Here is a 72,089-nt window from a genome sequence, read left to right as displayed (position 1 = left end):
AGTTTGAATGTAGTTGAAAAATTAAATAAGTAAACCCTTTGCTGTTCCAGAACTGTTAGTCTGCTGTGTATCGAAATAATTCTTAAAAGTACCTTAGCTTTTGCTGAGTAAATAAATGAGTAAACACCCTTACTGCAGTAACAATCAGGAAACACAGTTTCTGGCTTGAATATATGATAATAAAAGAGGAAATGGTTAGCTCTTAATGATGATTTTCCTTTGCTAGTGTTGAAATTACAGTAGAAGGAGGAAGAGAAAGGGAAGTAGGCATTCTTCTTAGTTGGTGAGAGTCTTCAGCAAAAACACCAATTAACTCAATCTGCTTAATGTAATTTTACTGATGGTAGTTTGAATTACTAATAAAGGTTAAAATAAAGTGTTTTTTATTTTTATCTTTAGAAATTGCTTCATTGAAACCAGAATTCTGAATTTTATTTTTCATATTTGAAATTTTATAAATATATGATCTGTATGGCACTAACTAGTTGTTTTGGTCCCAGTTCAGAAAATTAGGTATTTCTGCTTAATTTCAATTGCATACCTAAGTGATAGTTAAATCAATGCTACTTAACAATAATGTGGGAAACTGGATGAAGCTGTTTTCCTAATAAAAGAATGTTAGGTACAGAAGTTATGACGCTTTGGAGGGTATCATAAGCAACATTTCTAGAGCAGGTACATTGTAAATGGATGATGCTTTCTCTACAATAAACTGAAGTCTGACTTCATCTGGCACTGAATGAATCGAGCTGACCCAGGTTTGTCTTAGCTCTATTTTATAGAAACAAGACCTGCCAGTTTCAGTTCAAGAAGTTCAGTTCAAGAATATAACCAGTAGGGACAGGACTAATAAAGGCCAGCTGGTGATAGGAGTATACTATAGGCCACCTGATCAAGGGGAGACTGTTGAAGAGGCTTTCTTGCTTCAGATGCCGGCAGCATTGTGCTCACTGGCCCTCCTGGTGGTGGGGGACTTCAACCATCAGGATATCTGTTGGAAAGACCACATGGTGAGCTGCAAGAGGTCCAGGAGGCTCCTGGGATGCATTGATAACTCTGTGGTTCAGGTATTGGACAGACCGACCAGAGGTAAAGCACTGTTGGACCTGCTGCTCACCAATGCGGAGGAGATCATTAAAGGCATTAAGGTTGGAGGCAGCCTAGGCTAGAGTGACCGTGCCTTGGTTGAATTTGTGATCTCGAGGGATGTGGGCCTGGCAGAGAGTGGGGTCAGGACCTTGAACTCAAGAAAAGCAGACTGAAGCTGTTTAAGGAATTGTTGGCATCCTCTGGGATGCTGTCCTTAAAGATGTTGAGGAGAGCTGGCTCCTCTTCAAGGATGCTTTCCTGAGAGCACAAGAGTTTTCCATCCCTTTGTATAAGAAAGCAGGCTGAGGAGGTAGGAAACCGGCATGGCTCAGCAAAGGCCTGCTGGGCACGCTGAGGGCAAAGAAAGGTGCGTACAAGCTCTGGAAACAAGGGTGTGTCACCTGAGAAGAGTATAGGGATGCCATCCAGACTTGCAGATATGGGATCAGGAAGGCCACGGCGCAGGCAGAACTGAACTTGGTAAGAGATGTGAAAAACAATATGAATACATTCTACAGGTACACTGGCCAGAAGAGAGCCAAACCAAGTGTACCTCCTCCCTTAAATGTAAAAGAACTGGCTTCAACAGAAGAAGAGTCCTTTGCTTCAGTCTTCACTGGCAGCCAGGATTCTAATATTTCTCACATCCCTGAGCCCAGAAATTTCAGGGCCAGGATGATGCTTTTCTCTATTTTTGTAATAGAAACAATTTTCTTTTAAAGGTGGCTTTCCACCATACAGAAGTCTGCTTGCTTACTTACTAGCAAGAAACACAGTGCAAGCTCTTCATTTTTCTGTCCTTTCTGTGTTTTGAAACTTGAGAAATTCACATGTTGGATTCTTTGATAGTCCCCTTTTCCTAATTCCGTATGTCAAGGTGTGCTGGCCACAACCTTTTTGTGAGAAGTTAAAAAATATATATATGTTTAGTTTGCATTATAGTTAAAAATGAGATTATTTTTTATGGATTAAAGCTAGTGTAGTTTTAGTTTTGACAGTGAACTTAAGTTGCTCTCTGAAGAATCCTTGCCAAATACATGCCCTTTTCTCTGCCTGGCACAATGTCGCAGTAAAGTGGCATCATTACAGCATTGCCTGTGCCATAGCTGAATTACTTTTTGAAGTCCTTAAGGAAGTGAATTCTGCTAGTATACCGTACAATCTACATAATCAAATTTTAGCATACTACTGTACTTCCTATCAAATTCCAATTCCACTATGCCTGGTACGAAGTATGGTTTTATGATGATTATCTCAGTGAAAAAATATAAACTTCTTAAAATCTTATAAAATGCAACTGTTCCTAGCTGGAGCTCACTGAACACTTTATGGTGAAAAACTGCTGGTGACTATGGCTTGCTTTCTATAGCCAAGTTGTCAACCAATTACTTTCTCACTTCAGTGAAATCATTCTTAATTGTAATTTTAAAAGAAAATTGTATAAGAATTCGTTTCAGCTAGTGTTTGTCTCCAACTTTTTGCTGTGACTATTCTTTCAATTAAGCATTCCCTACTTAGGTGTCATTATCTTGCCTGCTGTCAGTAGGCAGAGATATTCCTACAAGTTACTTTGAAACTGGATGGGCAAAGGACTCCTATAAGTTTCACCTTTTCTAAATCACGTTGTCATTCTCCATCAGGTCTTATTTTTAACTGTGCAATTTGGGTGCATCTCCAAATTATCATTGCTCAGCGCTCAATGTTTTTTTCCCTAGGAGAATGGTTTGGATGGAAACAGAAGGAATCCAAGGGGTCTAGGGAAACTTGTTGTCACTGGGCAGCCTGTGGCATAGACGGTAGACAAAGACAAAAGTACTACAAGCAGCCCAAGGGCATGTCCATTAAATCCTCCTGGAGGAGGAGCATGGCTTGCAGCAAGAACTGACTTTCATGCATCACTACTAGTATTACCACTACTAGTTGCAAAATGTGTTCTTATGCAAATGAATGCTCCTGAGAAACTATGCAGTGCTACTTTTTCTCATCTTCCTTGTTTCAGGCTCCTTTTTTCTCATGTTTGTCAAAAGTATCAAGTTGGTTTTCATTTTGCAACCATATACATGTTATTTAAAAATGAAACTAAACCCTTAAGCATTCTGCCAATGCAGTGTCAAGCTCTTCAAGCACTGATTCATTCTCTGTGAATGAAGTAGTGTATGTAAAGCAAGTCCTAAGAGGCAGAAATATCTGTGCTACTTCAGAAGTGTTGTGTGAGGCAGTGAAGCAGAGAGATCTGATAGCACTCTTCTCTTTTCTGTATGTTAATGTATTTTTTTTAGAATTGGAGGTAGGAATTCTGGATTGGGCTCCTGTGTTCAATTCAAAACTTTTGTTAAGGCAGCAGCTTTCAGAGGTTAGTTTTACCAAATCTTACTCTTCTTCACTTACCAAGAAACATATCTTCATCACATTTAATTTGCATTGTTTTTGGATGTATTTTTAAAATAATTTCAATATATTTTTTTATTTTATGGTTACTGCTTGTTTAAACAGATCTCTCATTAGTGATTATGCAGGAGTCTCAAAGGCAGCTGTGCAAGATATAACATGATAATCAGGAACTGAACTCACCTCTGTAACTTATCAAGTAGGTCTTCTGGAGCTGATGGAAATTACAAGTGGCATATGGAACCTGCTGTTTTGTGTAAACTCTTTGTAACTCTGGAACTTCCTGTTATTTTGGTAGCAGATGAGAAGGCAGAACAGTGTTTCCGGTAAGCATAATCTGTATTCAACCAGGTATTTGTTTCCATCTCCCCTTTAGCATGCATACAAATAGCGTGATTGTGAAGTGAAGGGTATTTTTCTCTGATTTTCTCTGATAGTGATTACAAAAGTCTGGTAAATAGACATGATGAGATATTAGATTTCAACTCTGTACATTCCATTAGAAAATTTGCAGGTAATTTTTTATGTTGCTTGAAAATAGTCTCAAACAAGAGAACTTGGTTTGGTTTGCTTTTGCAATCTTGTAAGCCATTCTCAAATTGCTTTATCAGAACAGAAAGCAGAGCTGCATATTTTTTGCTGTTTACAGGACTATTTTTAGCCAATGCATAGAAATCCATGAACTTACTTGTTGTAACTTGAGTTAGCACTGTAGTGTGACCTTCCTGTGCCCTGGTTTCATCCCAAATTGGATTAACAGCACACCATTACTTGGTGCTGAGTGATGTGTGCATGCCCCGGGCCACGCTGGGCTGCTTGTCAAGGTAGAGCTGCAACCATGATGGCACGGGGCAGGGAGAGGCAGCAGTGAGAGTTCTGCCACGCCAGGGCTGTGGGTTGGACACAGCTGGACTGGGCAATTTCCAGAGGTCTTTTCCAACCTCTGTGATTCTGTAAAGTGATTTCCTAAGGAATTGATGAAATCTCATGTGTACTGATGTATTATTTGCTCTCATGTGCGAATACGATATATAAAAAGCTGTAAAAATCTGAGCAAGTTCTTGCATATAATTGGTTTTCATTATTCAGTTAATAAATAAAAGATGAGATTATTAAAATGTGCTAGCAATGTTCAATGAATAATAATGTTTAGTGAGACAATATAAAATAAATAATACTGATGATCTTTCTCCTATCATCATGTTACAACAAACGTGATCGTTAACTGTAACTTCTAATACTTTATATCAATTATGTTGTTGTTAAGCATCCAATAGTGTATTTTTAATGAACTCTTATTTACTGAACAATGAAATAGCTGAGTTAATAGATTTAATAAGTCATGTAAAAATGTTAATTTCAAAAACAGAGAAAAAGTTTGCTTGAAGTAGTGCTGCTCTTGCAGGTCTATGTCAGAAGGGTTACTGAGACCCTCCCACAGTGGTCACAGTTGCTCCAAATGATGTCAACACTGGAGTGCTCCTGTGGCAAGGGACCCTCAGGGGTCCAGGTCCTGGCACTCAGCTTTCATGCTTTCTGCAACAAGCAGTTCTCAGAGAGCTGCACTGATTTCATGTCTCCCACGTATCCTAGGAAAGCTTTAAAAGTTTTAGCAAAGTAGGGCCTCAGACACTGCGGCTAGGTTTGTATTTAAATGAAGATACCTCAACGGTTCACCTCAAGTATTTATAAAGCTACATGATTTCTTAAAAGTTTTTTAAAAAATCTGTGAGAGTGTGAAGTCTCATTTGTTGTTCCAAAAGATTTATTCTGGTAGATTGTCCAAACCTTTTGTCTAAGTTATAGAAGCATGCAACGTAAAGTACAGTTTCTACATGATATATTCATTAGAAAATACAAATCATTCTTTTTTTTAAATTAGAGTAATTGGATTAGGCAGCTGGGTGTGTGAATGTAATAACAACAAGGTGCTAAAATGTTCTTTTTTTTTTTTTTTTCTGAAGCTGTTTCTTGACACTGTAGTACTAGACATCCTCAAGGAATTTCAATGCTGTAGAAAACATACTGTTTTGCAAACGCCAGTAGACTCCATTTAACTACATTTTTCTATGATGTTTTTTGAATTACTATTTTTTCTTTTTTTTCTTTGTCTTCAGAAAAGGCAAGTATTGGAAAAAATGATTTCTCTGTAAGAAAATCTTCAAGTAGTGAATTCTCTACAAGGCAGATTGAAAGTTTGTTAGTGTTGATGGGGACATTTCAGGAGTCTTAGAACAGGATTTAAATTGGCTGTTCTGCTGAAATAGAAGAAATGAGAGGACAATCAAGCTTACTAAACAAAGAAAACAATGAGTATACTCAATTATGTATTCTGTACAACACTTAGATAAATCCACTGATTTCACATGGGTGGAATCCACGATTTTTCATTCACTCATCTCAGATTACATTGACAACTATTTCTAGTCTCCACATGAGACATAAATAACGTCAGTCAATTCAATGACTTCCAGATGGCAGCAGTTACTCAGTTTGGAGAATGGTCTTACTGAGGATAACTGTATTTCAATTCAAAGTAATGTGAGGTCGCTCAGATTTGTCATATGATACCTGAGTAATTGAATGCCATATCCTAAAAATTGGTATGAGGAACAGTGTTTCTTTGTTTTCTTTAATTGCCTTCTTTGAAAAGCTTTTCTTCTGCTTAAACTTTCAGAAATCAATGGTATTTTCTTAAAAAAAAAAAAAAAAAAAAAAAAAGTATTTTAAATATAATGTTTAATTGTTGAAATATGAGCAGTTTTAGCATCAATTACGTATGTTCATCTTTCCTAAATTTTATCTTTCAACACCATGAGTAATTCTCTAAAGTGTGTGGAATAATTAGAATGCTTGATGATTTCAAGTATGGAATGTGAACATGTATGTCTAAACGTTTTGAAAAAATAGTTTTGAAAAATATAAGTTTTAGCTACTCCATCAGTAAAATGTTCTGTTTAAAATTTCTAGCTTTTAAAAAAAGAGATGAAAAATAAATTTTTAAAGGACTGTATCTCTTTATCCTTCAGTGCAATTTAGATGTCAGACCAAATTTATGTTAACTCATTATATTAGTCTGATTCTCATTTTAAAAATGGAGATTTAGAAGATTAAGTGCTGTTATGTGCAAGACTATAATTCTGTACTGACTTTCGTCCTTATATATGCATGTATATATTAAACTGAAAACACTGATGGCATTTGTAGTCTGAGGTAGGCTCTGGTGATTGAGTGCTTGGCTTACATAAATCTTTTTACAGGTCACACACATGATGAATAGTGAACTGTTTGAAAAACCTTGTGAAAATCTTACCATAAATGTGAGTGTAGAGGAAGTGAAATAATCAAAATCAACTGAACATAACATTACTAATCATTATTAATATCAGACAAATTGAATCTTTTCAGAACAGGAGAAGAATGAAACCATTCACATCGTGCATCCTACAGATAAGCACAGAACCAGGTGTACCTGGGATGGAATAATAGCAGGGAAGCACCGGTAGTCTGTGGGCATTTGAGTGTGTGGAACAGTTCATAGAAAGCACAAAGAAGATCAGCGTATGACTGAAGGAGCTTCTGTGTAGCTAAGTAACTGCTTGGTAATTTATAAAGATGGTGCTCTCTTCATTTCTACAGTTACTATAACTGGAGAAGATAAGCTCATCTTCTGTGTAAATCTGGAATGAAAAAAATGTAGCCTTATACTTCCCAGAATACTAGCAACAAATTCTGATACTGTGGAAAAAGTGCTGTATACCCAAATTAAGCACATTTTGTGCTAACTAGATGTAAAATGACCAAAACTGGTCCAGATCAGACAGTCACATTCTATCTACAGGCATGGAGGGAGAGAGAACTCAGGATGTAACTTGGTGTTCAAGTCATTTGACAATATTACCCTCTTTAAGGTATCTTTTTCATTAATTGCAGTGGGAAACTAGATTTTCTAAAGAAATCACTTGAAATATGCTTGGCTGCGGTTGAATAGGATCACTCACTGCCTTGTCTATGTGATGCCATGGATTTCAGATAGGATTGTCAAGAGTGAGGTGTTTGTCACTCCGTAAAATATTGCCGTACTTGCATTATTTAACAGTAGATATGTTAGAGGGAAGACATTTTTCTTTTAAATGTTATCACAAGCCTATTTTTTACAAGAAAAGCATACAGCATATCTTTATGAGCAGGTTCTTTCTCCAGGAAGCAGAGGGCAATATCTTAGATTCTTTAAAAGAGAAAAAGAAAATATTTTTTTATGCTATTTTAATTCATATGGCTTGTTACAACTCTAATGGGAGGAGGGTCCAAAAAGACAAGGCACTGCTTTCTCTCTGTCACCTCTCCTGCTCATGTTAACTGTACACGCACAATGAAAAACACGATAAAAATGAAGGTCAGAGCTGTCTGGGAACTCTGAGGAGCAGTACATGCCAAGCCAAAATAAAGAAAAAAGTGAACATGCTGCAGCTCAACATTTCTTCTCCGTTGCAAGAAAGATTATCCTCCTTTCCAAACAGTTATAAATAGAGTATTCACTGACAGAAGGCAGTTTTGGAAGCTAACAACTTCGAGACAGTTGATTCCTTAATGGAACCAAATGAAGCTTCAGTGCGGGTTGGTCTACCAGCTCAGAAATGTCACGTGATGCTAACTTTCTTTCCTTTCCCTTTCCTTTCCCTTTCCTTTCCTTTCCCTTCCTTTCCTTTCCTTTCCCTTTCCCTTTCCCTTTCCCTTTCCCTTTCCCTTTCCCTTTCCCTTTCCCTTTCCCTTTCCCTTTCCCTTTCCCTTTCCCTTCCCTCTCCTCTCCTCTCCTCTCCTCTCCTCTCCTCTCCTCTCCTCTCCTCTCCTCTCCTCTCCTCTCCTCTCCTCTCCTCTCCTCTCCTCTCCTCTCCTCTCCTCTCCTCTCCTCTCCTCTCCTCTCCTCTCCTCTCTTTTCTTTTCTTTTTAAAAAAAAAAAACAAAAACACAAAATGAGTGAGTTCTGTGAGGAATCGCATTTTAAAATACCAACACAATGTATAGTTTTGATATAAACTCAGGTTGTTTTTGTATATTTTAGCATTTGATTTCACTCTGCATGGTCTATAATCAAATGTAGGTATTGAGGTAATTTAACTTTTAGCAAGACTTCAAAATAATCACTTACACTGTGTGCATGTATGTGTGTTTGTGCGTATCTGCCTGTCACTTATTCTTGCAGTATTTTTTTAAGCTGCTATCCAAATTCAGCATAATTGGATAAGAAGACATAAGTCTCAAAGAAACAGTTTCTGTAAAAATTGGAAAAATAGCTGGAAGAAATGAGATAGGGAGAGATAGGGAAGGAGGAACACAGAGGAGGGGTGCAGAGAAATCTTTGATGAAAGCTCACTTCCCAGGACACAAAATCAACAAGTTGTCTTAAAGAGTTCCATATTTAGCATGGGCCTGACCAATGTGCCAGTAATAATATTTACTTAGAAACTAAGATGTACTAATTACTCATTTTAAACTCAGATGGGAGGATCAAGGACAGGAATAGATCAGTTGGTATTTATAGTATGATTTGGACTTGGCTCTTGTGAGGCTCCATCTGCAGTGCTGCATCCAGGCCTGGGGCCCCCAGTACAGGAAGGATGTGGAGCTCTTGGAGCGGGTCCAGAGGAGTAAACTAAGATGGTCAGAGGGCTGGAGTACCTCTCCTATGAGGAAAGGTTGAGGGAACTGGGCTTGTTTAGCTTGGAGAAGAGAAGGCTCCAAGGAGACGTCATTGTGGCCTTTCAGTACTTGAAGGGAGCGTGTAAACAGGAGGGGGAACGGCTGTTTATGAGGGTGATAGTGATAGGACAAGGGGGAATGGTTTTAAACTGAGACAGGAGAGGTTTAGGTTGGATATTAGGAGGAAGTTTTTCACACAGAGGATGGAACAGGAGCACTGGAACAGGTTGCCCAAGGAGGCTATGGATGCCCCATCCCTGGAGGCATTCAAGGCCAGGCTGGATGTGGCTCTGGGCAGCCTGGTCTGGTGGTTGATGACCCTGCCCACAGCAGGGGGTTGGAACCAGATGAGCATTGTGGTCCTATTCAACCCAGGTTGCTCTATGATTCTGTGAAATACAATTCAGCTTCATCTTGATGGATGGGAGATCTCTTCCATATTTCCATGGTAGATATGTGCAGAAAAATACTGTGTATAAATAGCATTTCTTATTTTAACAAGGATATTCACAGAAAGAAAATCAACTAATGTAATGGAAGATTACATTTTCTATATTACATTTGTATTTAATAATATGCTGAATATATCACTCTTATGATTTCCTTGATAGACAAGTAGGGAAATTTCCTGGTGAATCAGAGGTGAGCTAGATGTAGTGACTCTTTTGAGCTGGAGTTGACTCCAGAGAAAGGATTACTTTTTAATCATCTTGCAGATGAATGTCACTTGGGTACTTGCAAATTTGAGGCACCTAGAAATCGCATGAGACTTTTTTTTCCTCCTCATAAAGCAAGAAGATGCTTACTGTTACATATACATAGGGTGAAATCTTGATTTCAGAAGTCATGAAGATTAAAGGTAAACTATTAGCAAGAAAATTGAAGAAATAGCACTGTGGATAGCTATTTTTTCTCATGTAAAGGAGGTTGCTTAGAAATGTGGTATTAAGACATGGGATAGGGTGACAATGTTGTGTAGCTGATGATAATGCATGATAAAACCTATAATTCACATCTCAGTTAAGTCATAAGCATGTTACATGTCTAATGAATGTAAAATAATTTTTATTTAACTTTGTAGCCATTAAAATTTGCATAACCTATTTTAGTTTTGCTGGGAGTTGATACTACCCACTTATTATGGTGAACTATATCTAGTTCTTTTCATATATACATATTATTCACATTAAAAATTAATTTTAAGAATGTTCTATGTTAGTTAACTTGTATTTTCTTTTGTCTTTGAATGCAACTATTGGACTCTAAGGAAAATACTAGCTTTATGAGCAAATCTATGAATTTAAGACATAAAATGATTCAAATGTACCTTGGAAAACAACACTGCTTAATAGCCAATAGCCTTACATAAAAGCACTGCATTTTATGATACACATTTTTCACCCTGAACTCATAGAACTTTTTGACTTAGCTTTTTAAGATCCGCAGAATAATATGGTACATAAACTACAGAGGGGAGCAGCAGTAATTTGAGTGAGTGAGATATGTAGTTATTTCCTGCAGCATGAGTGTCCCTTTTATTTCTTACCTTACTGAATTGGCAATTTGCAACATAAGGATCATTGTTTATCATTTGTTTATTCAAATTCAAGAATTACCATATTGTTTCAGGAATGAATCTGGAAAAGATGTCATATTTCTAATTCTGGTTGCTGCTGCTGGTCTGGTTCAGTGTGATCATCTAAACTGAGCCACCCAAAGGCGCCTTTAAGAAGTTCTGAGTCTTTTGTCAGCCATGTTGACCACTAAAATTCACTAAAGTTGATACATTTGAATTACAAGTTTGTAAAGTGCCACAACTTTGAGATTCTGGAGCATCCTGAGAAACAGTCTGAGAGGGGGGAAAAAAAGCTGTGGCTCACTGCATGTCTCCAGTAATCTGCAGAACTGTATGGGTTTCCCTGCCCCAGGGCTGATTCAACTGCTTTTAGCTGGGATCTGAAGCTCTGAGAAAACTGATTTCACGTCATGAACCAGTGTGGAAAAAATTACTAACTAAAATATACTAAATCTCTAAATATTATTAGTGGATGAATAATTACGTTCAAGACTGAAGTTTATTTTCTGGCATTTAATTTCATTCTTCAACTGTTTTTCTTCAAATATGCAATCTGATTTTCATGAAGACTGATCAGTTATGATATTGCTTAATAATTCTGCTGGGTATTTTCCGGCACACAGGCAATAAGTTTAGCAGAGTTTCAAATATGAGTTCAATTAACATCTTCATCAGTTAATTATTCTTATGAGCTGATAACTTCTGTATCAGTTGAAAGTTTTAAGTAATTGCTTAAATTTGTTGGTTATAATTAGCTATAACTTTGAGCGAGTCTTGTCAGACTGTTGCTGCATAGAAAAAGAGGTTTTTATAAATGCATACGAAGAAACTTTGTCTCAGCACTTGAAATCCAAATTTTGCCTAAATATTTCTCGAGTACATTTAGATTTTTATTAACTAATTGTTTTGGAAAAGAATTGTCAAGTGTTGAATGAAAGGAATTATCTTTTATTGTCCCTGTCACCAGATAGTAGTGTAATGGCATAAGAGCTAGCTACATTTGAATTAGATGGTATGACAACATATCAGGAATAATGATCTAATGGAATAATATTAGAAAGTTTGTACATATATTTTGACAACTGCAGCCCCAAGGATACAGTTCTGCCACATTAAATTGTTTCATATTTCATTCACTACATGGGTAGGCTGTAATGCATTCTCTGCAAAGAACATCCTAAAGCTAAGATCTATCAGTATGGATATCTCACCTTTCTCTTTGCAAATTAAATAAGGGTGAACAATGAAAATAAATTATCTGAGAGATGGAATGATCCCTTATAATAGTAACCCGGTTTCTCTTTGTGCCTGCTTCATTTCCTCCCCTCCACCCACTCATTATTTTGCCTTAGAACATTATTAACATATCATTAAGCAATAATACATCTATTTAATTAACTGGTTTTCACATACTTGGCCCTGAAAGTTAGCCTTCAAAGAAAATTTACCTTATGTGCTGGGAGAAAAACTCACTATGCTCTGGCTCTGTATCGTTCATGTTGTTACAACTCTGCTGTTAAAAGCTGTGATAGTATCGGGTCCAACAGAATAGCTGGGTAAAGGAAAATGATGAGCTTGATCTTAAATGGTTCAATGGATTCTGATTAAAAACAATCAAACGTCACAGATGATCTGACCTGCAATGGATAGTGAAACCATGCTTCCAACTTTCCTTTGGAATGAGTGATTGGTAGTGGAAATTGACAATGAGGGCTTCTGACAAATATTGATTTTTTTTTTTTTTCTAATGATAACTATTGCAGAGGCTCTTCGAAAGCATGCAGATAAGGATCTGAGCACACAATGCTTCAGGAGTTGATAAGGCAGCTTGTGTTCAGTAACTGTAAGCGACTGTGGCCCTTTATTAGCAGTTCTGAATTTTGAATGAGAAGTGGTGCAAAGAAGAGAATAAAATGGTTAACATTGAACTTTGTCAGTTACCTTTATTGAAAAAAACAATTTCCTGCAAATCCTGACTTCTGTTTAGGCAGACGGTTGTACCGAATTTTAAAAACATTTCACTTCCACTGAAGTTCTGAGGATGGTCTTATTGCTAGAAAACAATGCTGTATAAGGCTTCAGTTATCAAAGAGTACTTGATATTGTCAAATTACAGTGGATTTTCTTTTTACGTGCGTGCACAACAGTCACTTAAAAGGTCGCTTTTAGGTAAATACTTGCTAAACAGGAGATCTGTAATGCTTTTCTGCTTCATATACTTGCTGGATGTTGTGTGTGTATAAGTTACTTCCATAAGGTGCTTCACTTGCAATTCATCAGACATAGCTTCTGTGGCTTAAGAGGATTCGGAACATCTGAAGGCACACACAGTCTCAGTACCCAGAAAAGTAAAAATAGATGACAATAAGAGAAATAGTAGACTTCTGAGTATCTTCAGGTTTAACAAAGCAGTTCAAGGGAAGGAAGGATATTACTCTGGCACTTCATTCAAAATATGTCTGTGCATCTTAAAATAGTCGATACTCAAGTTAAAAGCATTAGTTTAACAAGAGCTAAGGGGCCCATGAAACAGATTTTCATCAGGTACAAAAGAGAATGCAGGTTTTTCTGTGGTCATATAGCATGTTTGTACCTAGATATGCTTTTCAAGTATCTGACAATTTTTTGTAAAGCCTTTGGATAATATTCTGGCTGAAAAATCCCTCTAACCTAAAAGAGATAATAAAATACTCCGAGCATCAAAGGTTACAATTATTGTTCTATGAACGAAGAAGAAAATGAAGATGATTTAACATTTTAAACTGTATTTTATATTAATGTTCTTAGCTTTCTGATTGTTAAATGAAGGATTAAATTCACTATCAGAGCTCAGAAATATGAAATTTTCTCTAATTATTCTTTTTATCTGAAGTCAAGTAAGTCTGGTTCCATTTGATTTCCAACTCTTTTAAGCTTAATACATTTTTTGATGCATTTGGACAGTAGTTTGTTGGAAAGATGGTACTATCATTCAGTATTTGTATCTTACATAAATCATGACGTTTTTATGATGACTCTGTAGCTATAATAGTGCTGTTTTGAACTTAAGATGGAATTCTTATATGTGGAAAATGTGTGAGAATTATGAATTCTAAGTGAAGAAAGACAAAGCTTTAGAGACAGGTTAAGGCTGGTATATTCAACACCATTCTAGTAAATATGTAAGTAAAATAAAATAATAATATAGATTATAATTAAATTATTTTACTCAATATAGATTCTTTCGGTTCTATGATGATAAATACAAGTACTTCTAAAATACAGCTTACAGTTTTGCTGCTCATTGAAACAGTTTGGTGGTTAGTACTTATTTCTGACTTAGCATCTGGTGCCAGAATGTCAGGTTACTCATATCACTGCTCTCCTTAAGTACCCTTTCTCTAGTCCTGGTATATGGGACAAACTTTAAACTGCTCATCAGATTTACCATTACCTTTTCTGCATGCAGCAGTGCTACTGCTGAAGACTTCTTCTTCACTTTTTACACTACTGTCGTGATACAAGTACTGTGTGCAAGGCTGTAAGGCATCTTTCTCTCCTTACAAGCAAACGTTTTGGTTAGCTGTTAAAATATGATAGAACACTGGGATAAAAAAAAATATTTTGTATCTAGTACATTGTTGTAATACAAATAGCATACCTCTAAGTATTAATTATTTTAGGTTGGCTTATACTACACTGTTAATTCATCTGTGCATTCTTCAAGAAGTGCAGGTTTTGAGTATGTCTGTGCCTAGATACAACTTTGGCAGTATTTGAATGAGTGATATTTCTCTAGGCATACTTGAATTCTATGATCGACTTGGATCTTTATGTTTTCTCTGATTGGATAATCAAGATTCCACAGGTTACTATTGCTTCTGTCTGAACCATGTTCTGTTTCACAATGTACTTTTGTTGACTATGGTAATTTGGCTACAATAGAAATGTCACAGTATGGATAGTACTGGAAAACCTCCGGAGTTCAGCGCTCCTGTAACTGTAGCAAGTGGTATTCCATTTTTGTTTCATTGAAGCTTTTATAAAATATCTCAAATGCATATGTTTTTAACACTATATACATGATTTTATTATTTTTGATTGTTCTTTGGCATTTCAGTGATAAATGCTATCCTGAAAGCTCTGTTTATAACTTCCCAGGGACAGTTCTTCATCACAATATGACTGTTTGTGTCATGTGGGCAGTAAAGAGTACAAAAGCAACAGAAATATATGAGATCAGTTCTTGCTGGAAGTTGAGTTTTAGTTCAGATGAAAATAACTGGACATCCTTTGTTATAAAGAATTAGAGAAAAAAATATCTTAAAAATGCTTATTTGGATGTTCTTCTGTCTTTTCCAGTTATATGCAGAGGGGATAGGTGACCCTACACTGCTTTCCCATCAACCTTTAAGTGCAAAAACAGAGATGGTGACATAATCACTAAACCCTTTTGTTCTCTTCTGTTTCTTTATGCATAGAGTTAAAGTGTATTCTGTCAGAGTAATGTGTGCTCTAAGTTAAATCAAAAAACAGACATAAATAGAAAATAATTTTCTACTTAAAACAAGTAGGAAGACAGCCATGCTTGGTGTTGAAACTAGACTTGGTGTTTCAAATAGACTAGGAACTCAGTACTTAAGTTTAGCATTTTAACATCTATGCAGCTTATAAATCTTTTTTTTTTTTTTTTTTTTTTTAGTGCAATATATTTTCTGCAGACCACTAGAGTTAGTCTTTGCTTGATATTACCTTGTAAATTATTGAGGCAGTTTCGTACAATGCATCACCTTTATTCATTATTAAGAAGGCAAGCCACAGAACTGCCGTATTTTCACTCGGGTGCTATTAATAACAAGAAGAGAGCTAGCCAAGGCAGGACAAGAATAAGGATTGTACAGAGAGAAAACATTACAAGTAAATTTTCTTTGCACTGAGGGAAAAAGGATACAATTTTTAAATCTACTGAACATAAAATACAGAAGTAAATTAAACAAAGCTTGTTGTAGCTTTAGTTGACCTGTTATTTCATTTATCTAGCATTTCACAAATACATAGTCTTCCATTATCCTATATTATGCCAACAGAAACTGTAAGGTGTTTTTTTTTTTAATAGAAAAGATGGAGAAATTCTTAATTTCAAATACTGAAATTTTCAGATAGATTTAGATTTCATGCAGTGTTTGCTGAATGTTATTTATTTATTAATATACTTATGTTATATTCTGAGGTAGGTGACATGGATATATGGAAGATATGGGTCAAGCAGTAATGCACAGCAATTACTTGAAGGACATCATATGAAATTTTGTATCCTAATGCTAGGGAGAAATCTGAAGAAAGAGCAATGTCCTTTTAAATTGTTGGTTCTATTGTGGAGCATGTAAAGCTTCCCACAGATATAGTAGGACATTTCTCACACCCCGTTTTTTGACCCTGAGCTCTAGTTCTGTATTGCAAATTGAGCTTTCTAAGCTCTGTGTTCCCACTGCCATGTTAGATGCCTTATATGCTTCTGACAAAGAATGAATTGTTTTATAGTCTTGTATGAGACTTTCTTTGCTTTTTGGTTCAAAGCTTGTTTTCTGAGGTATTTGTTGTGGTAAGACTCTAGGAGATGAGAGATGGGTGTTGCCATGTGGCAATAACATCAGTATGTGGACAATTTTACATTTGAAAGCATTTATTTGGAGCTGTTTAACTTGGAAGATAATGTTCAATACTGTTTACTGGCCGAAGATGTAGCCTGTGACCAAATAACTCCTGTTTGCTATGGGAGGCTGATGCCGTTATATCCTGTGAAGGCAAGATACAAGTTGGCGCCTCCCTGCTCCCTCTTATCTGCTGGCAAGGCCATGAAGATAGGAACAAAGGAGTTTCCTGCTGAGATTTCAAAGCCAGAAGCTGCCACTCCAAGGATAGCTGACTCAACCACTTTGGATTTGAGCTGTCACTCCAAAGAGAGCTGACTCAACCACTTTGGAACCACTGAAAACAGGCCATCATCAACATGGTCACTGTTGCTGTCATCGTCAACAGAACAGCACTGCCTGATGACCCACCACTACTGAAGATCAATGACTGAACTACAAACCACGCTGGGTCCATGATGGTGACTATCTCCCTGTTGATTCCTATAAAGACTCCTTGCTTTTCCTTTCCTATCTTTTCTATTGCCCTCCTTCCCTTCCCCATTAGCCTAATTCGTAATAGTATCCATCCTCCCTTTCCCCATCTCCCTAATTAAGATCTGTAATAAACTGGTTGGACCAACATTTGAACTGTTGTTTCTTATTCTCACGCTGGGTATACAGATATTAAAGAACCTCTTCCCCCTCCTATCAATTGGAGCGAGACAAGTCTCCACGCATGCATCTAGCACTTTGCTTCATTCCTGTAACACCATGTGACTTAACACAGATAAAATCAGTCAATCATATATCAATCATATATTCCATTCATTATTACATCTTCACTTTTGAAATAAATCCTTGTGCATTTAAAAATATCAAAACATAGAATCAACCATAAATTTTGCTTTCTAAGTGTAGCTAATGCTTTTTGAGCAATGTGTCTCTCTCTCTCTCTGAGATCACCTTACAGACATGGTTTTATAAACTCTTTTTTAGAGCTTTATAAATCCTATAAGCCTTAGATTTTAACAAAACGGAACCCCTTTGCCTGGCAAATCAGTTTGAGCTCTGCACCAACATCAGAAGTGGGAAGCATATTCCTAAGGGCTTTTTTTAGAGATTCTTTTCTGCTTGTCCATATGCAGTATATTTTGCTTACTTAATAGAAAATATACTTTTTAAGCAAATCATATTGTGAATTTGCTGTGAAAACTGTTGTAGTTTTTTTAATACATATCTCCGTACTTGAATGAAACTAGAACATGAATTGGGCACAAGACAAAAATAAGACTCTTACTTAGTGGAGGCTCAGCCTGAGTTGTTTGGTCCCAGCTAAGCTTTTTTCTGATTGCTAAGGTAATATGTTGATTTGGGGTTGATCTTCTGCCTATCTTAGAGAGATTTTTGATTTGAGGTTTAAATAATATTTATTTAAACAGGCAATTCTTCATGAAATTATTGAAGTTCATTCGAATGTCTGTTCTCTTCAATTTTTGTATTGTTGATAATATACTTAGATACGTCTTATTAGTAGTAATTGCATCCCTGCTTTTGACCACTTGACATTAAAAACTCTGGATTGCTCTTCAGTTAAAATACCAACTTAAAGTCTATTGAAGTTATCAAACAGGTGCAGCAGAGACTTATCCAGGATGACACATAGTGCTTATGTAAGACTGATTGGTCTTGCAATTCACAAAGCACCACTTCATGCAGCATACAGTGCCACGGCTTATTTTGCATCTCTGCCTACAAAAAGATTGAAAATCAGACAAGGTTGTGACACAGGGTAAAATATCTGGAAGTTTCAGAACAGAAAAAAAAATTGTTTTTCTTTCATTTAACTAGTGTATCTTACAGCATGATAAGAGAAGATTTTTTTTTTTCATATTCCTCTTCACTTGCGTCTTTTTTCACAAAAGAAGTAAATATTTTAATGTGTCTTCTGGGGAGAAAACCAGAAGAGAGAAAATGTGGAAACTGCATAACTGATTTTTAAAAAAAAAAAAAACTTTTGGTAATTCTTCTGAGATTAACACTTCAATTTCTTCCATGTTTTTCTTGAATTTTTTTTTTTTTTTATGCTTAAGGTTTCCTATTAATACATTTTAATTAACTTACCGGACTTGATCTACCATACCTCAGCTGTGTCTCAAGATGGAGAACTTTAAGATTCATCATTAAAATGCTTAGGCAAGGCATAGACTTAAAACACAGATGAGTCTATTTGTAGATCGTTAGATGAAATTATTCAATTTTATTGACATCAGCAAAGATGGGTTGAAATGGTGAAACTTTATGTCAGATATGTTGGAGTGACTGTAGAAGTATTCATGGCATAGTGGAAAAATATTTGTCCATCTTTGTCAGGGTACTCGAAATCTCATGAATCTGAAAATAAATGAAGACAAAGCTGTATGCATAAAACTCAATGTATTATCAAATCCTCCTTTTTAACATTTCTGCTGGATCTGCTGTGGGGTGTCATGAATGATCAGCACAACAGAACGCTAATAAATTATTTCTGAGTTTCAGCTGGGGAGATTGGTACTCAATGCTAATGCTAACAATAAAACCTAGAACAGCACAGTAATGGAAAAAATCTGAAATATCAAATAAGGGCACAGCAATGATGATGAAAGACTGGACTATTCTTGGGAATATGGTTGGTATTCATAGAGAAAGTTCTGCTGAGTGACTACTTCTACATTAAAATATATAAGGAATAACTGTAAGCATAAATAAAAGGAAAAATTGTCTTTTTCTAAGTGAAGAACTTTAAAGAATAAAGAGCTGATATTTGAAGTAAGAAAGAATAGCAGTGAGTGTTCTCAGAATGTACATAAATTAAGTGTTCTTATTTTGAGCATAATCAATAGAGTCAAGTACTGCTCAACTTTCCCGCTTTTTCTCATCCTATGAGATCCACCATGTTTAAAAGCTGACTTTCTCTCAGCTGGTCTTATCAAAAGAATAAATTCAGTGCTATTTTTTTCCTGGAGTTTACAACCATCTGCCTGACTATGAAAGCCTTTGCAGTGCTCAAGAAAATTGTGAAATGGAATAGATCTTTCAGGGGTATAAAGACTAATAATTTGCTTTGGCAAAAAACAAACAAACAAACAAACAAAAAAAAAACAACAACCCACTCCACTAGTGGTTTAAGAAATTAACCTTCCTAGGCTATTTCAGAAGCATTTTAAATATTGCCTTGCTTGGCAGGCAGCTTTGTTCTCTCAAGGGGATCTGCCTGCTGGCCACACGTTCCTAGCCAATCTGACATTCAGTGCTTCAAAGCAGTGCTCTGTGTTGCACTGGGGGTGACTATTTACTCCAGAGAGACAAGCACCCGAAACAGCACTGTTGAAACTACAAGAATTATTGTGGTAAGTTAGCTCTGTGGGTACTTCACTTCCATTTTTCCCGTATTTCTGGCTCAGTCACACTTCTTGCCAGCAGGAGGAAGTAAATGGATGCTCCTCGGAGGTGATGCAAAGTTTGCAGGTCTGTTTTCCATGAAGAATCTTATTCACAATATTGGCAGACTCTTATTAAAGGTACATGAGTTAAGATTCAGAGATGAGGTTTAGGTAGTTTAGGTAGCTGCATGTGTATTTCTAAAACATGCGCTGCAGTTGATTGTCGAAAACAAAAGCCTTTGCACCCTTTTCTACAGAATATAGTCTTGTCTCCAGACTGATGCATTAGTGCTGTGTAACCTCTGTAATAGGGATTTGGCTATAGGTAGCACTTGATGGTTATGCTCAGATTACATCTGCTGACAAACTTGCTATCAGCTTTACTAAAATTTAGAAAGGAAGGACACTGAAGGACATCTTGAAAGTTTTTAGGTTTTACATATCAGTCATGACTGTTAAACCGCAAGTTTAAACTGAGGCTATCTGTGCAAAGCTGCCAATGTTTTTAGTTGGTTTATACTATGTGTCATGGTTTGCACTGATGTCAGTAACAAGACTCAGTATTCTGCTGCCTGTCTGTGAATTGTTCCCCTCACTCTTCAGGCAGTGGTGACAGACAGCAGAGAAGGACAGAGAACAAGGATGTTCATAAGTTCAGAGCAGAATCTGTGAATAAATGTTTGTATGGACATTCCTCAGGGGAGCAAAAAAGGCAGTCTTCATCACTCCATGAACTACGTTTGAAAGGACTCTTTAAAAACAAAATATAGTTTAATCTTAGTATCAACATAAGGCCAATAAAGCACAGAAAGGAAAGTCTGGAGTTTTTTTTCTTCTTCTTGGCATCAAATCTTGTTCAAATAAAATTATAAAGAATAAATACTGGAAAAAAGAATGAAGAGAAAACAAGGGCAGAGGGGAGACTTTGCCTTCAAGTCGGCAGATCCAACACATAACGGCCGTTGTTTGTAGATCTGTTGAGGCAGAAAATGTCATTTACATAGCTTTTTTTTTTTTTTTTTTTTTTTTCCCAAAGTAGAATTATGCTGTCAGAAGTAATGGAGTTTTAAATTTTAAATCCACGATTCATGCAGTCATATTTTCCAGTTTGGTCAGTGGTCTTCAACCTTTCATATCTCATTCAGTTATACACCCATTTGGAACTATTTGTCTTTTTTCCTCTCTTTCTTTATTTCCCTCTTTCCTTTGTTATGGCACTTAATCTTCATTTTTTTGGGATCTCCTTGAGATCCTTCTGTTTTCTGTTAACCTGTCCATTCCTTTCACCTTTCCCATAGCACAGAAATACACAGCTGAGTATGAATTGCTTACGAATTCCAGCTTCCTATTCATAGAGTCATTAAGTTTGGAAAAGACCTTTGAGATCATCCAAATTTTCACCTACCACCACTAAGTATTTCTTGGACACCTCCAGGGTTGGTGGTTCAACCACTCCTCTGGGCAGTCTTTTCCTATGCATCGCCATTCTTTTTGAGAGAAAATTTTTACTAAATTCCAACTTGAACCTGTCTGGGCAACTCCCTTGTCCTGTGTCCAGGTACCTGGGAGAACAGCCTGACCCCCATCTCATCACAGTCTTCTTTCAGGTAGTTGTAGTTGTCAGTAAGGTCTCCCCTCAGCATCCTCTTCTCCAGACTAAACAATCCCAATTATCTCAGCTGCTCCTGGGCTAGCCACCTGGACTCACTACTAGCTCATGCTCTGCTGAGTTTAGGCCAATACTCTCAGATCCTTTTTCTCTGCAGTCTTCCAGCCATTCTGCCCCAGGCCTGTAGCATTGCTTAGGATTGTTGTGACCAAAACTAGGACCCACACTTGGTCTTGTTAATTTTGTTTCTTTGTGGTCAATGGCTCTATGTCCAGGTGGAGGCCGGTAACAAGTGGTGTCCCCCAAGGGTCTGTCTTGGGACCGGTGCTCTTTAACATCTTTATTAATGACATCGATGAGGGAATTGAGTGCACCCTCAGCAAGTTTGCTGACGACACCAAGCTGAGTGGTGCGGTTGATACGGTGGAAGGAAGGGATGCCATTCAGAGGGACCTCGACAGGCTTGAGGGCTGGGCTCGGGTGAACCTAATGAGGTTCAACACGGCAAAGTGCAAGGTTTTGCATTTGGGCCGGAAGAACCCCAGGCACCCATACAGGCTGGGAGGAGTGGGCCTTGAGAGCAGCTCGGCAGAGAAGGACCTCGGGGTCCTGATGGACGAGAGACTGAACATGAGCCAGCAGTGCGCTCTGGCAGCTCAAAAGGCAAATGGGATCCTGGGCTCCATCAGGAGAGGGGTGGTCAGCAGGGAGAGGGAGGTGATTGTCCCTCTCTACTCGGCTCTTGTGAGGCCCCATCTGGAGTACTGTGTCCAGGTGTGGAGCCCTCAGTACAAGAAAGACATAGAGATCTTGGAAAGGGTCCAGAGGAGGGCGACTAAGATGATCAGGGGGCTGGAGCACCTCCCCTATGAGGACAGGCTGAGGGAGTTGGGCTTGTTCAGCCTGGAGAAGAGAAGGCTGCGGGGTGACCTCATTGCAGCCTATCAATACCTGAAGGGAACCTACACCCAGGAGGGGAGTAAACTCTTCAGAAGGGCTGACAACAGCAGGACTAGGGGAAATGGATCCAAGTTGAAGGAGGGAAGATTTAGGTTGGATGTTAGGGGGAAGTTCTTCACAAGGAGAGAAGTTAGGCCCTGGAACAGGCTGCCCAGGGAGGTTGTGGATGCCCCGTCCTTGGACGTGTTCAAGGCCAGGTTGGACGGGGTCCTGGGCAACCTGATCTGAATGTGTACATTTGGTGGCCCTGCTAGGCAGGGGGGTTGGAACTACATGATCCTTGAGGTCCCTTCCAACCCGGGTGATTCTGTGATTCTGTGATATATATTTTTCTCTTATTGCCATATTTTTCTGAAATGTATCCAGCTCTCTCACTTTCTTCTCTCCCTTTAATTTAGAATATTACTGTACTGTGTTGCATGGTAATACTTCTTCCCAAATCCTTTCTGAGTCTTCAGAGATAGGCTCATATCGGATAATTGGCTACCTTATCCAAACGTAAGGTAAAATATGCATTGGCATGCATTCATTTTGTTGTTTACATCCTCCAGTGGATGCTGCCACAGAAGAGACTGATAATAGAAGAACAATTTTGTCTTGTGTGGAGACTTAGTACTTCATTTGCTCAGCAAGTTAAATCCACAATGATTGTTTTCCAATGATGAGACAGTGTGTAATCTTGTTTCTAATAAAGAATTCTGAAGTTTGAAAATGAAATAGTAAAAGGTTTTGTTTTTGTAGTGTAGTCAAAAATTTGATTCCATGCTTATTGAACCCATATTTGAACCACTAGAACAGATCCTAGTATTTTCATTACATCAAGTAGCCTTTGTAGTGATTGTAAATATATATACATATATATATATACAATAATTTGTGTTATAATGTTCCAGTATACCAAGCCAAGGATCTCAGCATGCATGAGGAATCAGGATTGAAAAAAAAAAGCACCCAAAAGCTATTAATAGTGACCTAGTGGCATTGAGAATATAAATTCAGAACGCTGTTGGAAATCCAGGCCTAAATCTAAGGAACTACTTTCCATGCAGACAGCTTGTCAAAATACACAGGAATGGTGGAACACCAGCCCTGAGAAGATTAATGTCCAAGTTTTTTCTTTTTAATTTAAGCAGAGCTTTCTAGAGAAACTCAGAGGATCCTAACACACTGCTCCCAGGGAAACATCTGAATTCCTTAAGCTTGGTTGAAAATTTTAGCATGAGTGTCCATCTAAAGTCCTGCTTTTGCCTTGTTATCTTGTGCAGATGCGATCTGCATGTATTCTTCTTCACTTCATACACTTTTGCTGTCTCTCAGTTGTCATGTGCACAACAGAAGGAAATTAGCTGTGATAACTACCACTTCACAGACAAACACATAGATTAAATAAAATTATAGTTTAAACGACCTGTGAATATCTGAAATTCAACTATTCCTATTAGAGGGGCTCAGTGAACACTATCCATCCTTTTGTTTTATTTTAGTGGGTGGTTATGCAAGCTGTCCATTTTGTGGATAAATTTTCTAAATGCTCATCCTAGACTACTGGGATATCTTTTAAGGAGTGGCTGCTAGGGAGGATGACAATTAGTGCTTGCTGATGGAGTAGGATTTTTGTTCACACTTGTTTAGGAGAAAGTACTGTGAGTTCATCATCTCATCTGCCACGAGGCTGCAGGTAGCCATTAGATTTCTTTCGATTGCCGCTGCCTTTGAGTGCATTTCAGCTGACAATTCCAATGTTGAACTGATAATTTACTATTGTATAGGATGCTGATTCAATTCCAACAGAAGTCAAAGTGGATTGAGAAATCCCTAGGATGTTAATAGATATTAAGCATCTCTAGAATTGAATTGCCTTTTATTCTCTTCTGGATTAACATATTATTGTTTTCACATTTTTGTGATAACATATGCCACTGTTATTTTTAAAGAGTAGAATAAAGTAAGTGATTTAAGCTGTTTTATCTGTATGACTATTTAAGCCTGAGGAAAGAAGTATAATTCATATAGGTTTCTAGGGGTAGCAATTAACATTAAATACATATCTCATTAAGGGGAGTTATTTTAAAAATATGATAGGGTCAATTATCTTCAAGATCCAGGATCGCTTATTGAAAGATTAGAGGTTGATATTAGTAACTACGCAAAAATATATGAGGTTGTTTTAATGAGCAGAGGACTAATATGCATTTATGTGCGGGCAGCTGAGTGCTTTAGAGAGTGTTGAAGCAATGTACCTCCCTCCAGGGAAAGTAAAAGTAATGTCAAGTTATAGAAAAGCATAAAGGATACGAAAAAGGAAGCATTAAGGTACCTAAAAAACTGCAGTGGTCAGCTTTTTATCATCTCCAGAGGTCCAAGGTTGCCATAGATGACCAGTGTTAGTACATGCACTGCTTGCATTTATATTGTGCCAATTTTTAACTCTAAAATGTGTAAAACTTTGAAAAGTTTGGAGATGCAAGGGAAGCTTGTTTCATAATCACAGCAAGATTTATGAAGTAGAAAATTACTTCATTGGAAATTTCATATAGTCTGGATTTTTGTAGTAATTTGACATCTCTATATATACTTTCTACTTTGCACCAACTCCCTCACTGTTTAAAATCAAGACTGCAAGATATTGATGTTTTTGAAGTTGTCTCTGTCACATCAGTTCAACAGAACTCTGTACCTTGCAGAATTAAACTCCTTTGCATCAAAGATCTCTGAGATTACTGAGAAAATGATACATTTCTCATCCATTTATATGCACATATCGATGTGCATAATGAGTACTTATTCAAAATCTTTGTGACTTGGTTTCTATTTCTCTTTAAGACTATTTGCATATTGTTATGTCATAGATCATAAAAGCAATTCTATGCTTCTATATTATTGCTATGGATGAGAATATATTAAGAAATCTCCTTCTCCCAGTCTAGTTGAAAATACTTTGGGCCAAATAGTCTAATGCTTAATATCATCACAGCTTTACTAATTGAATGATCCTATTCAGATTTACACCATGTGAACTTTTATGTTAGATTTGAAGATTAAAGAAATAACCTATATTATTAAGAAGTTGCTAACATGAAAAGCATATACACACCAGTGTGCCATTTTCTTACTCAGGTCAACTTCCACTGTTTTATTTTATTTTTTTGTTTGTTTGTTTGTTTTTGTTTTTGTGGGTTTTTTTGTTTGTTTGTTTGTTTTTTAAATAAAAATAAGACATCAGATAAGATACTGTAAAGTAGCTAATTAGTATTATTATTTATACTGCAGATGTTGATACTGTAGAGATGTTTCCACTTTTCAGAAGTCCGTGTTTTGAAAATACAGGTTTAAAAGGTTGGCCAGAATTAACTGAGCTGCACTGTGGGCATCTTGTTATTTAGAAGCCACTTTTAGCTATAAATATTATTGCAATATATGCTGCATAGAAAGTAATGAAGAAATGGTATTTTTAGTGAGGTGAAATTTGCAGCTTATAACTAGTTTGGGTTAGCAGAAAAGAACAAATTTACTGTACCTACGTAGTAAATATATCTAGTAGAATTATATTTTTTGAATGGGATTCAATGTAATTTCAATGAAAATAGTTTAAGTAGCTAATAAGAATTTAACTCTGAAGTATTAACCAATATTTACATTCTACTTATGAAATTAATATGTAAAAAGAGAGTATTTGAACACTGCTCTGTTTAATTAGATAATGAATGCAATAATATCTGACAGCCCCAGTGAGTGTTTGGGTCTTATTTAAATGTGTAATATACAGAAGGTGGCATGCTCTGGTCTGCAACCAGTGTTGTCTTTCCGATCGTAAATGATAACTGAAGATTATGTTTGCTGCTGTGGCAAGTTAAGCTGAACAAAATGTGCATTTCCCATCATGATGTGGTTTCTCTTAGACTGTATGGATGGTGGGGAGATGTCTGGTGGTGCTGCAGAACAGGACATTGTCTGCAACGTGCTGGTGCTTCCATCCAGCCCACAAACCCAGGGTAAACCACGATTCAGTTTAAGAACAGATTGCTAGTCTGGATTCTGCAGTTCAGACATAGCCTCAATGATTTAATTTGTTTCACTTGAAAATGTTTGCATTAGCATAATCCTGCTTCAGCTTTATTCTTTCAGCTCACAAAGGAGGAACAAAAGAAATTTTTATGGGGTAAAAGAACACTGAATTAAATCTAAGTCTAACCCGAAGCTAATGCAAAAGGAGTAGCCTAACATCCTTCAAATCACAATATCTTGCTGAAAGTTTTAAACAAAGATCAATTGCATGCCCAATTACTTTTGCATCCTTTTTGTCTTTAGCACAGTATAAACTGAATTCTGTTGTATAAGACTTGTTCATCATACTTCATGCACTTAAGTTTTCCAGGAAAAAAGATGTCAAAACAAAATGTATTAACAATGCAAGGCCATCTTTTCATTCTTTTTTCCCTTGAGTGTTTTCAAGGCTGAGGTGTCATAGGTAGCGAGCAGATCATAGTGCCTCTATTCTACAGACACAAAATGCTAATGTGCAGGCAGGGTTTGCTCCTCGCTTCACCTTCTGTTCACACCGTTATCTCACACACTCGTTCTGTGAGAAGCAACTCTGTCAGGTGACAGGTAGGTTTGCATTGCTGCTGCTTGACAGGTTTTGCTTATTGTATTTGTTCTGGGGAAAAGCGGCTTTAACAAGAAAGCTTTAAGGTAGTACCTAACTGTTCCAGTAGTGACTCTTTTTAGTTGCTTTGGTATGTAATCAGTATAAGTCCAAAACATTCGAAGTCACACCCAAGTTTCGGTAGGCTGACTAGTTCAGCAAATGAAGAGATAGTGATCTAGCAAATGCAATGCATTAGTAATCTACAAGTCATAGGAAGACGGATGTCAACAAAACCTACTATACATTATATACGCTTGCAGAGCCTATCTTCTCCTTAAATAAGTCCATATTATTTAATCTCAAGTGAGGCATGAAGGAAGTATAGTTATGAATCTCTTTTGAGAACTAATTTTGCAAAAACAAAAGGAATCTAAAGAGGTTGGCAGTAATAGAAATTTATTAACAAATTACCACTTTGGCAGGCATTAGCTGGATAAAAATTTCTATTCAGAAGAGGAAAAGCATCAGCTAAGGGCAAAGAATATTCTTCATAGAGACAGGTATTTAAAATTTGGCAAGCAAGACAGACTTTGGACTGAATAGTGGGTCTAGAAACATAAGGAGAAATGCAATTTCTTTCTCTCTTTCATTTTCCTTCCTTCCTTCCTTCCTTCCTTCCTTCCTTCCTTCCTTCCTTCCTTCCTTCCTTCCTTCCTTCCTTCCTTCCTTCCTACCTTCCTTCCTTCCTTCCTTCCTTCCTTCCTTCCTTCTGTGTTTATCCTACATTAAAAACATTGCATATAGCATTTCCTTCATAAAAAGAGTGTTAAAAGCATAAAATCACACATGATCACAAAATTGTTCTTCACTGCCAGAATCACTGAAGACAGATTGCTTTTACCAGTGTACATCAGGTCTATATGAGTCCTCATCTTTGAAAGCATCCAACCCTCTTTCAGGCTATGAGGTTATTAGCATACATAGAAGTGTGCTAACAAGAAAATCACACTAAATCCACCTACTTCTATTTCTTCTTCACAATTTTATGCCCGTTTAGAAAAAATGAATTAATTTGGTGCTTTTCCTAGGTGAGGTACAAGATTTTGAAGAGGTCCTGCCAAAAGAAGCTTCCAAAAAGAGAAAACTAAAAGAATTTTGATGGAACAAAATGAAGGGGAGTATGTAAAAATGGGTGGGAAAAAAAAAGAAAAAAGGGATATTTTGGATATTTTTTCTGACTTTGCAACTGAATTTCTATATACTGTTAAGTATGTCCATCTCTATGATATGCTATGTGATGGTTTAAGTTATTTCTAATTTGTTTTCACATTTCACTCATCTCCAAATGCAGAACATCAGTAGTAATTTCTCCTCTATTGGCTATTTTCTGATTGGCTATTAACTACCATATAGGGAAATACAATTTTATTGCAATTACATTTTCTTTGCTTATATAGCAGTCGCACGCATAGACGCCCACATATTTATGCTAAGCAAAGTTTTTTAATTTTATACTAAAATCTAGTTAAAATGTTCCCAACTTGCAACAAGAACTTAATCGGGGGAAAAAAATTCTGAATATGCACTTAATTAAATTTAGAGTAGCAGATTGGAACCCTTCTTTGGACAACTATTTAGTTAAATTTCCAATAATTTTTACACTGATTATTTCTGGAGGTAGAGACTGCATAATGATACCCTCCTGATTAGCAAGTGAACAGACTGCAAACTGTATTTTAGTGTTATAGTGTAAATGATTAGAAATTAACCAACAAGCTGATCTGGATTTAATTTCAGTAAGTAGTATTTCATCATGGCATAATAACATTTTAATTAAAAATGTTGAGGGTTGAGGGTAATACTGCTTTAGTAGTGTAAAAATGAAGATGACTTGGATGTTAAGCCTTCATCAAGCAGTTTAGTTCAGTCTTCTATCTCACAACTAATATTTTTGTATTAGAAAAACTTTTTTATTTCTATTCTTTTAGTGAAATTTAGCTAGTGATTTATTTTGTTAGGCATAATACCAGTTCAGAAAAAAATCATATGGATTAGAAAATAACTCCTAAAAACAAAATCAACCCAGAAAACCAAGCTCTAACCTCAGATTAATGTCCCCTATAGATGAGGTACTCTGACTACAGTAAGTATTAATGAGAACAACCCAACGAAGGTCAAGAGCTTACTATATATATTCTACAAATACCGAAGAAGATATAACTTTTGCTGCAAATTTCATGCTTTTGTGTCATAAAGATCCCGTCTAGACAGAAAGATGAGTGGTACCATGGCAATACAAATCTGCAATTTTTGAAAAATACTACTATCAGATTTACTTCTACTGTTACTTAAGGCAAAATTATACATATCAAATAACTTAAGTATCATCGTTGAAAGTTTTAGTAGAAAAGAAATGTAAAAATAATTATTAATGGGGCAACTTTTAAGATTCAAAGTTGTTTAGCTCTTTAACAATAACTCTTATTGTTGGAATTCAAACAAACAAACAAACAAAAAAAAACCCAAAACCAACAAGACCTCATCTTTAGGGATGTCTTTTCAAGATACTATATTAAATCTTCATCCATAACATAAATTTATAATGTAGCTATCATTACAAACTCAAACAGAGAGACCACGGATTGAGAACTTTATGGGTTTTGAGCTATGAACCAATAATGGCACAAACCCTCCCCTCTGTCTGATGAATGTCTCAACCTCTGTATCTTGGGATGTGAAATTTCTCTTTCACCTAAAAGCACTTTTCCAAAATGAATTGAATGAAGGAGTGAGTGAACAATTTAAATAATTTTATTCACTTCTAAATGAAATAGTGTTTTACTGAAGAAGTCATTCTTTCGGGTCATAGGCAGGTCAACGTTACAGAGCACATACCTTTTCTCAGACAACTAGAAGAGAAGTTTCCATATATTCCATCCCTTCTCAAGGTCTAAAATAGTTGCAGATTTCACTGTTGAATTAAACTGAGAACCTACTGATCTATCTAGTCTGATGACTTGTTCTGTTAATCCTGTAAAAGTCAAAAATGAATTTGTCTCTGCTTCAACTTCAGTTTAATACTGCAACAGAAAGTGTTAATTTTGTATTATGCAGATTAAAATAACTATATAGGAATGCGTATATAAGTATGCAAAGGTATGTTCTGTGTAAGGGCATCTACTTTCAAAGTACTTGAAGTATCTTGGCTTTGCTAGAACACCATAGAAGTTGAGCGCGAAAAGTCCAGAATAAAAATCAAGAGAAGCAGAACTTAATTTCTAATATGAACATTTGATGTTGCACTTAATACAACACGCAAATTTAAGTGTTAGTATTAATGTGGCAATTATCACATGTGAAAGATAGTTCTTGTTCTTCAGATAGATTTTCAGAATGATACACTTTCATCCTCTTAAAGAGAAAATCAGGATGCAGTGGTTGTGGAAGTGGGGCATATAGGAACTGCTGAATCATGGCCTGAATCTCTGATTGACCACCTCAGGTGAGCACTGAGTCAGCCCTGGGAGTACAGGTGAAGGCAATTCACCTGTGCTACTGGAAGGGGCAGAGCCTGGCTGCACCTCTCCTAGACCCCATTTAAGAGCTGACTACAAGTGGGGAAAGGTTTCTTTTGGAGATTGCTCATCTTGGAGTCTTTTCAATGAGCCTAGGACAACGGTAAGTTTTTCATCTATTTTTCTTTGGCGTGATAGCCTGTTTAGCTTTCTTGTGTTTCTTAATTATAACATCTGTATATTCATTGATTATGCATGGGGTTAAGTTCTTTGTTCTGTATAGAGGTTGCACGTGGAGTTGAGGGCAGACCTCTTAGTCCTGGCTCACCACCCACATGAATCTGCAGCTCTGGCAGGTTGGTGACTTGCAGCACCTTTCAGGTGACACCCATCCACTCTAATGGGTGCTCTTAATGAGAGTTTTTTTTTTTTTTTTTTTTTTTTTTTTTCTTTCTTTCTATGTAATCGCATTTATATTCTTTTCCTCACCATCAGTTTGAGTTTTCTCTTTTTGATTTTGTCAAGCGTGTGGACCCTACGGCTCTTCTTTTGCCTCTGCCTTATGATGTACCTTATGTCCACTGTCACAACTTTTTCTGAGCAAGCTCCGGATCTTGTTATCACAACTTTATTTGTCTCATAAAGTGAGCAACATATTACAGTTCACTAGGTCATTTTGTGTGTATGTTGTCTCTCACTTTTTTTGTTTGTTTGCTTTTCCACAATGCAGCCTGGAATTTACTTTATAGTTCTCTGTTTAAAAAAAGAAAAATCTCCCTAGTTCTTGATTATACCTCAAGCAGTTCTGTCTGCCAAGAAAACTTCAAGAAAGCTATTTTAGACTGACTGATCAGAATATTTCCATGTTTTGCTGCAGAAAAATTGGAGTTCACAGGTCATGTTTTGAAGAGTAAAATTATTTTAAAGCAAAGCTTAATATAATGAAAGACAGTCTTTCTTTTGATGCTAGCAGGTAGACTACTGATAAATATTTCTTTTGAAAAGATGCTTGTTATATGGGTATTTGTCATGGTCGCATCTCTTCTTTTGAGGATCGAAGAGTTCAATTCTTATTTATCAACACAAACTTATGTCTACTACCTTTCACTTAAAAGGGAAAAATGGATTGACTTTGCTGTTCTAGATTTGCATCCTTGAAAATTGTTCAGTAACTGTATTGTCAGCATCTGTTTGTTTTAACATTTAAAATTCTATTCTGTTAAACAGAGTCAGTGAGGAAAAAAAATATGATAGATCACTAGGCTGGAAAAAGCTGGTCCTTGAATTTATTAATTAATTAACAATTCATTATTTTGATTTAGCGAGTAATTTTAAATGCTGCTTATAGGTTGAGGGCACACGCATGTTCATACAGTACAACTCTGTGAGGAAACTAAAAGGATAATTCTGATTATAGCTCATATTTTTGGTTGATTTCAGTGTGAAGAAACCAGACAATACATGTATGTATGTCTGTATGATTCTTTGGAAGTGATAAGTAATAGGGCAGTGATGACCCAGATACATCATCCACAGGGCTTGATCTGAACACAGGGCGATCAGTCAGGAAAAAATAATAAAGTCAACTTTAACGTCTTTCAGATCAAAGGTACAGTAAATCAAACGTTATATGCTGAATAAAACATACTGCTTCTCTTAAATCCCTCTCTGTGTCAGCAGTGAAAGCCTTTTTTTCTAAGATACTAAATGTGAAGAAACTGAATTTTAAAATGCTGAGATGGAGATTAAAAATTTTGAAAGACTTTGTATTGAGAAATTCAGAAGTTCACTAGTAGGTATTGAGATTTGAGTATGGGAGTCCTCATCTAATTCTTATGTCATTTTTATTTTTACATATTTTCTCCTTAACAAACTGTGTAGTCACAACAGGTGAGTTCTGAAACGAAAGAGAAAATATACTGATGTAATAATGAGATATGAAACTTCTTTAAATTTGATGTGATGAAGAAAATGCAATAACTGCTTTGAATAAAATTTTAACTGCATATTTAGTACTGCATTACATGAGCCAGTAAAACATTATATCACCCTTACTTTTACTGTAATTGTAGAGACTGATTCTACCAGTAAGGGCCAAATTCATCCTCACTTTTAGATGTAATACTAGGGATGATTTTAAAACCATTGGATCGTGGTTCTGCATGATCTTGCTTATCTATAAATAAATAGCAGCAACATACTACAAGCTTCTTCTGTGTCACCCCAGAAGTCTCTAAAAAGGTTTAAGTGCCCCTTTTGATGTTCAGTTACTTGTTTGCATCATAAGCTTTTAGTCTTTGCAATTCCATGAGTTCATTCTTTGCTATTTTTCAGACGGTAGAGCTGATGCACAAAGAAACTAAAATGTGCTCAAGGTCAGACAGAAACCTGTCTGTAGAGTTGAAACACTCTGACAATTATGCTTGCATAGGTAGAAGTAATTCAATTCCAGTGTATGTAAGAGTAAATATTGAAACTGGATAAATTATTCACAACAAACATGTTATTCTCAATGTTTAAATCTTCTTCTACGTAGTTTATTTTCAGATTGTCATAAATGTGTGTATTTATTGGAAATACTCAAACAACATATTCTCATACACAATATTTGCTGAGGTTATTTTCTGCATTCACTGCCAAGCGTTTGTTTTCAACCTGAATTTTCTGATGCTATCACAGATTTGGTGTTTTCAATCTTCTCAGTGTTTTCAAGACTATTTATAGGTTCGTTTTTATTTAAGCTCACACGACCCGACCACACACTCATAAGAATAAGAAATATTTGTCATTTTAGTGACATTGCTGGAAAAGAGCACTTTAATACACTATCTTGGGGAAAGAAGATACCCAGTGTTATCACGGCCAAATCATGAAGTTTACTCATATATTCATGACTTCTTTTCCTCTAATGTTCACTCAGTCTAGTATACAGGATATCTATGTATGCTGATGTTTTGCTACTGCACGGGACAAAAATGCAGTTAATTAGGCATGCTGAATGGAGAACTTAGCTGCTTTAATATGCATTGCTTCTGCCACAGAATGTTCAAACAGTGGTGGTGAATCAATTTTGAAAACTCCAAGTAGTCTGGTTAATATAAATTAAATTAAAAGCCCAAGACTGCTTGATATACATTTTTTCAAACAGGATGAAATCCTGCTTAAAAAGTCTCTCTCAGACTGCCACAAAAAACAAACAAACAAACAAACAAAAAAACAACCACAAACAAGAACCTAGATCCCATGTAACTGTAATGAACTTTTGCGCATTTTCATTCACATCATTCCTGATTTCTGAGATATCTGTGTACAAACAGAATCTCATTCATATTTGCATATCCCAGATTTATTAACTGATGATAAGATGTGTTTTTTTTTGTTTGTTTGTTTTTTTTTGTTTTAAAGAAATAGCAGAAACCGAGAGAAAGAAAATTCTTCACTTTGCTTTTATTGCACTAAGGGCAAATGGAATCCTGGTCCTGGCACTGCAGCTTCCTTGTGAGAGCTTTTTTTTCTCTTCTGGATTTGAATTCTGCTTATGTAGTGTTATCATTAAACAGAGACCATTTCCAAATCAGAGAGTATGATCACACTTGTAAGCTTTTACTTAGGAAAGAGGGATTGGAGACCAACAAATTTTTGAGGGGACTCTTTTTTAGTCTCCAGATTTTGCTGATTCTCACTCATTTTCACATGTAGGTTTAAATCTACTTCTGAAAGTCGTCATCTAAATGCAACATATTTCGTGTGACGTCTCAGCATATCTGAAGTATTTTGAGTGACGCTAAACCTATAATGGAAAATTAGACTGGGAAGACCTTAAGAGGTCCCTGACCCAGAATGGAATTAGTAGATCCTATGGGATACTAGACAGGTAGGTGTTGAATCTTTCTGTGAATATGGAGATTGCAAACCTCAGATGACTCAACCTTTTTTTTTTTTTAAGACTTTTCTGATGCCTAACCTGAACCGTACCTCTTCTCTCACCCACATGGGTACAAAAAACATTGCATTCCCTTTCAAATAACCTTTTGAATTTTTGGTGCTTCTTATCATTTTTCCTTTAGTCATCTTGGTCTCAATTTCTTCAGATTTTCCCTGCAGTTTATGACTTCTAGACCCCTCACAATTCTATTGCCCTACCCTGGACTCTCCTTCTCAGTGTGCTCATACTAAAGTGCCATGCTTGCTCTTCCATCAGGCACTGCTATCCCACTGAGGCAAGGCTAGGATCAGGCAAAACACAACAGTATCGTATCATGATTTATTCTGATATCTGAACTTCAAGATGAGTGGCTTTTTATTTTTTTTGGTAGTATCATTGTACTGTTGACTCATATTAAGCTTCTGTTTCTGTGTAAACAGTTTTCTGCAGAACTACTACCAGACAGTTGTACCTCCCTCGAGTTTTGTGAAAATGAATATCTAAATGAGCTTCAGCTTGTCCCTAGGAAATAGCAATCCATCTTTTCAAGACATTTTCCCAGCTTGTCAAGTTGAATCTTCCATGTGTGATAAGTCCTCCTTAGGTCACATTTCACACATACTCTCCCCTTTATTTTTCTTTAAAACACTACACAGGACTGGAGCCAGAGCTCCATGCAGTTAAGTACACTCATTCATCCATTCAGTGCATCCCACTAATGCAGTCTGGTCTCAGTTTACCTATCTTTTTTATGAGAATGTTCTCTGGGAAACACTGGCTAAAACTTGCCAACACGTGTATGTTCTACTTCTCCCCTATTTGTAAGTAGGCTAGTAAAGAGTTTTAAAGCTTAAACTGGTAAAACATTTTTATAGTTTTAAGATCATAAACATTTATGGAGTATTTTTTCGTTGTAAAAATGTTTCATATAATAATGAAAATTTGTAGAAAAATGCATTTTTTACTTACATTATTTCTTCCTTCTTGTGCTCTATTTTTTCTTCCTTTATCAGATGAAAAATACAAGTAGGAAGAGAAAATAGAAATAGAGATATAGAAATAGAATATATATATATATATATAAAAAGAAAACTGAAGTTTGCTGTGTAACTTTTGTGAACTGTGAGGGAAGTGCAGTGCCTCCTTTTAGCAGTGTATGCAAGTGATATTGAAATCAGTCCTTCTCTGTGCAAGCTCTGTTGATGTACTAATAAACTCTTTGACTCATGAATAATCAGAATATCTGCTTAAGTTCTCTATCTTCTGTATTTTTAAGGAAACAGTTTTTTTTTTAAAGGGAAAGTTATACCATAGAAGTAGGCCTTCCTTAGATTCGTAAACCATGGATAGAAGTTACAGTAATATATATCTAGATCACAAACAAAACAAATGTAAAGCAAACTAATCTCTCAATTCCTTTTTTTTCTCTACTTTCCATTCTAAATATGGTATTATGTTTGCATGAGCAAACACTGAAATGTTAGACTGTGTCAGCGCAATCTTAGTTTGGTCCTTGTGAATATGTTTTTAATATTGTTTTTAATGATATGATTTTTTTAAATGGAAATCCTTTCTTATTCTGCAGATAATGAATAGTGTTCTTACATTTTCACAACCTGCTATTACTTGGATTGTTCCCTTTGCAATTCTTGAGTCATCTTAATCCTCTTTTTAAAAAACTCACCCATGACTCAAATGCTTTCCTGTAAACAGTTGTTTTATCCACAAAGCAAACAAAGATTTTTTTGTTTCCTGCCCACTCCATCTTCTTGCTAAGTAAAGCAATTTAAAAGTATCACTAATGGATGTGGCTGAACACACATAGAAAATATCCCCACCTAGTCCCAGTGTGTTTTACTACAATACAAGCACCAGCAGAAAACAAGCCTTTCTGCGTTGTCTGTTTTTAACATAGAAAATGATGACGCTATATGGGCAGCAATACATGATTTCTGCTTAGCACACTGCAGTCTCTTGTATTTTCTTCTACTGCAGGCTGTTTATGCTGACTCATGTTTCCTAACAGGGCTCTCTGACACAATACCCCACAGCACTGAGAACTTGCAACTTCTCTGCACAGCAAAGCTCACAAAATACATGTATACAGACTAATTTTTTACAGGAATAACCTATTTCCCAGGACTTATGACTCCAAAATGAAATCAAAGCTTACAAGCTCCATTTCCCTACAAAGGCTGAAAAATTCAAGCAGGAGGCACTAAGGAAGTGGGATACAAATATCCTTGTGCCTTGTTACTTGCCCGGGAGCAGCAGCATTGTGCAATGCAGAGAATAAAAAGCTCTAGCTGGACAGGAAGTTTCTTTTCAGGTTGGCTTAGGTTTGCAGTAACGAGATTAATCTTGGCATCCAACTAGCTTCTCAATTGGCTGGGGTAATACATGTGATGATTGACCTCATTTTCATTTTCTCTAAGGGTGTTGAATCGACAATGGATTCTTAGAGCAGGGAGGGATTTCAGTGTCCTCTCCCCTTTGGGGGTGGGGCGGTGAGAAGGGGAAGGGCAGAAGGGAGATGTATGCCTGAACTGCTGATTGAGAACCTGGGGAAAGGATCTGGTCAGCAACCTGGGAGCACAGGTGAACACAAGTCAGCTGACCAGAAGGGGTGGAGCCTGGTTGCACCTCTCTTAGACCCCATGTCAGGTCTGGCTGCCACTAGGGAAGGGTCTCTGGTTGGGGGTCTCTCCTTTCTGGTGTTTTCCTCACAAGCCCTGATCTTTGGAGATGGGTGAGCGCTTCTCTTTTGTAATATCTTTCTATCACACTACTTCCCTTGTCGCTACATTTCTTGTAATGCCATTCCTTTGCACTGATCTTCCTCTTTGTTATGTGGGGGATGCTATTAATAAGGCCTTTATTTAATACTCTTATTTGTAAAATATGCATAGAAGCACTAGCAGTTTTCTGCTTTTCATTGCTGGGAATGCCTGAAGAGTATTAATATGAAGCACACATAATGTGTAATTCTGTATCCTAGAAAGTAATCTCTTTTTATTTTTGAAGAAAGTTCAGGTTGCATTCCTGTTTCATACTTTAAGTACCTCGCAACAAATAGTAAAGCCTTGTACATGTATACACTTTACTATTACTACCTTCCAATTTTTTTAATCGACTTATATGTTGTTGCTTGCCATTCAAGAAGAGGCAAGGTAGCAGGAATTATGTAAGGTATTGTACTTTCAGTTCAGCAGAACAGCTTGAATTGAGGTAATGAGGGATACAAAGCACGTGCAGTGCAGCTTCATTGTGATCTTGGTCACATTGCATGGGCTGAGAGGGTGTTGTAGAAATAATTAGACAAGACAGGAGGAAAAAGTGTATACTCCTTTTCATTGAAGTGGAAGAAAAAACTGATCTCTATGAACTAGACAAGGCAGAGTTTTCCTGTTGAAGGGCTGAGGCTTAACAGTGAATACCTGAGCAGCTGAGTGCATAGTTGGGGGAAGGTGTATGATGTATGATACAGTGACCAGATAAGTTGTCTTCTCTCATCTGTTTGTTGCCATGTTTGAGGAACTGAGCTCTAGTCATTTTGTTGCTCAAGTTATTGCAGCTTTAAAAATGTCCCTGACTATGGATAACAGATTGGATTCTGGAGAAATCTATAGGACTAATTCTGTCAAGAACGCATTCTTCTTGTGTTATTGTCATGCGTATAATTTTGTTATTTTTTTAACCAGTGAAAATGCTTGTATTTCCAACTTTTTCTTCCAGGTGTTATGTTGGCGCAATTGAACTAACTACTAAGTATTTCTCTAATAAAAAATGGTCGCTGTTTTGAAACTTCATGAAACAAATGTAGATTTCCAAGACTATAACCTATTTACAGATAGCGGTAACAAGAAAGGTATTTTTCAAAAATTATGTTATCAATAAGGTGCCTCCTTTCTTAATTGTGGAATTAAATGTCCCTCAATATACACACTCACAGCATTCACTCTTTTGTTCGCAAAGTACAATACAAGTTGTTATTATCAATACTGTTTCTCTTTGCTGCTGTCCCTGGTATATGGGAATAGTCTTTAGGTAAGACCTCATGAGAGCTTTTCCTTTGAAGTCTCCACTCACAAAAGATTTGTATGATATTATCTTAAAAATTCTGTTGCCCAATGTTTTAGTTAATATTTTCACAAAATATTGGCAAGTATTTATTTATTTATTTATTTTTTTAAACAAACCCTGAAGTAGACAAACCTTTCCTTTCATTATGAGGCCAAGATGACATTTTTTTTTCACTGACTCAGTTTCCAGGGTAGGTTTTAATTTCCCCAGTGAGAGCAACTGTATCAATGAAATAAGACATTTGCAAAGTGCTGATAGACCTGCGATATCTGCTGAAAGAGTTTAGACTATTGCATTGCAGATATGTTTTATGAAATCTAGTGTATCCTCTTTTCTGTGCAGTTGCATAGATTTCTCTCGGGCTTAAGAAGAGGTTAAGACTGGGTTTATGATGAAGACCTTGAACAGGAGGTCTTGCTGCCACTGCCAAGGAGCTTGCTGAGCTGTATTAATCTTTATAATACCTAACTTCACCATTGAGAATGAGTGTAATAAGCACAGTTGAGGAGGAATTTGTCCTTTTCCCTCAGCTCACTGCTCATTGTTAAAGTGGAGCTTATACTTACGTACTTTACAGGTTTTTAAAGTAAATGAACACATGCATTTATGGCCCCATCTGCTTGTGCTCATGCAGATGTTCCCAACTGCTGAGTCTTTCTTGCATGTTAGTTTTGAGGTATGCTCTTAAGGGAAACTGCAGCTCAACTTCAACAAGCCCAAATCCAAAATGAACCTTTCTGGTGATTTATACTTAGCCTTTTCCAATGACAAGCACAATACAGAGGAAGCTGAAGAGTAGAGCTGTTCAGCAAGCTTACCCTACAAAGTGTAAGTGGTACTTGTACCAGTCTATCTTTGCATTCAGGGCCTAGTTTTTTCATCAGTTTGCAAAGGAGTAATGTATGTTTAGTGCAAAACTGACAAACAAGCCTGTGGTTTCTATAGAGATGTTCTTTTTGAGTTAGGTTTCATGCAAACCTAATTAGCTCCCAGGATGCAGTAGATGTTTGTTGTCTAGTTTATTGTCATTTTCTGATGAAGGTCATATAACAGCTTATTTTATTGTGTATGGACAATGCTCTTCTAGTGAGATATAATTTGATGGGAATTCTGCCTCATTGGACAAGTGGAAATAAACTTCCATATTTTATTGACTGTTGAAACAGTAGGTCAGAAGCTCATGAGTGTAGATCAACACAGCTGACTTGGAGGACATCAAAGCACCAGCAGTTTATGCCAGTTATGTTATTGCAGTTGTTTGTTTTTGAGAGCATTTTTTAACACGGTAGCCTGAAAAAGTAAGCAAATCCCTTCATTGCTAATTCACTGCTAATTCACCTATTTTGTCTGCTTAAAATTTATTAAATCTGGTATAAAATATGTAGAATTGACAGAATTCTTTTGGCAAATGTAGTGTTTCTGCTAAGAAAGAAAATTATTTGCCTTCTACTGCCAGAACAGCAATTTCAGTATCTACATAAATGAGAGGTACCATGAAGTGTTGCAATAGAAGAGCGCGAAACCTATAAAATAAGGTATAATCCTTGGAAATTTACCTGGCAAAAGGAATTTTTTTCACCTGGTTTATTTTTTCTTTACAATGGTAATACACTTAATATATGCTCTCAATATTTTCTTGGATCATATTGCTCAGTTCTCCTGCCCTTTTTCACCATAATGAATAGAAACAGCCCCACGATTCAAGGAATATTCTCCAAAATTGTGCATCTGAAATGGTTATGTAAGTCTGCTGCATTAAATGTGTGCAGAGATGAAGCAGCACAGAACTTCAGAGCCTGTTTTCAACTTCCTAGCAGGGCAAGGAAGAAAAGGGAAAATATTTCAGTTTGCAAAGTCCTCGAAATAAGATTTTTCTGACAAAAAAAACTGTTCGTGAAAGCAGTTTATTTCATTTAAATGAAAATTTGTCTTGAAAATTTATATTTTGAGTTGTTTCTGAGAATGGAGAATTTCCATTGAGATAATCATTTCCTGTCAGGTGATATAATATGAAATCACATAGTTGTTTCCCAATGCAAGTTGTTAACCACTAAAAAACTAACAAGTCAGTCTACACCTTTTAATTTGTGTGTCTAAAAGCATTTAGATCCACTTTATTCTCCTAATTAGCTTCTTGGAAGAATATGCCTTAGTTTGCTATTTATTTCTGTTAGTGGAAATAGAACCTGAAGGAATAGCAATATCCTTGGAGTTCCTTCAATTCAATAATCAGCTGCTAATCACTTTTCATGTAAGTTCTCCAGCAAATCTATACTGGTGCAAATATCTGTGGGATTTTAAAATCTTCCCATGAGCTAGAAAATCAGAGCTCACTTCAGGAGATCACCCACTGCTTAATACTTTAACTTCTTAAAAATTTATCTTTTTTTTCTGAAATTTGATTTCTTATCTTGAAATAAATCCATGTCTAAACCAGATATGCAAATAGTTGTAGAAGTGGCCTTCGAAGAATTAACAGAGCTAGGTGAATTTCTCTTAAGTAGGTAAATGACCAATTCAAAGACCTCTGAAATGTTGAGAGCAAATACAATTGTTTCAGAACAGCAGTGATGAGCAGGTATCCTTTTCTGTTCTTGAGAAGCACTTTCCACAGCTGAAGTAAATTACTTTCAGTAGTGGCCTGTGACCTTCCTGTGCATCTGCAAGTGAAAGCAATGTTCAACTTAATCCAGAACTGTTCTTTGTTTCAAAGAAACCCAGCCAACCATACAGCAGCATATACAATTGCTTATGTAATCTAAGAAGTACGAAAGCAAAAGAAAAATGTATGTGCCACAGCCAAAAAGTTATATACTGGGGCGAGGGAGGAATCTGCACATTTTGATGCGAAGATGATGGGTATATCTTCAATAATCATTCCAATGTTGATCCATGTGTATACAAGTCAGCACATATGCCTTAATATGTTTCCCCTTCCTTAAAATCTTTTTTTTTTAAATGAAATATTGTAATTACTATGCTTGTTTTCTCCCAGAAAAGCGGCAGTTAACACCAACACCCATTTAGGAGTTTCTCCACTTGCAAAATACTGTCTGAACATCCAAATGGTCTCTAGTATTCTGGAGGGAGCTCTTGAACTCTCCTTGTCAGCAACTGACATCAATGTTACGTATGGGTCTTTACAGAAGTCTTATTTATTGTGACAAATCCAAGTGCTGACAGGGTACTCATCTTCCACAGAACTTCTTTTCATGTCATCTGTTGTGTGAGCAAAAAAAATGAAAAAGCTTTCTTCACTTACTAACTTGATTAGTGTACAGAAATATGCATGGTCTAAGCTCTGGACAAAGTCACTCACAGCCAGTCATGTTTATACAGGCATATGGGTATATGGAGAGTGAACCTTGCATATTGCAGTTAACACAGTTGACATCTGGGTACTCAAGGCTGCAGAGAGAATGCTTACATAGCTGGAGACTGGTTTGTAATTCTGAACTGTGTACATATATTCGAGGGGGAAAAAAAAAACAAAACTGTGGAGTAATCTTCAGACCATATATAGAAGTAACTTAATAATAGTCCCCTGTTCCCATTAGGTGGAGTAATTTCTAAATTTTTTGTTACAGAGTAGGTTTGAACTGTATCTGACTATTTTTTGTTTTTGTGAGCTTGATACGGATATGTTTCTGAAACCCTCACAGAGTTCAGTAAGCGGCAAACATCAGGGTCTATCTTCTACAATGAGAGGTGTGGAAATTCACACTGGTGGGTCCCAGTTGTCTGTGAACCTTTTTCATTTTATGTGATTCATTGTGATATTCCCTCGAGGCATCCCTTTTACATTCCTCTGTGGAGGTGCTTTTGTAATCAGCTGTCTGAGTGTCACCACTCTGAAACTGGACTTGGAACACATCTGTTTCAAGTGCGGTGCAGAGCCAGCCCACTAACATTGGAATAAATAAAACAGTTGTAGAAATGGGACTTGGACTTGCTGAAAAGTAAGTTTCAATCTACAAAGAACATTATTGTTTTCTTTTACTCTGCATTCTCTTAAATAGGATGTATTCTAGGGAAGAGAATGAAGTGTTGAAAACTGATCTCAAATTATTCATATCAGTCTTATTTCTGCAATTATTTGGAGAAAATAAATAACCTCCTCATTATGTCATATCTTGCAGACTGGATGTATAATTGAGGTAAGTTGATACCTTTCAAGGTGCTTATTCTTAAAGTTTAGGAAGCTTCTTCTGAAGAATGAAGCTTAGAATAAATCTTTAGGGAATCAACAAGTCATAAGAAGGATTTCTTAAAAAATTGGTTTTAATGACTAAAGAACTTAGAACCTGGGCCGCTGGTTTGGTAAGACATCCTCTTCTATACATCTTAGATAAAACTATACTGTTTGGTACAACAATTTAGGAGGGAATAAAATTTGAAAATTTGACTTCTTACGTTTAAAGAAGGAAAACTAAACAAATTGCAGCTGAATGTTTACAAGCAGAACTGTAAATACAACTTGAAAGAAGATGAGAATTCATTTAATCTTTTAATCAAATATGTACATTTTCTGTAATTTTATCCTCAAGTTACTCAATAGTTGAATTAGAACAAGAAAAAGGAGGTACTTTTTCAGGCGTGTAACCAATAAATCTACTGAAATTCAATATCAGGGCACTCAAAGTATGTCAAACTATTAAATGATTTAAGCAGTAATTGAATTCAAGGAAGACAAGACTGTCAAGGACTTAAATTTAGTGATGACTATTATAGATAATAGACTTGTGGACTACTCTTAGGTTGCTATGGTAGTTGTTCATATCAAGTCCACTAAAACCAAAGTATAGCTTTTGCGCTTGATAGACGAGAATTTTTTTTTTTGTCCATGAACACAGTGCCTATGATTTAAATCTTAGGAAGTATGAGTCACATTTTATTGCAAAATTGAAGGCTATTTCATATAATGTTGTCATGTAACAGGTTGCCATAGAGAAGCTTGTGTTTCCTTCTGTTTTATGTGAGATTAAGTTTTTATGAAAAGAGTAAAGAAATAAAGAGAAAGTAAGTTGTTCACAATGGCAGAGTACTTACTGCATCAGTGTTGAAAGCATTGCTTTATTTCATAACCATTTTCTGAGAATTCAGAGGCCTGTTTGAACAATTGAAGTGCCCGTTATTTATTTTAGCACTTAAAGCATTATGTATGCACGTAATACAGTTATATAACAAAGGAGCTCTTCCTTTGCCTTATAGTCTTGCTACAGTAAAACAGAAATCATCATCATCTTGGCATGTTCAGTCTTGATTATTTCTATTCCCACAACAATATAGCGTGAAATGCATATTTATGCTATTGCATTTCTTTTCTGTCATAGGAGCAAACCTCAGTGAATGTGAAAGGCAGTAGCTCAGTTGCTCTGTGATGGCAGACAATAGCAATAACTATTACACTGGAGCATCTAGTGGCCAGTCATTATGGTGCCTTAGGGAGGAGTGTCATTGCACAGAGCTAGTCTGTACATCGAGTAAAGTGAGAGGGACCCGTGAAATGAATAGAGGTTTTAACAGAATTTTACAATTCTTTTTTTTTTTCCTTCTGCTTTCTTAGTCCCTCTAGTGGTAGCGAATGAAATTACTCAATAGCAGCTAGATCTTTTGGGACACTTCAAGTACCACTTGATCTATGCAGTCATCTGTACAAAGATCACCCAATAGTTGTTGATGATGATCAGCTATCTTAATCATATGGGAAGATTCTGAGTAAAAAAATCACTATTTGAAGAAAACTGCCTTCACTCCTCTCTAAATTCAAAGTTTGTAAATCAAAGGAAATTTTCCTGCTCTGAGTTACTTCCAGACTATGCACATAAAGAATTAAACTCAATTGTCAGAATGATATATAACCTTTTCCTGTTTTTCCAATAATGTTTCTAATGTAAATAAACCTGAACCCTTGTGCTGCAATACTAAGTACGACAAGAACTGTACCTTTTCAAAAGAACCTGAAATACGTTGTTATCTGTAGGCAGAATTACTTTTTTTTTTTTAATAATATTGTGCAATATTGATTACCTTTGTGTTCTTCTGATACTTTTTGTTTCCTGCCTTCTAGATCCTGCTTCTCCTGGTTGGCATTGTCAACAAAAATAAAATAATAATAAAAAGCTTCTTCAGTGGTGAGATTTCTCCAAGAAATATGGAGAGGCAAGCAGTCTGAGAAGCAGAGAACAGAGAAGGATTGCCGTTTGGCTTTGCTCTATTTGTCCTCTTTCTGGCTGCAGAACATACCTCTTAAACTGTGAAAAGCCATTACCAAGTGCTGTTTCATCTCACATTCTTCTTAAATATGAACAGCTGCAGTGCTTCTGTTTTCACAGTATTTCCTAGGTGCTTCCCAGCATTCAGTCATCTTTAGCAACAGGCGCTTGTGTAGTATTATAAGACTGGAACCCTGTAAGAGTTCTGTACAGCAGCATATCTATTTTCCCATATCAATTCAATTGCCAAGTATTTTAGTTTGTAATTATTTTAATTATTTGAAAGCAGTATTAGCATCATGATGTTAAGAGGAAATCACAGAATGGTGGGGTTGAAAGGGACATCATGAATCTCCATCCTGCCTGCCAGCAACAGGCTCACCAACCACTGCATTTAATCAACTATAATTAACAAAATTCTATGTAAGAATTGCTGTTCCATTAATTTATAGGAATCATGAGTATAATACATTAGTACAGCCTTTGCTCTTCTGATAATCTTCATGTTGTTTAATGTCTATCGTTGTATCTTTTTCTTATCCTTGCAATTGTAGTTTGTGGTAGTTCAGTAAATACTGTGATATCTGTAACTCAAAACTTAAGTACTAGGTAAATACAGTCTGTCCCAGGTTTACAGCCTGTGGAAGGCTGTAATACAGGAAAATGTAACATCATTCAGTCTGAGAAAGAAACAAAGCCCCACAGTGCTTCATGGAACACACTGCTCTCAGATTGAGTTTGATGCAAGAATTACAGCTACTATTATATATTGAGAATATCATTTTTGTTGATAAATTCTCTTCATTAGTGAGCCTATAGCCACACAGCTATAAATTGTCTTAGAAACTTAAGACTATATTGTATTACATTGGAAGCACTTTTCAGCAGCACAGATGTTTAGTTACTAAATTATCCCAGGTGTCTCTGGAGGGCTAACAGTAGTTTGTGCTGATAGGTGTAGCTCATAGTTTTAGTGTACTTTGCATTTCCCCTGTATTGTACCTGATCTTAATTAGGTATGTCCTTTCAAAGGAATGTAGCTGTTGGTTACACTGTTGTCCCCAGCTCTGGTCCTATGCATGTCACTACTTTTCCAAGAGGAGCTGTTTTATGTACATCAATCTAAGAGGATCGTCTTTGAGCTGAAAGTAGACAGAGGCAGTCTAAACCTACTGCAGTGTAAGACAGGTTTTGTTGGACAACTTATCTCATCATAGTGAATACTTCAAACCAACCCTCATAATTATGCCGTTATGAGATGGAGGAAAAAATCAAGTAAAAAGGTTTTAATTCAAGTTTCAATTCAAGTTAAGTTATGCATTTGCTTTCCTTAGGATTATAGCGTCTCTAATACTCAGGGCCAAAAGGTGCCTGATATCAAAAGAGTGAAGTCATAATCCCTGTACAAGAAGATAGAAAAACTTGCTGAGTTGGAGAATACGAGTTCCTGCTAACATGGAGCATTCCTCTGATACATTGACCATTTCTTCTCTCCTTGAATTGCATTTTCGTCTTTCATGGGCAGCAGTGCTCTTCAAAGATAGTAATTCACAAGTTCTGCCAAGGGCAGACTTCTGAAGCAGTGACTTGAGCCCTCGGTTCAGCTCTTCCAGAAATACGGATCTTCTCCAATCTGAATTTGAGATAATGCGTGGCTTTATCTGCCAGTGTTGATAGGACATTCTTTTTCCAAAATGTGTATGGAAACTACTGAATGATTTTCTTGTTCTCGTGCACTCAGAGAAAAAGCAAAATAATATCTGGTCTTATTTTTAGTGTTCCTATGTACAGGAAGTTCTCCTTGCTAAACAGGCTTATTCTGTGCTCTGTGCTGCTCTGACCTTGGCAGACATTAATGTGTCAGACAGAGGTCATTCAAGGGCTGCAGATGGGAATAATATCTTTATAGACAGAAATTGTTGTGGTTTGACCCAGAAGGTAGCTAAGAAGCACACAGATTAAATTATTTTCTCACTCCCTCTGACTGGAGAAAGGGGGGAAAGGAAAAAAAAAAAAAAGAAAGAAAAAAAGAAAGACTAAGTAGAATTTGTGGATTGTTTGCTAAAACAGAGAAGGAAGAGAGAAAAAGAAATAATTCTTCAACATTTTTCGTTTCAGCTATTACCTATGCATTTTTGTCAACCACAAACAAGAGCCTGCATACCACGCTGGTAAAAATCTTTACCAGAGGAGGTGACATAATGTCACTGTTGTCACTACAAAAACCCACCCACTGTCTGACTGTGCTCACATTCACTGTTTGTTCTTCAGAAATGTTCAACAAGCATTGATGAATGTCAATGGGTGCTATTTTTTCCACACAGAGGAATTCAGCACCACACCTTTTCTTCCTAAGCACTTCCATGACAGATGCCACTCTGTCAGACTGCTTCTCTGCTGCCATCTGTCACATGGCAACAACATATAGTGGAATACAGGTGAGAAGGTTCAACCTCTACTGCCATACCACCAACATCCTTCTCTGACACTGTGGGCCAACTGCAGGAAAGAGTAGGCATTACTTCTGTAGCAGCCCTGATAGATGAAAAGCAAGTTTTGCACATCTCAGCTGTTCACCACTCATCAATAGATGCTCAGCCAAACCCCAAGTAGAAGCTGTCTGCCCATCCAGCTCCCCACTGTTTTCAGGGTATTTTGCATGATGTTATATGGTATGGGATATCCATTTGGGCAGTGTAGGTCAGCTGTCCTGATTCTGTCCCCTCTCAGCTCCTTGTCGTCCCCCCCACCCCTCCCCTTGCTGGCATGATAGAACAAGAAACAGAGGCATTAAAATATCATTGTCTCTGTACTGCACTGCTAAGAAACAACTAGAAACACTAGTGCATTATCAGTACTGCTTTTCTCCTAAAGCCGAAACATAGCATCATGTTAGCCGCTATCAAGAAAAAAATCAATTCTGTCCCAGCTGATACTAGAACACAGACAAGTTTTAAGTAACAATGCAACACCTCCCTTCAATTAGGAAAGATCATTTATTTGAAATCTGAGAAAGAGCTTGTTTGTTCAGAAGAGTTTGTTTGCTTTGTACCAGCATGCCATCTGTTCTGACAATTATTAACTATTTTTTTTCCTACTTTATCCTTCAATCACCAGTAGCTACAGCTCTACAACTACATAATACGCCAGTACAATTGGAGAAGAGTCAAGGCTATTTCTCAATTACACTTCAAATCCTGAGGTGCTTTGGCTGTTCTGATGTTTTATCTTTCCATGATGAATTTCAAACTGCCGTGAAAAAGTTAATGGTCAACATTGCGAGCAAGCTGGGATTTTTCACCTACATGTCTCTGAATACAATGTACAACAGAATACAGAAATTACAAATACAAATTATGTTCTTGCTAACTGGATTTTTTGCTTCAAGGCAATGGTCATTTTGCTAGTGTTTATTGTTCTAAATTGCTTTCAGTATTCTGAACAATGCATGCTGATATTTTTGTGTTAAACAAGTGAATATTATAGCTGTACGTTGTTGAGCAATTGTTTCAGAAATTCTGCAAGTTCAACTTTGCTGAAGAAAGGAGGGAAAAGGGGGATAAATCACGTAGTAATGTTGAAAATAATATTCACTGCTGTATCCTGGTTGAAGGAGCAGAGTAAACATTTCCCTTTGCATGTTAATTTCTGTAGGTACTTGGATATTATTTTCATGGCATGACAAACTCTAAATCAAATGTCTGTCTGAAGAAATTGGTGAAGAACCCTGCATCTACTTATTCAGATACCCTTCTGTGCATAATTGCACAATATCTAATGTTAGGATTCTATGTTTAGAGAAGTTGTTACAAGTAATGATGGAAACAGCATGGCTGAAATGTAGATGCATAACAACTCTAGAAATGCAGCTTGGCAGCTAGCAGTTAAAAAATGAGCATTGATGCTGACAGCTGGAGGACAGCAAGTACCAATAAATGAAATGAGGTGGCACTTAACAAATCTAGTGTCATACTGCAGGTAATTGAAAAAAAAAAATTGAGCACTTGTGTAGAATTTTCTGCTTTGGTACAGTGTGAATGTACGCTAAGAAGTACTAGAAACATTGGATAAAATCCCACATAAATGGAAACTTAATAATGATGCGGTTGAAATTCTACATTGTAATTCACATGGCAATTAAATGAGAAAACATGGATATTTATGGCAGCTGCTGAAAATAAGTCAATATTCACTAGCATTTCTTCTCCTCACTTAAAACTCAGATGTCAGCATTTCACCTCATGTTCTTGGTGTTTCAGCACGTGATGGAAAAAGCCAGTCTTGAACTATTCTATTTAAAGAGGATTTTAATGGACTTTAGTAAACAGTGGGTCAGTTTCCTTCAAAACAGTCCTCAAAATTTACAATCGTTTAAAAACTACAGTTACAAGAAATGTTGGATTTCCTTCAAATGCTGTGCTCCAAGTTGTATCATGCCACAGTACTTCAGCGAAGTTATTTTTTGCAGTTTCTGCAGAGCAGTGGCAAATGGCACGTCTCCTGCAAGCAACAACTTGCCTGGCTGGAGAGGGATGGCCTTGCCACTTGTGCTCTTCCCTTTTCATGCAAACTCACGTGCGGAAGGGGGGAAAAAGGAAGTACACCTTTATTGCTCAGCATTGTTCTTGTGTGAAATCTTATGTTGGTGCTTAGTGAATACATTCTCTAGACATCTCGTGGAATATTTAATTTGCAGCAGAATGTTTGAATTTTGGAGTAAATTCTTGTCACGCTTTCAGAATAGTCCTCTGCAGGGAGGGAATGATGAACTGCAAGGAGTTGTCAATTGCAAGCAGTAGCGATGGTAATGTTTTTCTTGTTAAAATGCTATTGTTAAAAATTAACATGTGTATCATTATATTGATGAGTTACACAAATTGTTCAGTGTTTGTACCAGTTGTATGGAATAGAACAAACATTTAGTCTACCAGCCACCAGAGTACCTGTACATTTTTCAGGTTATATTATGTGATGCTATTTAAAGGTTGGCATAACATTTACATTTTTTCTTCTGACAGGCATCAGCAAACCAGGTGGAATATTTTTATTTTGAGGTTATAACATGTTTCTAGTGATTGATTTCTGTCGAAAGAATCTTTGTTATAATTGCAAGAGTACTTGTGATCGGTGAAATCATATTGCATCTGAGGCAGGAGTTTTTTAACTTCCTAGCACCACAGTGCCCATGGTTGGAATGACCACATAAGGAACCTCATCCTTTGTTAGTGAAGGATAAAATTTAATTTTCACTTGATTTATGGGGATCGATGTGAAAATTTGTTAGGAAGTCCTAGAATTTCAAGCACTAAAATTGATTCAACTTTTTTTTAACTTGTCAGTTAAGGCCTTCATCCTTCATCCATGTAATTTTCATATAAAATTCACTGTTTTTCTGGCTCTGATGTTGCTTCTGAGGCTACGTGAATCCTGTGAAACTGCGGTTTGTAACCCTTAATTTTGGAGTTACAGTCCTTAGGACAATGCTGGAGACTTAAGTGAATCAGCACAGCTATTTCCCATGAAAGCCAAAGACTTGCACGCTGAGGTTACCACCCAGAACTCTGCTTCCTCTGGTCCCAAACACATTTGGTACTTCAGAGGATCAGAGTCATTCTTCTTACTGGGACAGTGCAGGCAATAACAGAGAAAAATACAATTTTCAATAGCAATGAAAATGGAAAAAAATACAATAGAGCAAAAGATAAGATAATAAGAGAAAGACAACATTAGAATGGGAAGGAGAGAGTGATTATATGATCAAATGTATCATTTGCTTGTTTTCTCTAAATATAGCGTGAAAGGCTTAGACGTGAGGATCTCGAATAGTCTGCTGGAGTTTTTTCTAAAAGTACTTACCCAGAATCATTGCAAATAAATAGAAAGGTTATGGTTCTTTTCCATTATTTATTTATTTACTTATTTATTTTGTATGGATGTGGGTTTTTGTTTTTTGGGGGGTTTTGTTTGTTGGTTGTTTGATTTTATTTGTTATTCTTCTGCATATATTGGAATCAGTGTATATTGGAATCAATTTCATTGACCCAGATGGGTTTAAAATGCTATTATTATCAAGCTCAGCACATTTTTATATCAGGAGAAGAAAGAGACCAGAATAGAAGAAACAAATAGAGCATGCCATGACATTTTTCAAATAAATAGGAATTTTTTTATTTCTTGTTTTCAGTGTGCTTTGTTAATGATAAACATTTTTAAGAAATTTTTTACGTTTTCATTCTTCTAAGTCTATGAACATGGTGTGGCATTCAAACAATCTGGGTCTTTCTAGCCTTTCTGTTAAGTGTTTATTCCTACAGAAATGTGAATTGATTTACCATGTGTATGGAGTTTGAACTGAGAAATGTATTAGAGGAAGTAAAGGCACATTACGATGTCTGTTAAAATAAATAAATAAATAGATAATTGAAAAGCTGTAAGAACTATCAGTTTTCCCACAGGTTTTGCACATCCTTGGAACTATGACATAACTTGAAAATAGAGATGCAAACCATAGGATATATATATATATAGATATATACCTTCTGACAAGTTTTGGTGAAAAAAAAAAAAAGTATGGCTGAAGAGTTAACAACAACAAAAACTTATTTCTAGAATATAAAAACATTCCTGGGATTTTCAGCTTACTGTGCTATTGCTCAGTGAAGTGTTGCTTGCCTTTCTTCTGAGCACATCGTGTTCAATCCGTAATGCAAATAGATTCAGTTCCAACTCATTTCATCCCCATGTTTCACTTGTTTTTATCCACAAAGTCATTTTTTTTATGCCAGATATCTGCTTGCTTTTCTTTATTTCATTTTGTTCATTCGTTGCCCTGCTGCATAACTGAGCAGCAAATTTTATCTGTCAATAAGGTATATTTGAATACAGGGCTATTTATCTAGTATAATAGGGGTCAGCTCCTATTAAAACTGGCAAGATGACCGTCTCACTTAATTTGCATTATTTTATTGTGAGACATGAATTAATTCTGACCTTTTAATACAGCTTTGCCCAGTAAGTACAACGGCTATAAATTTTTTAAATGCTACAAAATAATGCCTCCTATTTTAATTCCATGGAAACTACAACAGGCATGAAAAGCACAATCATACTATTTGATAGGGCAAATATTCAGCCACTATTCTGTAACATAATCACCACCATTAGCTAAGCATTTTTGCCAGTTGTGCGTGACAGCCTGCACCCCATGCTTATAAAAATCTGCACCACTGGAGGTGACCCACTGCTGCTATCATCACTGCTGAAATGCACCACCCACCACCACACTGTGCTCATATCCACTTTTTGGTCTCCATCAACGTTCAACAAGCGTCAGTGAACGTCAATGGGTGTCATTTTATCCTCAGAGAGGAATTCAATTCCACAACACTGTGCACTTCCGTGTCAGACGCCATTCTGTGAGACTGGCTCTCTGCTACTGTCTGTCACATGGCAACAAAAAATAATGGAATATTAATGGGAAGGTTCAACCTCTCCTGCCAGACCACCAACATCCAACTCTGATGTTGTGGGCCAACATAATAAATTTGGAGGTATTACTTTTGGAGCATCCCTCATATAAAAGTCCTGCAGATTATGTACATTTATACTACTTATTTATTTACAGCATATCTATCTTTTGCTATTTCTCATACAAGGCAAGGTCTTATTTTAGAAATTTATCTCGAAGTTATGCACATAGATGTACACTAGGATTTCTTTCAGAATTAGCCAAGATGAGTATCACTGCGATGAGTTAAATTTAGTATTGATGAATTTTTACTGACAAGCACGTAGGATCTGTCAGAAATGCCTATGCAAATCTTCACTGCTCAGTTCTGAGTCTGAATCCTTCCAATTCTATCGAATATCAGAAACCTGGGCTGCTCTGAGCATTTTCTTATCATTTCAGTTTTTCTCTCCTGTAGTGTTTTAGGGGAATGTTTGAGTGGTTCCTTTCTTTCTGTTCCTCCAGCTGTGAGTAGTACAAGTCCTTATTTATTTGATGCAGATATTCTTCCTTTCCTGTATAATTCCTAAAAGATATCAAACCGCCTGTGGAAAATTCCTTTTTGCTATGAGCTCGTTCTGTAAGTTCATCCTGAGCTTTTAGGATACTTGGATGATTTTTGATAGATTTCCAGCATTATTTGATTTTATAGCATTTCTAGATGTTGGATTAGACACTGAAAATTTAAGAATGATAGTTTTTACTCTAAATCATAGAGTCTTGGCAACAAAACTTTAATAAGGCTCATCCAGACATCCATTACTGGGTATTTTGTGAGATTCTACTGGATTTGATACCTCTTCTATGAACTCATTTGTCTTCTGCATAGCTATTTAATTTGAGGAATGCTTTATGTTTACCAACATTTTATTCTTCATTTGCATTGCAGTTAAGCAAAACTTAAGATACTGGCTGGTATACAAGTAGGTTTATGTAAAAAGGCATCTTTCTAAAAGTCAAGGCCAAAGGTAAGAGGCTGATGGCCTTCATTTGCTAGGAAAGCACCAGATATCTTTTCTGCTGTTACTGCCATGGTATACTATTTATCCCTTCTTACCATCAACGAGTACAGAGCTGAGCAGCTTTTATTCAGTCACCACCTCAGCTTCTCAGAATAGTTGTCTCAGCTAGACAGGGACTGTGAAGATAACACGTGTTTTTGAGCACCTGAAGAAAATGTAATTGGAAACTGGGCATTGCAGACTCCCTTTGTTTAGGATTGACACATCCACGGGAGTCACATGCTTTAGAGCCTGTTCTGGTTTTTGTTTGTCTGACACAGCTCTTAGCACCCCACAAGTTTAAGATAAGCAGAGCAAAATATAGTGGTAGGGTTATGTTGTTGGTTTGTTTTTGTAAAATCATAAAAGAGAAAACGTAGTTACACACAATTATAAAGATCTTATTGAAAGCAGGTTGAAATGTTATCCTGGAGGCCTGACATATCTTCCTTCTTATCCAACAAGCTGATGACTACCTGCCAGGACCTGGAAGGGCAATACACACCTTTCCTCATGTGCCAGGGGCTCAGCTGCCTGTGTCTGAGCTCAGATGCAGCTACCTTTGATCTGATTGCTTTAGGAAGAAACAGCTGTGGGAAGCCTTTTGGAATTCCTTCCTGGTATAGTACGAGAGATGTATTTTATCTCATTTCTTCATCTTGGTCTTTGCCTGATGTTTGTGCAGCCTTGGTGACCTGGCTTCCTGACTGACCTACAGGCTGCCAGCCTTGTTGGGGGCTTGGTAGGCAGTCAGTTCTTTGGCTGTCAGCTGGCCCTTATTGCTGTCACAACCTGTGCTGCATTTGGTCAGCTACTGTGCCACTTTGCCTGTGTTAATGAAGACATTCAGTCTCTTGTAGTGTGGATATGTGGATACTTAGCCAAAGACCTTGTTTTGACTTCAATCAGGAAGGATTTTCAGATCCTTCTGCAGTCTTCACCGCAGTGATAGGAATCAAGGTATACCAGATTAAACTTTTTGCATGTTGTTAGATGCTCGTGGTGCAAGATATCCTTTCCTGCTGAGTAAATCCCAGCTTCTGGATGCACTGGGCTTTACATTCTCCATGTACATATGCTTCATTGGATGTACTGTTTGTCATGACGCAAATTAGATTATATGTAACACAGTATTCATTTTTATTAGCGTGAAATGTTTTCAAGAGAGGATAATGGATCTAGGAGTATCTGCTTTGTACATTTTATAAATAGCATACAATATACTACAATACACTATAATCACATAATTTTGAAAGTTTGGATCATATTATCTGTTGCTGAGCTTCAAGGTAAATATCTCCTGAAAGAACATCTTTTCAGTTAACCAAATCCAATGAAGAAATTATGCTGTACTCTTTAGTCATACCTATTATGGCATTCAGATATATCCTGAATAAATATCCTGCTAGTTTCAAAGCTATTACCCATGCAAAAATCTCCAGCAAAGAAGATGTAAGGGAGAAAAAAATAAAACTGTAGTCTTTTTTTTTTGATACATATGGTGTTGAGTTATGGCCTGAACCACTGATTGAGGACCTGGGGAAAGGACCAGGTCAGCCCTGGGAGCACAGGTGAAGGCAATTCACATGTGTGACTGGAAGGGGTGGAGTCTGGCTGCACCTCTCTTAGACCCCCATTTAAGGGCTGACTGCCACTGGGGAAAGATTTTTTTCTGGAGATTGCTCCTTGGTGGAGCTTTCCCTTGCAAACTTAGAATCTTCTGATATGAGTGAGCAATCTTCTCTATCTTGCACCCTTCTATTATGTCAGTCCTTCTGTTGTCACATCTTTGTTGTAATGCCTTTCACGTTATACTGTCCTGTCTGCTTGTTACACAGTGTTTTGCAGAAGAACTGAGGAGATTTGTTTTTCATTTCTGAATGAAGTCCTGAAGAGGGGAATTAAATTGTTCCACGATAGGCTTGATTGTTATCAAACTTGATTTTTTTTGTTGAAGTGTCCTTTTCTTATGTAGTCTTATTTTCTGTTGTTTGTACAAATTCATTTTTTCTTATAGTTGCCTCATCATAGAAAGATTAATTCCTGGAAAAGTTGGGTTGAGAAAGCACTCTCAATGAGCTATAACCAAATGATCACAAAACTGCTTTCAGAAGCACTGGTCTTCACTTTTCTTGTGTATCAGCTAGCTAACACCTCTGCAGATTTGATGTGTGCCTTTTTGCTGAGGGGACGAGGTAGATGTACTTCAACTTCTTCCTTTTGTCTTTTTCCTGTTGATATAGGACTCCATGGCTTTCAGGGCACAAGGAAGGAGGGAAAAAAGCGCTTAATATATCATACTGTATAAGCATAAGATTTGCTTTGAAGTTGAAGATTCTGGCAGAGTATTTGAATGTCAGTCTACTGTTTTTCTTTTCAGACTTTAGCTCTCTGTTAATCAGTGTCTCTGCTAGAACCTCTTTAGCTAAGAGAGTAAAGCAAGTAGTTAAGTCCTTGCAGAAGAAGATTTTAAGTAAGAAATGGTGAGAGTTATAAGGTAATGTTTTTTTAATGGAGGTGTATCTACTAGGATTTTCAGACTTCTATCCTGAAGAGGAGGTGGTAGAGCATTTTTTTCCCACTGTGTTAGTACTCGTGAATTTGAGAAACCCTTTCGTTTTTCTTTTTTGTGTCTAATTTCAAGAAACAAATCTTATTTGAGCAAATTACTCTAAAAGTAAACTCTAAATTCTCTAACTGGGGCTTTTCCATCAGGGAATGCGTATTATAAATGAAACACAAGAGGCTTTCTGAAACCTCTCAGTAGTACCCTACTACATAGGCAGTTAAATCAGCCAGCTTGCAGTTGGAGTGAGCTTGTTACAACTAGAACCCTACACACAGAAGTAATTACTTACTCTGATAGTGATAAGAGAAAATGAAATGTAAATGCTTTACCTAGCAAGTCAGTGGCCTGAATCTTCTAATCACAGGGCCCCAGCAGCCACCTCTCCCTCTGCTCCCTTCTTCCCGGCTGCCTCCCTCCCACCAGAAAAAAAGTTTTAACATATTCTGGGGTTTACAACTCTTCCTCTTTAACCTTTCACTTGCGTGTTTTTGCTGTGTTCATGTGTAATGTTGAAAACTCCAGTGGTTTCTCTAGTTTTTCTTCTGTTTCTCTAAAGACATTGAATCAGTACATTGTGACAAAAGGAAGAATCTAAGGAGAATATATACATGAAAATCTAATGTTCGCTTGTTTTACAGATGAAAAATTAAATTGTGAAGCCATTCAAACTGGAGAAACAAAACTACCCAAAGAAAGCAATCAATTTTTTTACACACGAACACATTTGTGTTCATGTATTAGTATCTATTCATATGTAAGTATATATGCAGTTCTTTACGAGGGTAGGTAATGACAGGACAAAGGGAAATCATTTTAAATTGAAGTAGGAAAGATTTCCATGGGATACCAGGAGAAGTTCTTGACCAAGAGAGTGGTGAGGTGCTGGAGCAGGCTGGCCAGAGAGGTTGTGGATGCCCCATTCCTGGAGGTGCTCAAGGCCAGGTGGGATGGGGTGCTGGGCTGCCTGGTCTAGTATTAAGTGGGGAGGTTGGTGGCCCTGCCTGTGGTGCCAGGTTAGAGATTCATGATCCTTGAGATCCTTTCCTACCCAAGCCTTTCGATGATAGGTACTTTCCTTTGAAATGGCAATGGGATTTAATTATATTGTGTATTTACTTCTGTGATGCATGGCTGTAACTCAAGACTTAGTTTTTTTTTTTTAAACAGTGTAAACAGAATTGAAGGATTTACTCATTACCTTCGTAAACTTAAGCTCTGTCACAGAGATAAATATTTACCCATCCAAGTAATAATCCTCTCAAGTCATTCACTGAAATACTGTAAAAAGATTATTTTGAAGTTTTGTTTTTGTGTTTTTTTTTTTTTTTTTTTTTTTTTTTAGTTTATGTCTGAGAAATAGATCAAGGATGCATTTTCTTACACAGCATTACCTAAATATAGAAGTAAACGTCCTTTGTATTGTTTTGTTTTGGTCATTAGTTGTGTCTCTGTCCTTTCGTGGACACTGGTGGATGTGTGATTAGGTCCACAAAGAGAGATTTCTGCTATACTAATGAAACTTGTCTTCTTTGAATACTGAGGTAGGAGAACACAGCATACTGGTTAATCTATGAAGTGGACCTTTCAACTCAAGCAGGACCCTACTTGAAAGAGGCTCTGAACTTATTCTTAATGACTGTCTCAATTCTCTGATAAAATTGAAAGCGCTGTAGAGGTTCAGGAATTCCACAGTCAATATATCAGTCTGAAGATTTAGAAGTAAATAAACAAGGACCAGTTTATTTAGCTAAGAAGGATAAATTATTCTTGAAGCAGGAAGCAGAGGAACACTTAATTAAATTTAACAAAATGTTATTCCCATGGACATCAACTGCAGCCTGCAATCAGGCTTTGACAAACTGAGTTGCTAGGTATCCAAAAGCTGGTAGAGGCTGCTTATGAAGTTTGTTTCCATTTTTAGAGAATGGAATGGTAAAATGTCAACAGATGAAATTGTGGATGAGCTCAGTAAAAATAAAACAAGAAGATGTAATTAAATGTTATTCAATATATGAAGAGAGATGAGTACACAAATTAGAGAACTCTGCTCATATCCCTGACAAACACTGTATTTAGACAATGCTTGCATTAACCACTGTCCATCTGTAAACATGCTGGATGTTGTCTTCAAAAGGAAACAAAATCCTAAGTGCCTCAAAGAGGAACTCTAATTTTTTTTTGGCGAATTGATGGAAAATTCCAGGAAAAAATGTTTTGAGCTGGTTGGTTTTGTTATATGGTTAACCGTGATTGTTTAGAAGGTGTCATTGCTACTGGTAAATCCTAGATATTAAACTAAAGCTAAGTAAGGACTGGTTTTAATCTGGGTATTGTAAAGAGACTGATTATTAAAGGATACTGTGAAAACTTTGTTTCTATAGATTTTAAGGTGGATGAATAATTGATTGGATGACTGCAGCCAGAGGAATGTGGACAATGGCTCTATGAAGGCTGCTTGAAAAGTAATGCCTCCCACAGGCCACAATGTTAAAGGAGGATGTTCGTGGCATGGCAGTAGAGGTTGAACCTTCCCAATGACATTACATTACGTTTTGTTGCTCTTTGACAAATGGCAGCAGAGGGGCAGTCTGACAGAGGCGTCCAACATGAAAGTGCATATGAAAAGGAAGTGTGGAATTCAACTTCTCTCTGAGGAAAAAATGATGCCCACTGGCATTCATTGACACTTACTGGATGCTTATGGAGTCAGTGGATGTGAAAGGTGCATTTCAACAGTGGTGACCACTGCTCACCTCCAGTGATGCAGATTTTTACAAACATGACAGGCTCTTGTTTATCGCTGGCAACAATGCGTAGCTGACAATGATAACTATGTTTAAGAATAGTCTTTGTAGCTGAGAATTTGCTCCCTGAAATAGTCTTATTCTGCTCTTTGTATCTGCTGTAGTTTCCATGGAAACAAATAGAAGGCATTATCTTTGGAGCAGACTATGTCCAGGTGTATCCCCTAGATGTTGATTTTTGGAAATAGTGCTCTTTAATACCCTTATTCATGACATAGTTTTGAGCTGTATGCTACCACTTGAGTCATGACCTGAACCACTGGTTGAGCATGTGGGGAAAGGACCTGGTCAGCCCTGGGAGCACAGGTGAAGGCAATTGACCTGTGAGACCAGAAGGGCAGCCTGGCTGCACCTTTCTTAGACCTCAAGGGCTGACTGCTGACTGACTCTCTGATTGGAGATCCCTCCCTTGCAGAGTTTGCTCGGTGAACCTAGAACTTTGGAGATGGGTGAGCACTTTTCCTTTGTAATGCCATTCCATTCGTGTTAGTCCCTTTGCTAATATACTCCTGTATTGCCTTTCCACTGCGTTGAGATTTCTGACTGTGGGAGAGCATACCTTCAGGTTTGCTGATGACACCAAGCTGAATCGTGTAGTGGGTATGACAGAAGGAAGGGATGCCATCTGGAGGGACCTGCTCAGACTTGAGAAGTGGGCATGTAAACCTAATGTGTTTCAGCAAGATTAAGTGCAAGGTGTTGCAGCTGGGTCAGGACAATCTTGGGTATGAGTATAGACTGGGAGAACTCATTGATAGCAGCACTGTGGAGAAGGACTTGAGAATCCTGGTGGTAGAAAAGCTGGACATGAGCCAGCAGTGTGCACTTGCTGCCCAGAAGGCTACCCGTATCTTGGGCTGCAACAAAAGAAGGGTAGCCAGCAGGATGAGTTAAGTGTATTTTCCTTTACTCTGCTTTCATGAAGAGTCATCTGAAGTATTGCATCCAGGCCTGGGGGCCCCAGCACAAGAAGGGTGTGGAGCTGTTGTATTAGATCCAGAGGAGGGCTATGAAGATGATCAGAGGTCTTGAGCACGTGTTCCACGAAGAAAGGCTGAGATATCTGGGCTTATTTAGCTCAGAAAAGAGAAGGCTCCGAGGAAACCTCACTGTAGTCTTCCTGTACTTGAGGGAAGCTTGTAATCAGGGAAGAGATAAAGATTAGGTGTTAGGAAGAAATTTACTCAGAGGGCAGTGAAGCTCTGGTACAGACAGCCCAGAGAAGCTGTGGCTGCCCCATCATGGGAGGCGTTCAGGGCCAGGAGCCCTAGGAGGTCTTACCTGGCAGGTGGAGGCTTGAGTCTTGATGGTGCCTTGATCATCTCCTTAAAGGGACTTGATCTGTCCCCTCCCTTCCAGGCTGTCATTCCAGGAGTCTGTCTGTGGCTTTAACCATGCTTACATGTCCGTGCATTGGAACTGTGGTATCACTAAGTATACAATTAACAATTTAATCATAGGTTTATCAAGTATTTGAAAGAGCTTGCAATAATATTATACTACAAACTGTATTTGAATTGCTGTCGTTTGGGGATATTTCACTTCATTCGGCTCAAATATTATGACATAATAACAAATAGGATCAACCGTAGTATTCCTGTGAGACCTCCCTAGTGTAAAATACCCCTTTGCGACTATAGACAGAATATATCTTTGCTTTCTAAAACTGTTGGTTTATGCCTAAACCTCCTGAATGATTTTTAACTAAATAGCAAAAGGCAGTGTAAAATCGTAAAATGCCAGTAAGATCTGAACCGTATCTTCACCTTTTGGGTTATATCTCCAGTAATTGTCACTGGAAAGTAATATTTGATTGAGGAGCTTCTATGCTGTCTAATAAAACCTGTATAAAATTTTAAGCTATAACCATTTCAATTTTCCTTCTCTGGCAGATTGATGAAAAGAATTTTTCACTCTTTGATAGGTAGCTTCCTTAAATTCTTCATGAAAATATATTTTATATATATGTGTGTATATTTATATATTTGAAGATCAAATACCACTATTTGCATATAAAAAGTAGTAGATTGTATAGGTGAAGATAATTTCTCGTGCAACCTCAATCATCTTATTCTTGAGAGCTGAAGTTACGATGGAACCGTAGTGAGAAGAGATGCTGAGTGTAGAATTGCTGATGCAATGGTTCTAATATCTGATCTGTTCAGCGCATTTCATTATTTTTTTTTTATTATGCTCATATGTCAAGGGTATACCAATCTATGAAAATTGCCCTCTATTCCTTCAGAGATGATTTTAACAGATCAGTCCACGTCATTTTAAATTTTGTTTGCTGTTTAGAGTAGTTCATTTTGTTTGATAGTCAAATGCAGAAAAATGGTATTTTGTATGGTGACGAAATAGTTCTCTTTAGCTTTCTCTGTGACAGCTTAGAATAGAACTATTCATTTATATTCAGTCTATTACAGGGGAAAAAAATGATGCTGAAACCTTAGAGGAGAAGGCTGACCATTGACTTAGCTGGGATTTCATCCTCTGAACTCAGTGGGAGCAGGACCCTATTTCAGGGTTTTTGGTGCAATCAGTTTGATGATCTTGTTGAAATAGAGTCAAATTAATCCTTGGAGCCATCCATCCAGTATGATGCTAATCACTTCAGAACAAGAAGATGAATTGAGTCTTTATTGATCAAGCCAGCATGATGACCTTGTCATTTTGATCCCACAAAACCATGGAATATTACTCTGTTCTAAAGATATTTGAAGAAGTTTATCAAAACACATGTAAAATGTGTTTCTAAGACAAAGCTTAGAAAGACTAGGCAGTTCTCCATAGCTCAGTTACCTAACTCACAAACACTTAGGTTTAAGGGTAGCATCATGTTATTGCAAAAATAAATTTGCTATCTGACCAAGTACTATGTCCTGTCCACTTCGGGTTATACGGTTTTAGAGTGCTGCTATTCTAAATAAGTAAATTAAAAAGAATAAAGAATACTTGAAATATTTTTATTTTGAAATGCTACTTTATTTTTGTAGTTCCTTCAGCACTTAAATTATGTCCTTATTTCTGTATTCTTGCAGGTGTGTTAAGTTTATTAAGTAGGATGGAATTTAAGACACACGGACAGTAAGTCAGGACAGTAGCTAATAAGAACTTCTTTACTATGCAAGGTCATGAAACTGTTTCTGGTCTCACGCTTACCTGATCAGTGTGTTTCCAACAGTAGGGGTTCTGCAACCAATGGAGATAGTCAGATTTTTCAGCTTTAATACCTTGATTGATTATTGTACAGTCTCCATCAAGTTAAATATTTAGGCAACTTTCCCAGTAACCGTGTTTTTAAAATGTTTTTCAGACTTTCACATATCCTTTTTGAAATCATCTTTTTGGGGAGAAAACTGAATCATCCCCTTAACGAAATAAAGTTTTTTTTGTTTTTTTTTTTTTTGTGTGTGTGTGTGCCAGCGAGATGATTTTTGTTTCAGGCTTAACACAAAGCTTTGCCAGAAACAAAGAACTGTTATATGTTTTTAACAAGGCAGTAAATTGAGTTGGGATTTTTTTTTTTTTCCAACAAATACCCAAATTCATTTGTGATTTAGTTAAAGAACTAAATGCTTTAGGGGTATAGAACTTCCTGTGAGTTGTATCTTATTTAGGAACTGTTCACAGAATCACAAAATTGTAGGGGCTGGAAGGGACCTCCAGAGATTGTGTAGAACTACCTTGCTTAGCAGGACTTGTAAACTAAGCAGTCGGAGTAGTGGTCTTCGAAAATCTTGTGGTGTGCACATCTCCAATAGATTGTACAGAATTAAATAAATTTTCAAATAAGCTTTCAAGTAAGCAATCCTTTCTTGGTTTAAATCTTTTTTTTTTATTCATTTTTTTTTGAGAATTTTTCAGGAGTAGCCAGAAGATTGCAGAACATCCCCTGTCACAGGGTTGTCATTCAGAACAATATGTCCTGTCTAGTGTCATCTGGTACTCTATATCAAGAAGATGAGGCAGATTCAGGGTAAAATAATTCAGATGAAGAGTCTCTTTTCACACAGAGCTATGTCTAACCATTGCAAGCCAAAATCTCTCTCAGAGAGAAGGCAATATTTGCTGATTATAGACAGCTGCAAACTACTACAACTGTAAACTGTATTTGGCCAGGAGTTTTCAATGGAGGCTTGTCCCAAAATTAAATTAAAAAATTAATAAAAATAAAAAATGAAGTGTCCTCAGAATGACTTTTGAAGTTCTCTATTTTTATCTCATTATTCTGTATACTATGTCTTTCCCTGTCCCTCAAATATTTCAACCCTCCTCACTGCCTCTATCAAGTTCACTATCAAGTTCAGACAGGAATTATTTTACCATTTGGCTATGTTCACAAATAGATACAATATACAAATACCTTACTGAAATGATAACACACATAGCATGGTATCCTGCTTTCTTATTGTCTGTCTTTGGTGAGAACGTCTGAGACTAGAACTGAGTCTTTTCTCACAATTTTTAGTAAGCAATTGCAGAAATCAAACCCTATTTTTCTTCAAATTATTGTTTATAGAATTATTTGTAGTTTCTATTTTGTGCACTGTTAATGTGCTTTATTGGAATAGTTTAAGAAAAAACACCTCTCGATGCGCAAATGGCTAGACTGCAAGGTTTTTTAGGCCATGTTTTTGCTATTTTTGTTTTTATTGTCATCCTTCCTGGAATTTTCTTGCTTTCTGGTAGCATTTAATTTGCCTACCTAGCATTATTAAAATTGTACATCAATAACAAGAAATTAATCTTATTAGTATGGTACAGCAAAGTTCCCAAGTCTTGCCTTTAGAAGCTTCTTAAAATTAGTCTTTTGATATAATCATTAATTAGAGAACTTCCTTGAAGAAACAGATAAGGGAAAATGCGAAATTGCTTTGCTATTCAGTATTTGTCAAAGGCAAAGCTAGTTAGGTTAACAAGCAGGCTAAGTCAACTTAAAGTTTGCCAAGGCGTTTTCTTCACAATGATGAAAGGAATGCTGTGATTCATGCTGTAATGCTTAGTGTAAATGAAGAAATCAAGAAATCATACTTCTAGCCTAGTAACACCAGTGATTCCAATTTCTAGAACTGTTTTTCATTGAGTCATGCTAGGAACAGTGCAGGCACATGACCAATACAAAGCACTTGCTCCAGAAAAGCTTACAGTGAAACAGCTTTAATAAGAGAAAATAGCAAAAGACAGATTGGCAGTGAGCACTGGCAGGCTCTACAGTAAGTGGAGCTTTTGCGATTGTGCGCCAAGTTCCCAACAGTCTGTTGGCCTATTCAGCAAACTCATTATTAATGTCAGTTATGAAGAAAACAGCTTAATCTTTGGAAGTTCCTTTGATGCCCCAAGGCTGGTGCTTCACTATTCTGTCACTTTCCAGATTGGTCCAAGTTTTCAAAACCAGGCTGAACTAAATGCTTTCACTACTTCTTTGCTGTCAGTTCTGGTTACTTTTAAAATGCTCACTTGTTTCTCTGGGCTTCTTTCCCATTCTTTTTGCCCTTCATATTTTGTCAAACTTTTAATTACTGCATATCCTACCCTCAACAACAGACAAGCTAGATGGAAATTTTCCTAGATTTCTTCCAATATTAAGAAATGGTTTGCAAAATACAAATTGCTTTGCATTTCTTTCACCTTCTATCAAGTGAGTTTTATTCTACTCAAGCAGCAAGAATCTTAGCGAAAGCAGCTTAGTGGACAGTCAGTGCAATGTAATGGAAACATCTTAATTCCTCAGTGCAACCCTTGTTGAATGTGTGTTTGAAGAAAGTAAATCTTTAAGTCTGTGATTATCTGTTAATCAAGCACCAAGATGTTACTGCTGCCACCTCTTCTGGAGCTCAGTAGGAAAAACACTTTGCAAAACATGACTGATCCCTATTTTTCATCTGTATCAGTCCAAAGGTTACTGGTTACCTTTTACTCAGTGTTAGAACAACATTAATCTCTTTTCTCAATTCCATCAGGTTGTCCTAAGAAGTGTACATAGCTTTAAGTTTTGGGATGTTTTTTCACTCAAGAAATGGAAGATGAGTCTGTACAAGTACTTCTCTGCTTGGTCCACTTTGTCAGGGTGTAAGTTAGTGAGTAAGAATGGCTCATGCTTGTGTATGTTAGTTTGTACTTAATGTACTTAGTGCATGGATTATGAGATCCTGCTTGCGCTATAGTATTGTGAGTTTCTAACCTTGGTTTTCTATTAAGACAGAATAACACAGGGGAAAAAAAAAATATGTTTTTTTCTCGCGTAAACCATAGTCTTGTATTTTTAGAAAGAACGTGGTGTTTTGTCATAAGCTAGGAAAGTAATTTTCTGTAATAATTCAAAGACTTGTTGGAATAAGTTGAAATTAAGAGGGAGAAGATGAAAAGCCTGCTGTGTCCCTTCATTCTGCTGCCTACTCACAGGAGGGAGAAAAGGTGTAGAGCCTCTGGTGGATTCAGACATGCCTAGTTTCTCTAACATGGTTCTGATCTTGATGGTTTTAATGCTGGCATCTCATGCTGCAAGGTACCAGTGAGAATTAGTAATAAAATAGGCATCATTGACACGAATAACACTGAGAAATCTTTCTGGGTGCAGTTGCCACTACTTAGGTGAAATATTTTGACTGATGCCGAGCCAGCCTGTGTTTGACATACTATACCAGGACTGACACTGATTACTGGCTTGCAAACTGTGATGAAAGCTCCTGAATAACAGCTTCCTTAATGAACTGGGTTGCATAACGTATCAAGGCGGTAAGATAATGTTGTTCGCTAAATTGCTGCACCAGTGTTTCACTGCTGGTGAAATTACCATATTTACGTGCAATAACTCAGCGTTTCAGGAAAATCTTTCCTGTGAGCAGATATTTTTGGGCGTTGAGTTATGTTAACTGAAATAAACTGACTCCTGAAAGTATTTTCCTTTTACAGTTTTAATAGATTAACTAGAATACCGTATTGCTTATGTCACGTGCTTTATGGAACAGGCTTATCTCCTATGTATTTCCATTTTGAGTGTCATTTGGGCTGTTCGTACTTAGAACAACAGCACAAGTCTGGATATTCATAAACATGCGCTAGAATTATACAGGAAGGAATGAATCAGCTTGGAGATTTACAGAAGACAGCTAACATTTTGTAAATCAGTCCAAATCAGATCAGTGTTTAAAACTACAATGCTAGAGGTAAAATGATATCTTATTTTCATGCTTCACACCTAGTCCTGGCTTTCTGTTTAATCAGAGAACAGAGCCAGCCTTTCATTATTTGTTTCTTAAGGTTTCTGTAAATTTTCCCTGTAATCCTCTAGCAATTGGATTAGCACTCATTCTGCTCCACTTAGTAAAATTTCATACAACTGAAATTGTCAGTGAAGTAAGAAGTACAGATTTGCAGCTTTGAGTTAAAAAGAGAACCCTGGTATTTAGTCATTCTCATTTTAGTTTGGCATTCCTCAAGTCTTATCTGTATTTATCCAGCATTTTGCTTTAATGCCTTTCAATTGTACCCAGAATCTTGGAAATATTTTTTAATTCGATTTCTTTCTAGCAAATTTTGATGTTCTTATGTAGCTTTTCTTTAGAGAGTAAACCATATTTTTTTTTTTTTTTTTTTTTTTTTTGGAGGATTGCTGTGCCAAAAAGAACCTGAATTGTAAAGATATTGTGATTAATGTAGCACTATATCTTTTCTATCTTATTAACTAAATCCCGAATCTTAACTAGGAAATTATCTTTCTTTGGCTATGGTATCTAGCTGCTTCTGGAAGAACATCTAAAATGCAAGTTCAAGAATCCATTATCAGCCTCTTTTTAGACTTCATTTGCCGTAGTTACCCTTATAAGATAGTGTAAGTTTCTGTGTGTGTATATATATATTTTTTTTTTCAGCCTGATTTCTCCTAGAATGTCGTATTTGCTATCCTCTCTGTTGGGAAAAGAAGTGATGTGCTTTCAGAAGTACTTTTTTTTTTTTTCTTCTGCAACTGGACTTCTAATCCATCAGAATTCTGTGTTAAATACATGAGCAGTTAATTAATCTAATCTGATGTATTCATATACTATTACATTGTCATCAGCATGTCATTATGCTTCCTGCACTGTGCTATTTGTCACAACAGCACTTCTGTTTTTCCAAGACCTTATTTGTAAATGTTCTGTCAAAAGGAAATCTGCTTACAAGAGGAAACACACAAAAAACTGAGTCATTGTCTAAAAGGTATTTTGACTGGTGAACTGAAGTATCGCTTCTATGGATTAATCACAAGTACTTATTAACCAGTTTTTAAGTCGTAGACAGTTTTGGGTTGCCTTTCTACAGCCTGAGCTTCTTCTGAATGTTTCATCTAGATTGGTCTTTGGGTACCAACATGTAGGAACAATACGTCCTGTGGTTTTCTCTTATGGTGGTACAGGAAATGAACACACGCATTCCAAAGAATTATGTTTGTTTGCGTTTAGATATGATCCTTGGGCTAAGAGAATTGCAGATTTTAGCATTTTGTCTGCAGCAAGCTTGCAAAAGTTTGTCACCCACTGTTGTGATTTTGTACGCAGCCACACTTGTACTTTTCTCTCTGTCAGAAAGAGCAGTGTCGTAATATCAGTATGTATATGTGAAAGTAAGAATTTGTTTAAAATAGAGCTGCAAGAAATTGAAGAATTTACCAGGCAAAGAAAGCTTTTTCCTTTTACACACAAACATGCTTAAAGCCTCAATTATTGGAAATATCTGTATTCAGCAGAGAAATCTGACAGAAGAGAAGACGTATTCAAGGCCAAGTGTTTAAAAGATAACATAAGATGAAAAAGCTGGAATTTTAATAGCTAAAACAGATATTGGCCATGCTCAGTTATTCTTTCCATCCAAACTAAGCTGATAAGATTCATTTTCTGTGGAAGTATGGCTAGACTGACTTTTCAGAGTGAACTCTCTAGGGAGCAGCTTTCTACTGATTTCAAACTTCTTTAGTTGTGAACGTAGTAAAACTATTATGTTATGTACGTTAAACCCATGCACATTAAAGCCTTGTTGTGTTTAAGCAGATGGTCACCTCTGTAGGTGACAGCAGCACCTGTTAGTTGTGTGTGAACTGCTGCATCCAGGTGTGGTGAGGGATCAGGCAGTGCTGGCCAAATGCAATGCTAATCAAAGAAAGCTCCAAGCCATTGTATGAAAACAGATCCAGCTCCGCATGAGCCCTGCAGCACAGTTCTGCCCTACACTAATCTTGCTTGAGGATGAGGAGTGGCAAGTTGTTGGGTTAGGAAAAACTGGGCTGAGATCAGTGTCAGGATATTTTATTTTTTGGTGAATTCTTATGACTTTACAGTTCTGAAAAATGTGGGCCTGGAATGATCTCCAGGTTTTCCTTTATATGTGTGTGTCCTTTTAATCCTTGAATTGACACATATCTTCAAAAACTTGGCAGTGCCACAGATTTCAATAGGGGGCAAGCTTTGTATGTTTCTTTTTTGTATTTCTGAACATGATTCAACGAAAGAGTTATTTAATCCCATATTACTTACAAGTGCTCTGAGGCACGGTGCAGTATCTCATTAGGTCAGAATCACAGATAGTTCCTGGGAGAGCCCCTTTTTTCTATGTATGAAGATAAGAGGATTGAGTGGCTAAATATATTTTTTAAAAAAATCGTGCTGAAAACTAACCCTTCTATTTAGCTTAAGAACGGTAGTAATTGGGACAAGAGAGCAAAAACCAGTCACAGTTTAACATTAATATTTGAGATTTGATCATCTTATTCAAGCTCCACTTTAATTTGGAATTAAATTATTAAGAATGAGTATTTGCAAGTAGAATGAGAATTTGGATATCGCAAATTTGTTTTCATAGGATGATTTTTAGGTATCTAAACACTTGATAGGATCTGTATCAATGTTTACCTAAGCTGGCTTAAGCAATCAGGGCATGCCATCCAGCTCAGCAGAAGTCATATGTTATTAGGGCGCAAAAATTACAAGCTACAGCAGCCCACATTAAGATGTATTATTGCTGAAAGCACTCTTAATGTTCCTTAATATATTAGACAGTAAATAACAACACATCATCACCAGCAAAGCCACCCATACTAGAGGGACAAGAAAAAAGCTCCTCAATTACTCTGTCATGGTTTGTCAGATCTCTCAGGTTCACAGAAGATAGGAAGAGAGGGTGCTTTTTCTTCACCATTCATCATCCCTGTTCCAAGCATAGATTGGATGCATCTGGAAAAGAAAACACATAGCCATTCTCTTTATCTGATTATAGCAAGAAATCGTTTTGTTAATTACTGTTTTCAATGCATTCCTGTCAGCTGTTTGTTCTTTAAATAATTGCTTTTTATGAAAACATGAATAAGAAAGCATGGACTTGAAATGCTCAAAATGAGGAATGTATTTTGCCTTCAGTCCTCATTTAAGTCTCTCACTGGACTTCAATCTGTAATGTGAAGAATAAATGAAGTTTTTAACCATTATATAAGTACATATTTACCATCTCAAGATTTGGACTGGAATCTGATGACAACTTTGTGTATATGTATAATTCTTACCAGACTTCTTATTCAGCAAGAATTTCATGAGAGAAATATTTTTCTTTCTGGCTGCCTAAAGTAAAAAACAAAAACAAAAATAACTTAATGTATTAGCCAGAAAGAAATTCAGAACACATGTGTTTAGCACAAATGTTATTTTTCCCCCAATAAAAACATGTTGCTAAGTGTGTCTGACAACAATATACTTGGGAGAGTATTTGTCTTTTGGTATTGCTGTATTCCATTCACCACATCTGGAAGCACTCACAGGCTACCAAATTATGGCATCAACATGATCTTACTTCATCAACAGTATTGTTACTTTATTTTTGAAGTCATTACGATGCAACCTACCATGTTATTATAAAATGAGTCTAAAGGAACATTTTCAAAAATCATCATAAATAAAGATAAAATTAATAATCTATTTTTTAGAATACTTGTGTTTATGATTCCCAAAATCATAGTCACAGTTAATGATCAGAAGTTGACTCATCTGTGGATAATTTGGAACCAAATATGGGAAACTCGGTTTGTATATTTATCGTGCTGCTATGATTTATAGTGTTGGTAACAGTTGTTTTCAAAAGTTTGAGAATGATTATCAAATAAGTTTTAAATCCTTTTAGTAGTATTTTGGAAACTTAACTACTTTAAGTGTCCTATTCTTTTCACACTTGAAGCATGAATCAATTCTGTGTTTGTAATATGTGTTATTCATTCCAGTGGACTCCCATTCATTAAAAAGCAATCAAACCCTCCCCATCTTTTTAAAAAATGATTGTAACTGTTGTAGTTATTATTTCTGGACCTACTGGTATTAGCATCCTGTGATTTTACACTGACCTTATATAACACTCGTTTCTGACCTGCCATGGCTTTCAAGCTTTGTGACATTTCTGTCTGCAACAGCATAGATAGAGATCTTTCCTTACACAAATGTATGGAAGCTGTTTCCGCTGTAGTTAATATTTAGCTTCCTTTTCAGTATTTATAACAGACTGTTCTAGGGAAGGAACCTTTCATTTTTGAAAAGAGTAGGCAAAGAACATCTCTCTGGTAGAATCATTACTGATTTTGACAGTTTTATTTCCTTATTAGTGCATCTCACTCCAGTGAGATGTCTCCTCTCCAGAGGAGGACATTTTATGGCATTCTAAGTATCTTAGTTGGCATAAAAACAGTACAAAAGGGCTAAATCTGTTGTTTAAAATACTGAAAAATACTATGTTTCACAGTAGGACAGTGCATAAATGAACTGTTAGTTACATGTAATAATTTTCTTGGCTTTGACTTCAAATCCTGTAGCTGTAAGAGCTTTCGCGATATCCATTCTGAAGTAGATGTTAGTTTCTAATCTGTGATAGTAGAGCTGACTGCAGATATTTTTTAGCTGTGATAAGGATTAATTCATGGAAGAAAGACTGAAGAAAAGGGCTTCTCAGGAGCTCTTGTAAGTTAGCTTTCCATCTTAATTGAAGTGATCAGCAAATTAACTTTCTATTATTTGTATACAAGCTATAGTTGTACTGGGCTAGGTGAAAAAAGTCCACAGAAATACCAAATACTGCCCAACGTCATTGGACAAATTAAAATACCGAAAATGGTTAATATGATCTCATTTTACCATTTCAGAGCCATTAAAAAAGTGTATTTATTAGTTAATTTTCTTTTAATGTTTGACTTCAGAACCTTTCAAAATAATTTCAGCTTTCCCTGTAGTGATCAAATGAACTTGGCACAAACAGGGAAAATATTTCCATCAGTCCTAATTTTCACTTTTCATCCTTTTCCAGTTGTGAGATGTGTGCCTTTCTGTTTGATCTGTGATGTCTGTTGGAAAGGCCAAGAGATGTGTGAATACATAATGCTGAGAGATCACTTCATCTGTTTCACCACGGGGAATGGCAGATGTGGCCATATCTGAGAGTTGTAAAACCTGTTCTAAAGAAAGAATTTAGTCTTGACCTCTTAGAAATCATCGCATGTGGTCCATTTAGTGAGGCTTTGCAAATTCTGCAGAAAAATAAAAGATCTGCAAGAGTAACGGAACAAAATCTGTAGTCTGTAGTTTACAGAGGATTGTATCTTCATGGCTGTGCTTTCATCTATTTATTATGCCCTGCTTTGACTCAAATGTTTTCACCATTACACTAGTTTTAAATATGTTAAAGAGGAGATTTTTCTATCTTGTCAAAAGTAGAGTTCCACTTTTTTTTCTCCCACCAGTATTGTTGCCCTACTGTAGACGTTTCAGAGGCCATACCATTAAATTTATTTTCAAGGCTTTTTAAAATTAACTCTTATTGCAAGTTTACAAATCCTGATTGTACCGTGAAACTGATTGCACAAGATAATTAAGAAGGACTTCTTTCATTGTTGAGATGATTTTTTTATCGGGGCAGAAAACATGGTAGTACAACAATTCGGCTGAAGAAGTTATGGGCTAGATAGAACAGTTAAATAGAATATATGCTTGAAGTGACAGCCTTAGTGTACAGAGAGTTGATTCACAGCACTGCTTAAGCATAGAACCAAAGTCCTAGAAATTACTGTTTTAATTGAAACTTTTCTGATGTAAGCCGGCTCGGACAGTTATTTATTATTAGTCATAACTTTCTCTGATGCCTCAAAGTATACAGAAACCCAGCAATTAAGAGTTTGTTGTTTTCTTCACAAATTCGCCAGCAAAGGATGGAGAGCTCAGCAAGCTGTCAGCCATCCTCGTTCTGAATTCTGTAAAAGGCAGCAGTGACCAGACTGAAGTCCAAGGTTAAGTGTGCAGTGTGCCAGGTGACAAAAGAAAACAGTGTTACATCCTTTCTCTGGGATTCCTTAATTGCATGTCCTCTTCTTGCAATATTCATTTTACCTGTACACTCTTGAGCTAGTTCTGAATTCTTTCATGGTCATGAATAGTGTTTTTTTCCCTCTACAACCTCATGCACATGGACTATTTTGCAATATTTATTTCATAGATCATGAAATGTGGAAAATATGATCCTTTAAGCAG

This window comes from Tympanuchus pallidicinctus, unplaced genomic scaffold, assembly GCF_026119805.1.
Source record: "Tympanuchus pallidicinctus isolate F22 unplaced genomic scaffold, pur_lepc_1.0 scaffold16, whole genome shotgun sequence".
In the NCBI taxonomy this organism is placed as follows: Eukaryota; Metazoa; Chordata; class Aves; order Galliformes; family Phasianidae; genus Tympanuchus; species Tympanuchus pallidicinctus.
The sequence above is the reverse complement of the archived record's forward strand: the minus strand, read 5'-3'. Positions refer to the sequence as shown.